This window comes from Peromyscus californicus, unplaced genomic scaffold, assembly GCF_007827085.1.
Source record: "Peromyscus californicus insignis strain IS unplaced genomic scaffold, ASM782708v3 Scaffold_7__1_contigs__length_154581171, whole genome shotgun sequence".
Lineage (NCBI taxonomy): Eukaryota > Metazoa > Chordata > Mammalia > Rodentia > Cricetidae > Peromyscus > Peromyscus californicus.
The window spans coordinates 12459385-12520332 of record NW_026294595.1 but is presented as its reverse complement, the minus strand read 5'-3'; the positions used below and the strand labels follow the sequence as shown (position 1 = coordinate 12520332).

The 60948-nt window shown below is 51.1% G+C and overlaps 3 protein-coding genes and 1 long non-coding RNA gene across 10 annotated transcripts; 2 read left to right on the top strand and 2 right to left on the bottom strand.

Moving 5' to 3' along the window:
- Window positions 1-4120: 4120 nt before the first annotated feature.
- Window positions 4121-36416, top strand: Adamts13 (ADAM metallopeptidase with thrombospondin type 1 motif 13). The gene is made up of 29 exons (XM_052724403.1): window positions 4121-4237; window positions 4521-4590; window positions 6221-6369; window positions 8617-8700; window positions 8956-9080; window positions 9203-9349; window positions 11368-11514; window positions 11958-12120; window positions 14097-14201; window positions 14991-15142; window positions 15246-15309; window positions 17451-17577; window positions 18737-18885; window positions 19261-19381; window positions 20098-20178; window positions 21019-21200; window positions 22096-22231; window positions 22312-22438; window positions 23047-23232; window positions 25180-25366; window positions 26226-26346; window positions 29122-29251; window positions 29333-29512; window positions 31853-32057; window positions 32784-33096; window positions 34210-34356; window positions 34634-34810; window positions 35476-35660; window positions 36225-36416. Exons 1-29 carry the CDS (start codon window positions 4121-4123, stop codon window positions 36414-36416), a joined length of 4269 nt encoding a protein of 1422 aa, XP_052580363.1.
- LOC128101344 (uncharacterized) lies at window positions 19811-31869 on the bottom strand. Of its 2 annotated transcripts, none has more exons than XR_008215073.1 (4): window positions 29973-31869; window positions 28955-29256; window positions 26206-26335; window positions 19811-25549 (listed from the first exon to the last, which is right to left on the bottom strand). It is a non-coding gene; the product is annotated as an uncharacterized LOC128101344 (long non-coding RNA). The 2 variants fall into 2 exon arrangements; XR_008215072.1 differs by having other exon boundaries at window positions 19812-25416.
- Window positions 36417-36919: 503 nt separating the features above from the next.
- Window positions 36920-46960, top strand: Cacfd1 (calcium channel flower domain containing 1). Of its 4 annotated transcripts, XM_052723869.1 has the most exons (6): window positions 37023-37136; window positions 37723-37904; window positions 40085-40157; window positions 41475-41600; window positions 44473-44580; window positions 45004-46960. In XM_052723869.1, the coding sequence occupies exons 2-6, from the start codon at window positions 37736-37738 to the stop codon at window positions 45092-45094; spliced, it is 567 nt and encodes a 188-aa protein (XP_052579829.1). In that variant the 5' UTR covers window positions 37023-37136; window positions 37723-37735; the 3' UTR covers window positions 45095-46960. The 4 variants fall into 4 exon arrangements, with proteins under 4 accessions (XP_052579830.1, XP_052579832.1, XP_052579829.1 ...); XM_052723872.1 differs by lacking the exon at window positions 37723-37904 and having other exon boundaries at window positions 36928-37136; XM_052723868.1 differs by having other exon boundaries at window positions 44473-46960.
- Window positions 46961-47235: 275 nt separating this feature from the next.
- Slc2a6 (solute carrier family 2 member 6) lies at window positions 47236-54059 on the bottom strand. Of its 3 annotated transcripts, none has more exons than XM_052723866.1 (10): window positions 53883-54058; window positions 53202-53364; window positions 51967-52173; window positions 51276-51375; window positions 50572-50780; window positions 50168-50320; window positions 49496-49604; window positions 48979-49164; window positions 48635-48780; window positions 47236-47948 (listed from the first exon to the last, which is right to left on the bottom strand). In XM_052723866.1, exons 1-10 carry the CDS (start codon window positions 53969-53971, stop codon window positions 47793-47795), a joined length of 1518 nt encoding a protein of 505 aa, XP_052579826.1. In that variant the 5' UTR covers window positions 53972-54058; the 3' UTR covers window positions 47236-47792. The 3 variants fall into 3 exon arrangements, 2 of the variants coding, with proteins under 2 accessions (XP_052579826.1, XP_052579827.1); XR_008214987.1 differs by having other exon boundaries at window positions 47831-47948; window positions 50168-50315; window positions 53883-54059; XM_052723867.1 differs by lacking the exon at window positions 53202-53364 and having other exon boundaries at window positions 53883-53998.
- Window positions 54060-60948: the final 6889 nt, after the last annotated feature.

Genomic DNA, 60948 nt, shown 5'->3' with positions numbered 1-60948 from the left:
ACAGGGTCTCACCATGTAGCTCGGCTGTCCTGAAACTTGCTACATAGACCAGGTTAGCTAAAAGTTTGTTGTTTTTATTCAAGAACCAACTCTTCGCTTTATGATTCTTTGTATTTTTTTTTATTTTTATTTTGTTGATTTCAACCTGAGTTTGATTATTTCTTCCAATCTACTTTTTGTTTGTTTGTTTGTTTTGTTTGTTTTGCAAGTCAGGGTTTGTCCTGGAACTCTCTTTTGTACACCAGGCTGGCCTTGAACTCACTGAGATCCACCTGCCTCTGCCTCCCAAGTGCTGGGATTAAAGGTGTGCACCCCCACCCCCACTATTTTTTTTGGTTATTTCTTCCTCTTGTTCTTGTTTTTTTTTCTTCTTCCTCCTCCTCCTTCTTGTTTGTTTGTTTTTTGTTTTTCGAGACAGGGTTTCTCTGTGTAGCTTTGGTACCTGTCCTGGATCTTGCTCTTTAGACCAGGCTGGCCTCAAACTCACAGAGATCTGCCTGGCTCTGCCTCCTGAGTGATGGGATTAAAGGCATGTGCCACCGCCGCCTGGCATTTGTTTGGCCTGGCTATCCTGGAACTCACTCTGTAAACCAGGCTGGCCTTGAACTCAGAGATCCGCCTGCCCCTGCCTCCTGAGTGCTGTGATTAAAGGCAGGCATGACCACTGCCTGGCAATTATTTCTTCTTGTTTTTTGAGAGTTTTCAGCATTAAGTTACTAATATGAGACACCTCCAGTTGTTTTATGTAGGCACTTAGCACTATGAGCTTGCCTCTTAGCACCACCTTCGTTGTGTTCCATAGGTTTGGGTATGTTGTGCTTTCATTTTCATTCAGTTCTAAAAAGTTTTTAAATTTCCTTGTTGGTTTCTGTCTTGACCCAGTTTTCATTCTGTAGTGAGCCGCTCAACTTCCTTGAGTTTGTATACTCTCTGTCACTTCTTTTGTTGTTGATATCTAGCTTTAATCTTTATGGTCAGTTAGAATGCAAGGTGTTATTTAGGGTCTTTTTTTTTTTTTTTTTTGAGACAGAGTTTCCTGGCCTCGAACTCACAGAGATCCGCCTGGCTCTGCCTCCCAAGTGCTGGGATTAAAGGCGTGCGCCACCACCGCCTGGCTATATTTATTTAGGGTCTTTTATGTATACTGTATGGTATGTCTATCTGATTACTTTGCTGTTGATTCTCTTCCCCAAGCAGCCAAAGTGGTTCTCTGATTGACTCATAGCTGCTTTTCTGGAGTCTAGTACAGTGCCTTTCTTACCCATTGCAGGAGCTCAGATAAATGTATGTAATATGGGTGAATGAGTGGGCGAATCTAGTGGAGGGGCAGAGGCAAAATGCAAGTGGGAAAGAGGAGTGCCGAAGGAGCAAAACATCAGAGAGAGGGACTGTAAAACATGGCTCATCAGTTTAGAATGCTTCTTGCACTGCACTTACATGCATACCCCCACATAGTGATCACATATACACATGATTCAAAAATGAACATTGAAAGTCTAGGAGTTGAAGAGGTGATTAAGTAGTCAAGAGCTCTTGCTGCTCTTGCGTAGGATCAGCATCTGGGTCCCAGCACCTACACTGGGGATTCAACACCCTCTTTGGGCCTCTGTGGACACCTGCACTCACATGGTGGTACACATTCAGGCAAGCAGGCACACATACACACATAAATAAAAATAAATTTTTTTTTCATTAGAATATATGCCTCAAGGGAGCAAGAAGGTAGGAAAGGACCCAGAGGCAGTCTGGCCCAGCACAGGTGGGTGCATATCCTCCCTGTACAGGGCTAAGAGAGGCTGCAGATTTAGCTGGGGAGACAAAGGTAATCATCCTTGGGAGGTGCTGGTCAGTGTCCTATCACTGTGACAAAATATCTGAGGTAACCAACTTCATAAGGAGAGAAGGTTAATTTTAGCCTATGGTTTCAGTCATAGTTGTTTAGAACCTGTAGTGAGGCAGAGTATCATGGCAGAAGTTTATGACAGAAAAGCTGCTTACCTCATGACCATCAAAAGTCCACGAGCTGGAGAGGAAAGAGCCAGTAATCTTTAAAGGCCACTGTCTCGATGACTCAATTTCTTCCCACGAGGTCCCATCTCTGAAAGGTTCCACCAGCTCCTACAGGCTGGTGATCAAGCTTTCAATTGACGGGCCTTGAAGGAACATTTGAGAGCTATGTGGTCAGGGTTCTCTAGAGGAAGAGAATGGGTGGCATGAATATATATCACAAAGGTCATTTTGTAGATTGACTTACATGATGTGGGCTAGTTTATTAGTCAGGGCTCTCTAAAGGAACAGAACTAATGGAATGAGTATATCTGTCTATCTATCTATCTGTCTGTCTGTCTGTCTATCTATCTAAAGGGAATGTACTAGAATGGCTTACAGGCTGTTGTCCAGCCAGTTCAACAATGGCTATCTCCCAACAGAAAGTCAAAGAATCCAGTAGTTGTTCAGCCGTGAGGCTGGATATCTCAGCCAGTCTTGATCTTCAGTATACACCATCAAAATCTAGAGAATATAGAGCAATGACACACAGGCAAAGAGCAAAAGCTTCTTTCTCCCTTGTCTTTATATAGGCTGCCATGAGAAGGCATGACCCAGATTTAGGGTCTTCCTACCTCAAATGATCCAGTTAACCAAAGCCCCTCACAGGAGTGCCCAGCAACTTGGGTTTTTAGTTAATCCCAGATGTAGTCAAGTTGACAACCAAGAATAGCTACCACAGTAAGGTAGTTCAACCATGGTTGTCTGTGTACTCAGGAGGCTGAGAACCTGGTAACTGCTCAGGCCATGAGGTTGGATGAGCCACCAGATCAAGTTGGCATTAAAAGTCTGGGGGATTCCTGGAGAGTCATTGGTCTTCATTCTGTGTTAAAAAGTTGAGCTCGAGAGATGTCTCAGTGGTTAAGAGCACTGACTGCTCTTCCAGAGGACCCAGGTTCAATTCCCAGTACCCATATGGCAGCTAACAACTGTCCAAGATCTGACACCCTCACACAGACATACATGCAGGCAAAACACCGATGTACAAAATTAAATAAGAATAAATAAGTTATTAAAAAAAGTCAAAGCAGCTGATTCTGATGTCATGGAAGGATGGTGGTGGTGGTAGCAGTAGCAACAAGATGCCTGTACTCGTGAGCAAGGGGTGAAAGTGGCAGGCAAAATCAGCTCTGCTTTTTCCTTGGACTTCTTTATACCAGGGCTGCTGCCAGGAAGTGCTGCCCACTCTGGAGAAGGGCTTTCTCTCAGTTGATCGTCCCAGAAAGTACCCTCAGATCCACCCAGAGGTGTGTCTCTTAATCTATTCCAGATCCAGTCTTGTTGACAACTAAGATTAACTCCCCCAAAGACCCAAACTGTAATGGGGGAACTGGCAGGATGCAGGGTATGCAAGAGTGTTTTGGAGCGAGTGAATGAGAGGTTCCCAGGAGGTGCAGGGGGATGCCAGGCAGTTCGTGACAGACAGAGATGTGGGGCCACTCGCCTGCTCCGTGACTCTCCCACCAGGTGCAGGTGCAGACCAGGTGGACAGTGTCAAAATGGTAGGGATGAGGGCAGAGAAATGAGGTGAGGGCACAGGGTGTACGGTGCAGTGCAGTGCAGTGCAGTGAGAGGCACAAACTCTGCAAAGGTGAAGGGACAGGAGATCTAGAGACAGCCTGGGAACGAGGTGCCAGAGGAAAGGCAGGCTGAGGGACCAGAGCTGCCATGTCTTTAGTGCGTCCTCTCATTGGTCAGTCAGAGGTTCCAACCATCTAGGGCATGTCATTTCACATGAGCCCAGATCCCGACCGTCCCACCCAGAGCTTGCTCCTGTTCAGACTGAACTGCTAGACCAGACCCTCCCAGGAGGCTAGGTGTGCACAGCAGAAGGACTTTCCCGGTGCAGGACACAGTTGGGGTGCTCTGCACAGGGAGCCATCCTAGGCAAGTTCCTAGCAGAAGCTGCTTGCTGCCCCCTCCTCCCCCTAGCCCTGCCCTGGGAGGAAGATCCCAAGAGTAAACACTGCCTGATGTCCCGCCCAGCAAGCAAGTGAAGTCTGTCACATTCCACACTAACTGAGACTTCCAGTCACCGGGGTTCCTGTCCAGCCATCGCCTGCCTTTTCTAAGGATGAGCCAACTTTGCCTATGGGTGACATGCCAACCTGTTCATGCTGCCAGTATCAGAGGAGTCCTCACTGGTGCCTTCTTCATTCTGGGCTGCTGGGGGCTCCCTGATTTCCAGAAGGTGGGACTACATAAGATCTCGTGTTGAGTGTTGGTATCACCTGGGAGAAGGGACCGCCAAAGCTCTTGGGTAGAGTGGCTGTGGTCTTTCTGCTGGCAGAAAAGGAAATTCGTTTACTCCGGGGAAGGTGACAGACTCCATTTTGTTGCAGACCTGTGTGGACGGCTCTCCTCTGCTCCCTAACTAGGCATGGCCCCTCATTCTCTGTCCCTATATCTCCCATCATCCTCTCTTCCTTGGCCTCGTCTCCTTCCTCCTTCCTCTATGTCTTTTTGTTTTGCAGAGTTTTCTTCAAGGTCTGGAACCCAAGGAGGTATCCTCTTACTTTGGTCACCACGCTGCTGCACTCACAGGTAGCTGACATGCTCTGAGGCAGGGGAATTTCTTGAGCCCTGGGTGGGGGACTGAGGGAGTTCTCACTGGGTCAGTGAGCGTTCTGGTGGCCATGGAAGGAAGAGGTCAAAGAAACTTTGAGTCTCTCTGTTAATTAGCTTCATTGCTTCCTGCCAACTTGATAAAAGCCATTCTGGGTGTTCTGGCTGCACTGGAGTCCTGACTCCAGGCTTCTGTTTAGTATCTCAAGGGAGGGGGCGTTCATTGGCTGGCCTCTTGGGCCTGTGGATGGCCTTTGCGGGGCTGGCTGATTTTCAGGAACTTGTCACTTCTGGCCATAGCTGTAAACATTTATTCCTTCCATGGGAACAAGGTAGGTGCCAGGCCAAGCAACTCTGGCTCCTGTCCTGTAGATCTCCTCGTGGTGAAGGCTTTCCCATGACCTATGGTCCTGTCTCTCAGTATGCCATCCCTTTTCCCAGAAGAGCAGTTGGTGATTTTGATTAAAACCATGGTTGGGGGATGGGCTGGGGAGCTAGCTCACTCGGTAAAGTGCTTCTGTGGAAACCTGAGGACCTGAGTTCTAATCCTAGCATCCGTATAGAAAAGCTGGCTATGGTAGTACACATTTCTAATTCCAGTGCTGAGTAGAGGCAGAACACAGTGTGCATCCTTTCAAGACCACAGAAAAACTGGTCACAAATGGTATATCTCCTAATCTGTCCTGACCACAGTCAGGAAAATCCCTGGGGCTTGCTGGCCAGCCAACCTAGCCTAATTGATGAGCCCCAGGTCTCAGTGAGAGATCTTGTCTTAAAAAACAAGATGGATGGCTCCCAAGGAACAACTTCTGAAGTTGACTTCTGGCCTCCATCATACACCACAAACACTGGCAAGGTCCAGAGATGAATGGGGCTAGCAGTCAGGGTACTGAGGGTTAGGGGATGTCCTTCCACTTGCAACCAGTTTTTCTGTGCCCTGGGTGGGATGCACAATGTCTAGATCATCCGGCCCTCCTACGGCTGGGCTCCTGAAGGGCTAGGACACTCTTACCTGGGCTGCTAGACCTGTGCTCCAGAAGACAGCGAGCACTGATCTGGACTCCTATAGTCCAGGACCAGAGGTGTTCTTTCTATTGGCTTGTTTACGGAACATCTGTTTCAAGGCTGAGACTACTTTGCCAAGAACTGATCCAGCCCCTAGGCAAGGCTCAAAGACAGTAGGCAACTTGCAGTCTGCTCACTCTGGGGCCTGTCTCCTGGCCTGTATTCCCCCCTGCTTCTCACAAAAAAAGAATCCTGGACTCCTCCTCCTTAGCAGGAGGGTCCCAGATGGGAGGAACAAGGGAAAGGGAGGTGGATCCTGTCTCCTCAGTGCCTCGATTAACTGAGGCCTTGCTCCCCTTTGTCAATGAGAACAGGCTTGGGGAGCCACGTTGTGGGGTCCTAGAACTCTTCACCTTCTCTTTCCAGCCTGAGCTGGGCCTCCTGCCCACTCCCTCACCACCTCCTTCAGGCTGAGAACTGGGCCCTGGGAGTGGACATGAAATCGACCTTTTGACTTCAGGGACTGGCCACCCCCTCTCTGTTAGCTCCCTAGCATCTGTCTTTAAAAAACCTTTGTCCTCAGCCTTCTCTCCTCCCCCTCTAGGCCATCCTTCCTCTCACCTTCAGAGACTGAGATGGAGAAGGACTTTGGGGGACATTCTGCACCTGGAACTGCTGGTAGCTGTGGGTCCCGACGTCTACCAGGTTCACCAGGAGGACACAGAGCGCTACGCGCTCACCAACCTCAATATCGTGAGTGGTGGTGGGCTGGCAATGGCTGCTGGTACAGGAAGGTGGGCTCAGGCCCCTGGTGGGTCTGTGGGCTTTCCCTCTGAGCCTCTGGACATAGTGCCCCACCCTCAGGGCTTGTGACCCAAAGTCAGTCCATTTGAACTCAGTGTGTTGAACTGTCCCACAGAAACCGAGGGTCTGCTGGAGCTCGTGGCCCTGAAGAGAAAGAAAGGTCACAGCTGCCCTACCCCCATCCCTGTCTCCACCGCAGCAGAGGTGCACAAAGTCAGGGAATCCCTCCCAATACCGGAATCCTCCCCATTGCCTCCCAGTTCATTTGGCCAGCAGTGGGTGCAGTCTGCACACACTGCTCTCTCTTCAGGTCTCTTAAAGAGGCACAGGGCAGATGAGCATGCTAGGTGTGAACAGCTGCTATTCTGGCTGAAGATATGAGGCTCCCTTTCTTACGGACACCTCCTCCCTGTACCTAATGGTTGGGAGAGCAGAGGTGCCTCACACCATTAACCCTTATGTCAGAAAGGTAATTTGTCAGCCAAGATCCAAGTAATATCAAGTTTCTCTTGGAGAAGACATGAAACACTGTACCAACATCCATACAGTCCACTCAGGACATATTGGAGAGGACATGAAACACTGTACCAACATCCATACAGTCCACACAGGACATATTGGAGAGGACAACACTGTACCAACATCCATACAGTACACACAGGACACATGTGAGATACAACTGTTCCAGGCCTTCAGGAATTCACACTGAAGGGAGGGAGCGAGGAAGGGAGGAAGGGAGGGAGGGAGGGAAGGAGGGAAGGAGGGAGGAAGGAAGGAAGGGAGGAAGGAAGGGAGGGAGGAAGGAAGGAAGGAAGGAAGGAAGGAAGGAAGGAAGGAAGGAAGGAAGGAAGGAAGGAAGAGATGGCTCAGTAGGTGAAGATGCTTGCCCCCAAGCATGACAACCTGAATTCAATCCCAGAACCCGCACGGTGGAAGGAGACAGCCAATTCCTGCAGGCTGTCCTTTGGCCTCCATATGTGTGCACATACACTAAAAAATAAATGTAAAACAATTTTTAAAAAAATCTAGGGAAACCCTATCTCAAAAAAACAAAAAACATTTTAAATTTAAAAAAAATTAAAAATTAAAAATCTAGGACTCTAGAAACTAGTTCCAGCCAGTGACTGACAGCTCCAGTCTCCTCTTCTCAGGTCTGCTGCAGAGATGGGGTGGGGATGGGGTCATGAAGAGATCCTGGTTGTGGCTCTGGGGCAGCATTTGGTCCCAGCCACTGTCGCTTTCTCTAGAATGGCTTCAGTATCAGCCTGGTCACCCTTTTCAGGTGAAAGGAAAAGTCCTCTGCATCCACCTCACCAGTCTCAGGGCCAAAGGTCCCCTGCCACCACGCTGTTTACCCCAGCATGTCCCTCCCATTTACAGGTGTGGTCTAAGTCCAGACAAACCTGGGTAGGCTTTTTGTCTACAAGCCCCTGAGGTGATGTTTTCTCGGTGAAATGATTACCTCTGCCAATTAGAAACCATTGTCTTTAAATTTTGGGATCCCTCCCTCCAATTATAAGTTGCCAAAAACCCAGGCTCCCTTGAGTTATTCACATGCCATTAGGACAGTGGTTTTGAACCTGTGGGTCATGACCCCTCTGGGAGGGGATCAAATGACCCTTTCACAGGGATCGCCTAAGACCATCAGAAAACACAGATATTTACTTTATGATTAATCACAGTAGCAAAATTACAGTTATGAAGTAGCAAAGAAAATAATTTTATGATTGGGGGTCACCACCGCATGAGGACCCGTATTAAAGAGTCACAGCGTGAGGAATGCTGAGAACCACCGTCTTAGGAGAGCTGGTCAGGTGGTACCTGACCAGAATATCTAGTTTTATGCTCTGAATCTGCTAACCAGTCAAGGCTTGACCTCCATCTTATAAAACAGAAAGCTTATAAGGAAACCGAGACTTAGTGATTAGTAACCAGAGCCCACAGCTAGGAAGAGGCAGAGTTTAGATTCAAACTCAGGCCGGCAATCAGCTCTTTTTGTTAGTCGGTTTTCCCAAGGCGTGAGCTAGAGAGACTCATCTGACCATCTACAGTTGGCTCCCAGCACACAAACACGATTTCCTGCCACCCCCTAGCCTCCATGGCGCCCCCTCTTCACCACTGACCCTGCCACTGGGGCTCCTGGACCCACTCCCAACATGTGTGTTGCTTCACCCCCTCCCCTGTTGCCTTCCGCAGGGGTCAGAACTGCTGAGGGACCCATCCCTGGGGGTTCAGTTCCAGGTGCACCTGGTGAAGCTTGTCATTCTCTCTGACTCAGAGGTGGGTACGAACCCTGACTCTATTCCCTCCGTCCTTTCCTGAAGAACTGGGAACTGGGTGGTAACTGTGGGGCTCAGCTGGACAGACAGCTCTCCTGAAGCCTTTCAGAGCCTTGGTTTCTCCAGTCTGTAACGTGGCGGGGGTAGCAATAAGACTGCTATATATAATATGGACCAACTGAGAAGCATGCTGGCAACAGTCAGCACCACCCTTGGTACCACTTCCATAGAAATCGGCTCTTTGGTTGTTCCCTAGAGTACTCCAAATATCACGACCAACATCACCTCATCCCTGATGAGTGTCTGTGAGTGGAGCCAGACAGTCAACCCCCACGATGACAGAGATCCAAGTCATGCTGACCTGATTCTCTATATAACCAGGTATCTGAGATCCCCACAGGGATGCTGCTTGCTTAGGAGGGCTGCACTATGACCTTCCCTGCTTTCTGCCCCAGCAACATGGCTGGTGGAGCCATCCATGTGAATCTTTTTCTCTTACCCAGGTTTGATCTGGAGTTGCCTGATGGAAACAAGCAGGTTCGGGGGGTCACCCAGCTTGGAGGTGCCTGCTCCCCTTCCTGGAGCTGCCTCATCACTGAGGACACTGGCTTCGACCTAGGGGTCACCATTGCTCATGAGATTGGGCACAGGTATGTGGTCTCACCAGCTATCCCCAGACTGGTTGGAGAGCTGGTCTCACCCAGGGTGGAGGGCTGTGGCCTAGGCAGGCAGCAAACCTTTGCAGAGCCTGTCAGAAGCCTGTACCTACAGCCCAAGTGTCTTGGTAAGGGAAAACTGAGGCAGGGGGAAGCTGCTACTTCTTGATGTTACTGAGTGATTAACATAAACTATTTTAAATAAACAGCAATTAGAAATTAATTTACTTTTTAAAGTTTAAAAAATGTAGTGTGTGTGTGTGTGTGTGTGTGTGTGTGTGTGTGTGTGTGTGTGTGTGAAGATGTGGGGTGAGGGTCATGCCACAGCATGCATGTAAATGTCAGAGAACAACTTTGTGGCATTGATTCTCACTTTTACATAGGTGATGGGAATTGAACTCAGGTCATCAGGCTTGTGTAGCAAGTGCCTTTACCCACCGAGACAGCCAGAAAATAAGTCTTGTAGGAAATTCCAGTAAAAAAACAGACTGAAGATTATCCTAAGTCCTGCCATGTCTTGGTTACTGTTCTAATGCTGTGAAGAGACATCATGACCGAGGGAACTCTTACAAAAGAAAGCATCTGGGGTCTCGCTTACAGTTTCAGAGGGTTGGTTAGTCCATGATCGTTAGTCCATGCAGGGAGCATGGTGCCACACAGACAGGCATGGTGCTGGAGCAATAGCTGAGGGCTTTACATCCTGATCCACAGGCAGGCAAGCAGAGAGAGGGAGACACTGGGCCTGGCATGGACTTGTGGAACCTCAAAGCCCACCTTCAGACACACACTTCCTCCAAGGACACACCTACTCTGAAAAGGCCGTGCCTCCGAATCTTTCGAAACAGTTCATCAGCTAGGGATTAAACATGCAAATATATTGGGGGGGCGGGGAGATGGGGCTTTCTCATTTAAACTACCACACACCACTTATGGAAATGTCTCTTCAGATTTATATTTAATTTTGGTCATTAATACGCACACACCAGGCTTGTGGCATACATTGTTATTTTGATTCTATTGTGGTTTCACATGGCTGCTTGGCCATCTGTCAATATGCTGGGTGGGATTACAGGTATGTGTCACCAGGCCACATAACTCTTGCCTTTTAATATAACTGTATATCTCAAATGTTTCTCAGCTCACAGATCTCTTACTTTTTTTTTTTTTGTGCATACCACAACTTAATCTCCTCTGCTTGGACAGTTAGGGTGTTTCTGAGTCCACACAGAGCTGCTGTGTGCATTGTGTATTCTTGTGGGCAAATCTTTATTCCTGTGTATTATCATTTTATCTAGAGAGACATGGTTTTTTTTTTTTTTCTTTTTGATTTTTAGGATTTTTTTTTAAGTTAGGCAAATAAAATCCACTTGTTGTAAACATATCAAATGATTTGGAAACTTGCAGAGTGAAAAATTGAATTTCCCTCCTGACAGCCCACCAACTCTCTGAAGTGGTGTAGGCTCCCAGGGGCTCTCCAGATCTCCCAGAGGATCTGACCCCAGCAGCTCCTGCACTGCCCCACCCCCAGCCTCTTAGGCTCCTGGGGTCTGCTTGTTTGAAGTGTCAGGATATTCAGGCCTTGCCTGAAAAAAAAAAAAAAACCAAACCACTAACTAGGAACAGAAAAGAAAACAGCCACAGCTTCTGGGCTTCTTAACCACAGACAGCTGCAGTGTGTATAGATTTCCCAAAGCTGAACACACCCAGGCCATCAGCTATCAGAAGAGTAATCTGCTGGCCCTCAGGCCTCTACCTGGCACCCAGTTCCCACTTCTACACCCTAGACTTGTAACCATGGATTAGGTCACTTAGTCTATCATCAAAGCTTTTTAGCCAAATGTTCACCCTGCTGAACCAGCTCTCCTCCCCTCCTCAGAGAGGTGGGAAACTGAGGCAGGGCCTCCAGGATGCCTGTTGGGCCGGCTTAGCTAGTAGCAGGTCCAGAGGACACAAAGGTGGCCCTGGCCCAGCCCCAGCTCCAGCTGGCTACTCTGAGTTTCTTCTCCCCACAGCTTTGGCCTGGACCATGATGGTACTCCAGGTAGCGGCAGCACCTGTGAGACCAGTGGCCATGTGATGGCATCTGATGGTGCAGTATCTACTGGAGGGGCCCTGGAGTGGTCCACCTGCAGCCAAAGGCAGCTGCAGCATCTGCTCAGGTACAGCCTCCACCTAGACAGGGTTGGCTGTCACTCATCCTGCCCAGCAGCTTTTACCCCCTTCCATTCTGCTGCCATTACTTCCTGTCCCAGAGCCCACTCTACTCCCCCATCGGTTCCTCCATCCCCTCCCATCCCTTCTCCATCATTCTTTTCCACTTCCCTGAACCCACTCCTCTATTCCGTCCCACTCCTGGGCCCATCCCTCAATTGCCCCTGTTCTCTGCTTCCCCTACCTCCTACTTCCACCGTTCCATGCCAGGCCATTTCCTGTCCACTGGTCCATGGCCTTCTCCATCTCGCTTTCAGCCCTCCACCTGCTCCATTCTATGCCCCTCTGTTGGGCCTCTACCCAGCTAACAGTATCCAGCCCCACATCTACTCCTTCACCCTGACCCCACTGGTGTCCACCCAGGTCTTGAGCCCTGCCTGATCTGTCACAGCACAGGGCAAATGCACTGCTTCCGGGACCCGCCTGGGCTACAAGCAGGACTTTCATGGCCCCAGCTGGTGGTGCAGCCCGGCCTCTACTACAGTGCAGATGATCAGTGCCGTGTGGCTTTTGGCTCTGGGGCTGTTGCCTGCACCTTCTCCAGGGAGGGTCTGGTGAGTCCACCCTTTACTAACACCCAGCCTCACGCTACCTTACTCAGTTCCCCCTGGTACAATGGCCCCACCTGCTGGAGGCCAGGCACAACTGAGAACCACACCAGGGCTCACTTGGTTTAACGCACAGTTTACAACCACCAGCTATGTGTCTGATCTTATCTAATGCTTGTGTTTAGTTTATTGTTAAATAAGAAATGTGCGCACATGCATGTGTGTGAGTGTGCCACAGTACACTAGTGAAGATGAGAGGACATCTGTACAGGGTGGACTATTTATTTATTTATTTATTTATTTATTTATTTATTTATTTATTTATTTTAATGCCCAATGCCGTTTATTGAAGGAGGGAAGAGGTCTTAAATACAGGCTTACAGCACAATGGGAGAACCCCGGAGGGCAGAAGTTCACTACCGATGTTTTACAATCTTGCATCTAAGCTGTTAATGCCCATTATGCAGGATACACAGACAAGGAACTTCCCTTAAGCATTCAGGAGGGTGGAACCTGGCAGGGAATTTAGCATAGGGAGGATATCAAGGTCAAAGTCAGCAAACAAGGCAACAGTTACCCGAAACGGGGGCCAGGACCCTCCAGGTCCCCCTTTTACTAAAAAATGAGCTTCTGACTTAGGTTGCGTGGGACGTCAACAGGTCACCTTACCCGTCATGGAGACACCTGCCCAGGATGGGGTGGACTCTTTCTTTTCATCATGGGTTATGGGGATTAAACTCAGGTCATTAAGTTTGAGTCATAATCACTTTTACCCATTTCTCTCACCCACCTCTTGGAAGTATTAAACATTTTAAAACTAAAGTCCCCACAGTTTTGTTTGACTTTGCCTTACAGATTATGTAGTGGTACCTGGCACAAAGGCATCTAACCTATAGGGTGGGCTCAGCATAGAGGCCTCCAGGCTCCATACAGAGTAGGAATTTGGCTCACAAGAGGTGGTAAACGGAAAGGCCAGGGTCCCCTAAGTCAGACTTCCTCCCTAGGAGGTGTAGGACCTTCCCCCTTTGTCCAGGTGAGCCCCTCCCTCCCTCCTTCCACAAAAGCATTAAGAATTATGTTTAGGGACTGAGAATGCAGTTTAGTAGGTAAAGTGCTTGCTCCACTGGCATATTCAAAACCCCAAATTTGGTCTTGAACCACACAAACTGGGTATGGTGGCACATACTTGTAATCCCAGCACTCTGGAGATGAAGGCAAGAGAATTAGAAGTCAAGGCTATCCCTGGCTACATGAGGAGTTCAAGGATAGCCTGGGCTACATTTAAAAAGTTATGTTTAGTATTTTTATAAAATGCAAAATCTTTGAATTCTTTTTTTTCTTTCTTTTTTTGGTTTTTCAAGACAGGGTTTCTCTGTGTAGCTTTGTGCCTTTCCTGGATCTCACTCCGTAGCCCAGGCTGGCCTGGAACTCACAGAGATCCACCTGCCTCTGCCTCCCGAGTGCTGGGATTAAAGGCGTGTGCCACCACCGCCCGGCTAAAATCTTTGAATTATTATGTTTATTGATTTGTGTTAGAATGTCTATTTTTCTTTTCTTGTTAAAAATAATTTATTTTTATTTTATGGGCACTGGTGTTTTGCTTGCATGTGTGTCTGTATGAGAGTGTCAGATCCCCTGGAACTGGAGACAGCTGTGAACGGCCATGTGGGTGCTGGGAATTGAACCAGGATCCTCTGGAAGAGCAGCCAATGCTCTTAACCACTGAGCCATCTCTCCAACTCCAGAATGCTTACTTTTATTTGAAAGTTTGTTTTTCTCTTCTGGTTTTAAATATTAAGACATTTTCATGGCCCCTAGAAGCATGATGACGGGCCCTGGCAAGGTCCGTCCTCGCTTTTGATGGACAAATCAGTCAGCTGTGTTTGTTCTCCCAGGCTACTTGTCAGAGCGGAGTATTGACTGGTCTGGGAGGGACACTAAGCAGACAGCCTCTCAGTGGACCACCTGTCCATCTCTCTTAGGATGTATGCCAGGCTCTATCCTGCCACACAGACCCCCGGGACCAAAGCAGCTGCAGCCGCCTCCTTGTTCCTCTCCTGGATGGGACAGAATGTGGTGTGGAGAAGGTTAGAGAAGCATGAAGGATGGAGCTAGAGAAAGAGGGAGAAGGAAAGGGAGAGAGAGAGAGGAGGGAGGGAGGGAGGGAGGAGGAGGGAGGAAGGAAGGAGAGAGTCTGTGTTGGGGGCGGTGGTGAGGGTGAGAGAGGGGAGAGAACACCCAGAGCCTCTGCTCTTCACTCCCCATGCTTTTCCTGAGTAGGGTCTTACTGAGCTCTCACTCCAGGGCACTGTAGCACTCCTTACCCATTCCATTCTCCAGCCCTCTCTCACACAGAGAGGAGTTTGTTGAGTGACGACAAGGTCCAGGCATCCCCACTCAGACTGCCCTTGCCTTCATTGCCTGTACCATCTCCCTGAGGTTAATTTTCCATCTTCACTGGGTATCCAGACCCTTCTTCTGTTGGAAGCCTGATGTCTTCCCGTTAGCATTTACTCCCAAACAGAATGAGGTGTGTGATTGTGTGCCCCATGTTGGAGGTCCCTCTGTGGAGGGTACCTGTGTATGAAGTCTCTGTATGCTTTGGGAGGTCTCTATGTCTATTGGAAGACTCTGTGTGCAGCCCTTATGTACTGGGGGGGGTCTCTGTGTTGGGGTGCTCCCTGTCAGTGAGATCCCCATGTGTTAGATAGAGGTTCTAATGAGGGATATGGTCCCTGTGTTGGAAGTCTCTATGTGTGATGGGGAACTTTGTGTTCCGGAGCATCCCTCAGGTGTTAGTGTCCCTGTGTACTAGCCACATCCTATGTGTGCTGGGTCCCTGTGGGTGAGGGAGACAAAGCTGTCTTGTTTTGCAGTGGTGCTCCAAGGGTCGCTGCCGCTCTCTAGCCGAGCTAACCCCTGTGGCAGCAGTACATGGACATTGGTCTAGCTGGGGCCCCCCCAGTCCTTGCTCTCGATCCTGTGGAGGAGGTGTGGTTACCAGGAGACGGTGGTGTAACAATCCCAGGTACCCACAGAAGGTTTTCCCCGTAGGGAAGGTGGCTGCACCCCATTCTCTGGTTGCAACAGTGGTCACTTTTCACCCCTTTTTGTTTTGTGGGCATTTCCAGGCCTGCCTTTGGGGGACGTACATGTGTGGGTGAGGACCTCCAGGCTAAGATGTGCAACACACAGGTAGGTGGGTCTCCTAGCTGGGATGGTGGATAAGAGTTAGCACCAGATTGACTGACCTCCCTTTTGACTGGCTCGTGCCTTCCCTTTGAAGGAAATGGTGGTTAGCAAAGCCCCCATGTCACCGCTTCCCTCCCAGAGTTTCTATTCACCGTTGAGACGACATCTCTGTGACGAGAACTGACTCTGGGTATGAGGCCCCAGGAGCACACAGTGAGAAGTGCTTCATTCAGACACTGATGTGAAATGCATCCTGTTTAGTCAGCCATTCCAAAGTTCACAGTGCAGAGGCATTGAGCACCCCGGGAGTGCTGTGTAACCACTGATTATATCTGGTTCCAAACTTCACCTCAGGGGAACACCCCACACCAGTAAGCAGTCTCCCCTCTCCACCCCAGCAGCTCCAAGCTGTTTTCTGTCTTATGCAACTACTTGTTCTGAACATCTCATGTGAGCATCATCATGCAAGAGCCTGCTCCTTTGATACAGTATAACATTTTTCAGTGTTGTCCATGTTGTACCATGAGTCAGTACTTCCCTTCCTTTTGGGGGGGCTGGAGAACAGTCCATGATATGACCGGAATGCCTCTGTTTTTCTGTCATCATTTCTGTTGTCTGGGTCATTTGTACTTTTCAGCGAACCCTGCTGCTGTCAATGAGTTGGCTTGAGTTTTCAGTGACAAAACACCACAGACAGAGTAACTTATCAACAACAGAAATTAATTTCTTATGATTCTGGAGTCTGGAAGTCCAAGATAAGGTCCTGGCAAACTTGGTTTCCACTTCCCAGATGGTCCCTCTTGCCCTGTCCTCCAGAGGCTCGGAATACATGGTCTCATATGACAGAGGAGACAAAAGTGACAGAAGTCCTACAACAGAGCCCTCGGCCCTTTCATAAGAGTCCAGCCCTAATTATTCAGGCAGAGGCCTTGAGCCCTCAACACCTCTCAAGGCCACACCTCCTGGTCCTTCCTCATGAGGGCACCAAGCATCGTCATGGGTTTTGAAAACCACAGTAACGCCTAAAAGTAGAATTGCTGCTTGTATAGAAATACTATGCTTAACTTACACTTTTTCCTCTTTTTAAAAAGCCATGTTTAACTTTTCCAAGTGTCATGTGTGCATGACTCTCTATGTGTATACTCACATGTGTGTGAGTACCTTTGAAGGCCATAACAGGCTGTGGGATCCCCTGGAGTTACAGGTAAATCACCTGACACGGGTGCTGGCTTGCAACCAAACTTGAGTCCTCTACAAGAACAGTAAGTGTGTCTAACTGCTGAGCAGGAGATTGAGGCAGACATTGTTCCAGACCACTCCCCGTTTTTTTTTTTTTTTTTTTTTTGAGACTGGGTTTAACTATGTCACCTAGCTGTTCTAGAACTCACTATACACAGCGACCCACCTGCCTCTGCATGCCAAGTGCTGAGATTAAAGGTGTGCACCACCACACCTAGTTTTAAGCTTAACAAACTGTTTCTCTTTACAACGGGGCCATTTTTGCCATTTTGTATTCCTACCAACACTGTGTGAGGGTTCCAGTGTCTCCATGTCCTCTCCTGCATGTGAGTTTTTAGTCTAGTTGTCCTAGCTGTCATGAGGTGGTAGAATCTATTCTCTGCATCAGATGGCTGCCAGCTGCCGGAGCATTCAACACGTGATAACACACCCCTGTCCTACTTCTTGCCTTCTGCTCAATACCCAAGGCCTCGTCAGACCTTGAGAGGAGGGAGCTGTGGTTGTCAACTCTTCCTATCTGGTCAACTTCAGTCCTTTCCTCCCAGCACAGTGAGGCAATGCGGCATTTCAGGGTCACAGTTCCTCATTTCCTGCCCTACATGCACCTGTGAACAGAATATACAGCTCAACCACAGTTCTTCAGGTTCAGGACTTGGAACCAGAGGCCCCAAGTGCCACATTATTTCCTGTTTTTTCTTCCTGCTGCTGCTGTGTCCTTTACAGATTATCTGGAGTTTTCCCATGGGCAAAGAGAGGCAGATCTGGTCACCCACAGACTGCTGAGCGGAGATAAAGCACAACCCCGGGCTAAGTTATCCCCATCTCTTGACCCTGCATGCAGAGTGCATGCTGTCTCCCACTGGCAAGAACCCTGCCTCTACCTGTCCTCTGCCTCCTCTGGCCAGGCTTGTGAGAAGACTCAGTTGGAGTTCATGTCCGAACAGTGTTCCCAGACTGACAGCCAGCCATTACACCTTTCCCAAGGCAGTGCCTCCTTCTACCATTGGGACGCCGCTGTGCAGTATAGTCAAGGTGGGCTGTGGGGCCTGGGGGAGCAAGGCAGAGCTCTTGGGGTTGGCCAGTGTCTTAGTTATTTGTCCTGCTGCTGAGATAAAAGATAAAATATCCCAACAAAAGCAACTTCCAGAAGGAAGGGCTTATTCTGACTCACAGTTCCAGGGTACAGTCCATCGTGGCAGGGAACTTGTATCAGCAGAAGATTGAGGCAGCTGGCCATATTGCACCTGAAACCAGGAAGCAGAGAGAGACAGAGACAGAGACAGACAGACACAGACACATACACACAGAGAGAAACAGAGAGACAGAGACATACATGTGTGTGTGTGAAAGAGAGAAAGAGAGGGAGAGAAAGAGACACAGACAGGCAGGCGGACACACACACAAGAGACAGATAGACAGACAGACAGAGACAGGCACACACACAGAGACAGGCAGATACACACACACACACACACACACACACACACACACACACACACACAGAGAGAGAGAGAGAGAGAGAGAGAGAGATGTTTTCAGCTTGCTTTCTCCGTATTTAGTAGTCCAGGACCTCAGCCTGTAAAATGATGCTGCCCATTTTTAGGATGGGTCTCCCCTCAATTAATCTAATCAAGAGAGTCCCTCACAGGTAGGACCAGAAGCTAACCCAATCCAGATCACCTCTTATGGCATGTCTAGAGGCTTGTCTTCTAGGTGGTGACTGCAGATCCTGTCAAATTGGAATCAGCATTAACCACCCCAGCCTCCATCACTCCAGTGCTGGCTAGGCAGACTTGACTCATGCTCTGGTATCCCACAGGCCATGTATTGCTCTCCAGCTTGGTCTGCCTCCCCAGATAATAAGCAGTGAAATTCTATCTTAGAAGTGTCTTCTTCTGGGCTCACTAGAGGAATTCAGGGAGATACTTCAGGGGAAATGCCAATGTGATCCTTGGCTCATAATCCAGGAGCTATGGTTATGAGACCAGAATATAATATGGCCTTGGAGGTAGAACAGCGGTCCTGGCTACACGTGCAAAGCATATAGTTAGCTGAGGCTGGTGGGAGGAAGCCCACTTAGACCCGGTCTGGCAGAGCTACTATAGCAGGTCCCAGAGGAACTTCCTACCTACCTCACTGTCCTCCTTGTTCACCTTTGAACACCAGACTTCCTTGTCACTCTGCCTCCTAGGGGACACTCTGTGCAGACACATGTGCTGGGCTGTCGGAGAGAGCTTCATTGTGAGCCGAGGAGACAGTTTCCTAGATGGGACCCGTTGTGTGCCAAGTGGTCCTCGGGAGGATGGGACCCTGAGCTTGTGTGTGTTGGGCAGCTGCAGGGTAGGCATGTGGACAACCGAGGTGCCCCTCTGTCCTTGTGGTCAAGGCTTTCCTCTCCCCATAGAAGGCTCTGGGGCAAGGGGAAGGGGGAGGTTGGTCTATGGGGGCTAGCGCAATGGAGCTGCCCTGTGTCTGCTGGGGAGTATTGTTGGGAACAGGATGGAACTTGGAGTCAGCCTATATTACAGGCCAAACTGTGACCTTGAGCAAGTCATCATGGGAGCTCCCTAGGTGCAGTTGCTATGTAGATACCAGGAGCTGTGGGGAAGCTACAGAGTTATGTCAATCTCAGAGTTTCACAGCCAGCAGGGCTGTGGCACCAGAGAAAACAGCACCTCGATAACACAGGCCTTCCAAACACCCCCCTTTGCACAGACCTTTGGCTGTGATGGCAAGATGGACTCCCAGAAGGTTTGGGATGCGTGCCAGGTGTGCGGAGGAGACAACAGCACTTGCAGTAAACAGAATGGCTCTTTCACAGCTGGGAGAGCCAGAGGTAGGCTGCCCTGCGTGGAGGGTGGGTTTCCCAGCAGTCTGCAGGGATCCAGCCTCCAAAGTGTTAACCTGGGCTGCTCAGGCCACAGCACCCACATGCTGGCTCAGCTCTGGGTACCTTCCTGAGTATTTCAGTTCATTCTTCCTTCTCTGATGTCTTCTCATGGCAGGCTCAAACTCCAACAACATTGCCTCTGCACACAGGATTGTAACACCCCAGTAATTCCCTCACTGCAGCTGTGATGAGAGGGGGGAAAAACCCGAGAGAACAAGTAGCACCCCGAATAACTGTCAGGTCACTTCTTCCTTCCCACTCAGGAGCCCCAGCAGGGAGGATACAGTGGACAAAAGGGGAGAGAGAGAGAGAGAGAGAGAGAGAGAGAGAGAGAGAGAGAGAGAGAGAGAGAGAGAGAGAGAGAGAGAGAGAGATTAAAAAAGTAAAAAGTCAATTGCCAGCACTGAGTGCAAGATCAGCAGAGAACTTGGGCCCTGCCTCTCTGGCTGTGCCTTGGATCTGGTCTATGCTCCTGGCCTTGGCAGGGCCCTTCAGATGGTCCCTTGGCCTGGCGTTGACCTCTTACCATGATGTGGATTCATTGCCACTGAAACGAGCCCTATGACACTGTTCATGTCTCTGTCCAGCTAGGATTGTCTTCTTTGGCAGTGGTATAGGTGACCATGAAGACCAAGCAGCCCTCTTGCTCTGCTTATCCCTAGAATATGTCACATTCCTGACAGTTACTCCCAACATGACCAGCGTGCACATCGTGAACCGCAGGCCTCTCTTCACACACTTGGGTGAGATGACTGAAGGACCCTTTCCTGCACTTAGCGATCTATGTCTTAGTCTCTGAGATGCCTTCACCCCTGATACAACTGCAAGATGGAAGGGACTCCCAACCACCCAGACCCTGTCAAGAGCTGCCGCACTCACAGCTAAGCTATTCCCAGGGCGGGTGAAGGGTGGGAGGATGCAGGTTAAAACTGCCTGAAAAGGAATATGGAAGCTAAGCATAGAGGAGACTAGGCTTGACAGCTGCAGGCCCCAGGAACTGCTGCTTTCCAGCACCTGGGCATAACCTATTCCCAGAGGATGACCATGCCAGGAATCTGACCTTTTAAGTGTCAGAATTTCCAGAGGACTCCTTTTGAAGATCCTGTCCCGGGAGACTTCTGTTTTGTCTCAGAGGCTAGCTTCTGACCTTAGACCCCATGGAAGGGGTTTTGATCCTGGGTCCTAGAGCCTGAACCCTTATGTGAGCATGCTCAGTGAAGGCAGAGGTCACAACCCTCACCAGCTTCCAGAAAAAGGCATGGAGCAACCACTGTGGAAAAGCCTCCTGGGTGGGTTGTATGTGCCAGAGGTGTGCATTGCTATGGAGGGGTTTGGTTAATGAAGATGCCATCTGACTGAGACACCAGAAGGACCAGTTCCTTAGGGGCAGGTTTGGAACCTTGGAAGGAGCTAAGGCTGTGGTTTGGGGATTAGACCCTGTTGGCAGAGATGCTCCTGCCCCTTGTCTTGCTACCATCTTTAACCCTGTCCTTTCAAGAGTGGCCCTATCCCACTAAACAGAATGCTGGCCTATGAGGAGGGATGGTGACTACTCCATAGTGCTGATGGTCCTGTTCTCAAAGCGGTGAGGATCCAGGGGCACTACATTGTGGCAGGGAAGACCAGCATCTCACCTAGCATCATATACCCTTCCCTTCTGGAGGACTGCCGTGTGGAGTACAGAGTGACTCTCACTGAGGACCGGCTGCCCCACTTAGAAGAGATTCACATCCGGGGACCTGTCCGGGACGACATGGAGATCCAGGTCACCGATCAGCCAGGCTAGGGGGGACAGGGTGGGGAGTCAGCAGGCCTTCAGTGGTGGCTCTGAATATCTGCTTGTTTGTCTGTAATTCTTCCACTCACTCACCAATCCTTGCAGTAGTTATTTGGGAACCTACTACAAGTGGGGCTCTATGTAAGGTGAAATGCAGCAGGAACCACTCACAGGATTAGTGTATTGCAAGTCAGTGTAAAATGTGCCTGTATCCAGGGCATGCAGAAGGCCTCAGAGGTCTGAGAATCAAAGAAGGTAGACTTTATGCTGGAATCAGGGACTGCCCTGCAACCAGGAAAGCATGGTGAAGCCGAAGGATGGGCCATGGGCAGTCCTCTGAGATGAGGCATAGACCAAGCAAGGAGTCCCTGTCCCAGCTGGCATGTGGGGCCCTTCTTGGGATGGAGGATGGCTCTTGCTTCTTCTTTGGGAGGCAGAAGCACATGAGGCCCTGAAAGGTTTCATGTAGGGATGTTCTCAAAGAAGTGCCTCCTCTGTGTGTGTTCCCTGCGTGCTCTGCTAAGAAAGGCATGCAAGAGTGGACCAAAGCTAAAATGGCCTGAGCCTTCACCTTCCATCCCGGCCCGGACCCCTTCTGCTGTACCACTCTCTGCCCTGGCACTACTCCTGACCTCCTTGGCTGTAGACTGCCCCCACCTCATTAACATTCCCATAATACCCTACCCACACCTACTACCTCTTTGGTACATACCTGTTCTGCTCCACATTACTCAAAGCTCCTTGACACTCAAGTTCTGTCGGCCTGCTGGGAACATGGGAACTGGAGAAATGAAGTGCTGGAATGCTTCTGGGACAGGCGGGTGTGGCAGAGATCCCAGGGTGTGCCTGTTCAGGGCCTGAGCTCTCATCTGTCCTGATGTAGGTGTACAGACGATATAGGGAGGAATATGGGGATCTTACACACCCAGACATCACCTTTACCTACTTTCAACTGAAGCAGGAAGCCGTTTGGGTATGGACTGCTATACGTGGACCCTGCTCAGTGAGCTGTGGGGCAGGTGAGGCCCAGGGCAAGGCTTGCCTAAGGCTCTGCTGGACCTCATGTGGAGGTGGTTGAGTCTTTGATCTGCCCTTCCAGGGCTGCGCTGGGTGACCTACAGCTGCCAAGATCAAGCTCAAAAGGGGGTGAATAATGCCCTGTGCCAAGGGAGCCCACAGCCACCTGCATGGCAAGAGCCCTGTGTCCCTGCCCCCTGCCCTCCGTAGTAAGTACCAAGCTGGCCAGCCACCTGGTTTGTGATGACTCTTGTGGCCTGAGCAGACTGGAAAGCATCTCTACGTGTTGTTTTTTTCAGTTTTAGCTACAACTCTGTGGGCTGGGCTCTGTCGGTGTCCCCATTCTGTGAGTGAGGACACCAAGACTTGAGTACACACAGTCACAGAGGCAGTCTGGTCACATCCGCTGCCACCTTGTCTGGATGTTCTGAGGCCTCTCTGAGCTCAGGTTCTCAGTGCAAGATGGTGGTGACCACCCTACCAAGGAGAACGGTGGTAGGGCCAGCACCTGACCTTTACTGGCTTCTGCCAACTGGTAACAGAATTGTGTTAGGACAAGGCTATCTTGCTGAGTATGGGACTACGGAGGCCCCCAGCCATCACTATAAAATACCTGGCCTCAGGTTCAGAAGTATGTTAGGAGAGGTCTCCAAGGCTGGTCTCAGAACAGTGACTTGGATACACAGGGCCTGGACCAAACCAGAGGAAATGTGTCATCAGGATCAGCGAGATAGACCTGCTTGCCTTCCATCCCATGCCCCTGAGCCAACTGGGAGACCTGGCCCCAGGCCTGATGTTCTGTCCCTTTCTTCCTTAGCTGGACAGCTGGAGACTTCAGCCCATGTAGCGTGTCCTGTGGTGGGGGTCTTCGGGAGCGGTTGGTGCGCTGTGTGCAGGTCCAAGATGGTTTCTTAAGGACTCTGCCACCAGCCCGGTGCAAAGCGGTAGCCCAGCAGCCAGCAGCAGAAGTGGAAAATTGCAACTCCCAGCCCTGTCCCACCAGGTGAGCATATTGAGGCTGGTGCAGCAGGCTCCTTGGCAGGGTTTGTCCCTTCACTGAGATCCACCCTTGTAGAGGTTCCTCTCTTCCTGAGGGCTCCATCCTGGTGACAGATGGTGGTGCCTGGTCTTGTGAACATCAGCTTCCTCACTATTCAAGAGGTGCTGGGCTGCTCATCTATTTCTAACACCTGGGTGATGTGGGGATGAGGGCTGTGATGATGGCACAAAACTGTGAATGTAAAGCTCGTATCACCAATCATCATTGTCATCTCTCCTTCAGTGACCATGTAACTGTCTTATATCCTCCATGTCTGAACTGATCCTGGCTTATTGGTCTGCCTGTCACCAACGGGCTGGATGACTGTCGCCTCCTTTTCTGAATTCAGGCTTGCTGTCTGTCCAATGGGAGAGCCCGAGATTATTGGTGGCCCACCTATGGCTCTGGCTCCTTCCTCTTCTCTCACACATGGCCAGCATTGCAATCCTTCTCTTAGCTGCTCTCTTTGGGTTTTCTTGCTGTGAAGAGACACCATGACCATGGCAATTCTTATAAAGAAAAATATTTAATTGGGTGTAGACTGAAGTTTCTCGGTCTCGCCTGTTCCCACCCGGGGAAGCAGCCATTTTTATAAAATAATCACTCAGAGGTTTCATATTAATTACAAACGGTTTGGTCTATGGCCGGGCTTATTACTAACTAGCTCACTCATCTATGCATCACCACATGTTTCGTGGCTTTACCTCATTCCATTACATCTTGCTTCTCAGGAGGCACTTGCAGCATCTCCCCCAACTCTGTCTCTCTTCTCCCTGTATCTTGGCATGGATTTCCTGCCTGGCTATAACCTGTCTTGCCATAGGCCAAGGCAGCTTCTTTATTAACCAATGGTAGCAACACATATTCATAGCATACAGAAAGACCATCCCACAGCAGTTGGGGTTGGCTTACAGGTTCAGAGGTTTAGTCCATTATCATCATGGAGGAAGCATGGCAGCATGCAGGTAGACATGGTGCTGGAGAAGGAGCTGAGAGTTCTACATCTTGATCTACAATCAACAGGAAGTGAACTGTGGCCCTAGGTATAGCTTGAGCATAGGAGACCTCAAAGCCCACCTCCACAGTGACATACTTCCTCCAACAAGGCCACACCTCCTAACAGTGCCACTCCCTATGGACTACATATTTAAACACATGAGTCTATGGAGGCCACTCCTATTCAAACCACCACACTTGTGGAGGCATGATCCAGCCTCAGCATCCTTGATACCATGGTGCTCTAGGCAGCCACCATGCATGGGTGGCATACAGTGAACCATTTGTCACCCCTCAACTGGTACTGTGAATGCACATGGCACCTGCTTGTTTCTCATCCTCTACAACCAGGCATGAAGTGTGTTGTTGGTTGGTTGTGGAGGGATTACTGTTGCCTATGCAAGGCAGTTGAGTAGGGCTCTGCCTTCCCATCCCCAGCCACAGGTTGAGTATGTGGTTGGCATGCATAAAGTTATTTTTTATCTTTAAATTACAGCTCTGTGTGTGTGTTTGTGTGTGTATGTGTGTGTTTGTGTGTGTATGTGTGTGTTTGTGTGTGTATGTGTGTGTTTGTATGTGTGCGTGTGTGAGTGAGCCATGGTGCAAGAAGGACATGGAGGTCGGAGGACAACTTGCAGCCATCAGTTTTCTCCTTCCACCTTATGGGACCCTGGGATCAGACTGGCGGGGTTGGAGCCAGATACCTTTGCCCGCTGAGCCATCTCACCATCCCAACACAGAGTTCTTGTTGAGGAAAACCTGAGGTGTGATGGACCAGTGCGTCAGAGAAAGCCCCTGAGCTTTGCTTTTTAGTGGGGATCCTAGACACCACCCCCACCCACCCTCAGGAGTTAGGCTGCACCTCCCACTAGCCAGCAGAGGCATGGCCTGATGACAGCCCTGTGTTATCTTCAGACCGGAGGTGTCACACCCTGGCCCTTGCGTGTCCACCTGTGAAGACCGGGCCTCAGGGAATGTGACATGTGTGCCCAGAGTGAGTGACCTGGAGAACCCAGCAACTGCAGGTCCCTGCCTCACACATGAGATGCCGCCGACGCTGGAGCCCTGTTTCAGGACCACATGTTCTCCAGGCTGGGGTCAGGTGAGTGGATGGGGAAGAAGGGTGGCTGGGACTCCCGGGTCCTTTCTTAGCTGGGAGAATGAAAAATATAAGTTGTAATCTTCCTGTAGGCCAGAATGAGGACTCCGTTCTTCTCAGGGTGCTGTTTGAGGAACACCCCATCAGAGGACACACTTAGAGTGCCTCTGAAAGGGGCAAGCCAGGCTGAGAGAAAATAGAGCTTGTTAGAAGCAGCTGAGTGGGGGTTATTTTGAACCAAATCCAGGGCCTTCAGCATGCTGGGCAAGCACTCTATTACTGAGCTACCCCTGGTCCTTTTCTTCATATATTTAAAATTTTGAGACAATGTCTCACTAAATTTCTGAAGTTGGCCTTGAACTCTGTCTATAGCCCACGTAACCAGTGAACTTTCAATCCTCGTGCCCAGGCCTCCCAAGTTGTAGTGATCACAGGCCTGTGCCTCCAAGCACAGGAATGGAAGAGTTCTTCCAGCTGCTATGAGAGTAATTCTTCCATCTTTTGCCCATTACCCAGGGCCCAGGGCTGATGGTGTTGCTCTCAGGCTAGAAGGCCCTGGATTCTTATGGGCTGGGGACTGCAGAGCCAAGCATGCTTGCAAATCCACTCCTGTTTCTTAGTTTCCAGCCCCCTCCCACAGAGAATACTTGGAATGATAAGGAGCCTGAACAGGCCAAAGAGAGGCACATGCTGAGGGCCTCAAGAGGGGCAGGACACAGGCCTCCTTAGAGAACAGGAGGGAGGCAGCCCTGGTGTGTTTGGAATATTCCCTCTTCCCTCCTGAAAAGGAGAGGAGCAGGGAGCAGAGAGCTCAGAGGCAGAAGTGAGAATGCCAGACTCACCTGCTCATTGTTCTTTTTAGCTGGACACCACGGCTCTGGGAGAGGAGGCTCCAACCCCTGCGGGCAGCGACAAGCCAGGGCCTCAGGCTGCACATGTGTGGACTCCTCTGGTGGGACTGTGCGCCACCTCCTGTGGACGAGGTGAGACCCTGAGGACATTGATGAAACCTCTCTTACTTCTCTTACCTACCCACCTCCTGCCCAGATCAGTGCTGAAGGAGGGGGCTGCCAAGAAAGCCAAACTATGTGAGTATGGCACTCAATAAATCCTCTACATGTGTTTCATGCCTGACTGAAAGATAAAGATAAATCCTAGAAAGACTGGTGCCCAAGAGTGTGTCCCTTAAGTCCCACAGAGCTGTGTGCAAACTGACCACCAAAGCCGAAAAGTCAGTTTAAAGATACATTAAAAAAAATGTGTCGTTTTTAAACTAAATCTCAGTCTTACAATTTTACCAATAAAGAGTCAAGAGTCAGGTGCTTGGGTGAAAACCTGCTAGCTCAGAGAGGCCAAGGAGCAACCAGTTGACCTTCTACTTAGCCAATGTCCCAAAAAACAGAGCTTCTCTTCCACTGTCCCAAATCAAAAAGGCCACCAAATCCAAGTCTCTCCCTACTACGTTCTGTGCATTTCTCTATGTTTTCCTGACTCCCTCTTACTCTCTGTGGCTATTTCCTGCCAACTAGTTACTGGCTCCACCTCTTGACCCAGGGTTGATTTATTTAATTAATGCAATCTTGGGCTTCATAGTGCGACTAAATATCCTACAACAAAAAAGTGTTCTCTCTTCTCTGTTATGGAAAACACCCACAGACCTCTTAGTCATTTAAAAATATTTGTGTGTGTGTGTGTGTGTGTGTGTGTGTGTGTGTGTGTGTGTGCCTGTATGTATGTCTGTGCATCATGTGTGCACAGCCATGAGGCCAAAAGAAGCATCAGATCGATCCCCTAGAACTGGAATTACAGATGGCTGTGAGCTGCCATGTGGCTGCTGGAACCAAACCCATGTCCGCTGCAAGAGCAATAAATACACTTAACCACTGAACCACCTCACCAGCCCCATCTCTTAAACATTTTAAATGTTTCATCCAGTGGCATTAATCATATCCACCTTGTTGTAAAGCCATTGTCACCATCCATCTCCAGAACATTCCACTCTTCCAAACCAGACCCTGTCTTCATTAAACACCAACATTCATCTCTTACACTTTAGTTTCATTCTCTATGGATTTGACTCTTACCTCATCTATGTGGAATGTGTCACTCTGTGACTGGCTTCTGTCACCTAGGTTCATACATGTTGTAATGGTGTCAGAATCCCGTCTTGACTCCAAAGAGTGTTCCACTGTAGATCTGGACCATGATATTTTTGTCACCCGTGAGTAGACACATACTAGCACCCTCCTTCCAACTTTTGTTAGCAGTACTGCTCTGAGCATGTGCCTATGTCCCCCAGCCTGGCTTTTGGTTCTTCTGGTGTGCACAGGAAGAGGAATTGCAGAGCCATGTGGCCAAGCTTTGTTTAACTTTTGCAGGCTCCTCTGCACTTTCAGAATGAAATTTTACATCCCTACCAGCAGGGCACAGGGTTCCAGCCTCTCCACATCCTTATTAATATTTGCTGTTTTCTGAGTTTTCAATAGCCATTCTATGGGACTGAGAAGGGTGTAAGAAGACTCACAATGTCCTTAAACAGCCCTAACCACTTGCTTACCCAAACCTACACCTGTTTAGAACTGACCAGAAGAGATTCCTAAGGGATGGAGAAAACCAACCCTAATAAAACCTTTTTGATGGATACAGCAGGATCTCATGTAGTTCAGGCTGGTCTCTAACTATGTAGCCAAAGATGACCTGGAATTCCTAATCTTCCTGCCTCCATCTCTTGAGTGTTGGGATTGTATACTTATGCCAATATACACAGTACTTATTTTTTTTATGAATGTTTAATTATGTATGTGTATATGTGTAAGGATTTGTGCCCTTGAGTGCAGGTGCAGGAGAGGCCAGAAGACATCAGATTCCCTGGGGCTGGAGTTACAGGCCGGTATGAGCTGCCTGACTTGAGTGTTGAGAATTGAATGTGGTCATCTGAGCTCTTAACCACAGAACCATCTTCTCTCCTGCCCGTATGCACAGCAGTGCCAGGGGTTGAAACCAGGCCTTTGTGCATGACAGGCAAGCAAGCACTCTACCAATTGAGCTATACCCCTGCCCCTCAAGAGACATTCTTTAAAAAAATTGTTTCTTCCTCCTCCTCCTCCTCCTCCTTCTTCCGTTTTTTTTTTTTTTTTGTTGTTGTTGTTTTTGTTTTCAGGTAGGGTTTCCCTGTGTAGCCTTGGCTGTCCTGGAACTAGCTTTGTAGAACAGGCTGGCCAGAGATCTGCCTGCCTCTGCCTCCCAAGTGCTGGGATTAAAGGCATGTGCCGCCGCCACTTGGCTTTTATTTATTCTTCTTATTCTTCCACTTTTTGACACACACACACACACACACACACACACACACACACGTATATATGTTACTTTCTCCACAGCAAGTCCCCCTCCTACTTTTATATCTTGTTCGTTTGTTTTTGTTTGTGGCTACCACATATAAGCAGGATTGCTCACACGAACATGGATAGAGGTCAAGAGACACTGTTACAGCAATTTCCACAATGCTTCGCAGTAACAGCAGCAGCTTCGGGCAGCAGGCATCTCACACCTTTCATTATTCAGTCTCTATAAATGATTCTGCTAGGTACATACCATGATATGAAAACCAGGGGATCAGAGAGGTTAAGTCAGTTATTCACATGCACACAGCTGGAAAGTTGCAGATGGACCTTGGCTTTGGAGCTGACCAGGGAACAAAGGCTGTGGTTCTTGCTAAGCTGACCTACTGGGTCAACAGCATCCCTGCTTCTTCCGGACAGGTTTGATGGAGTTGCGTTTTCTGTGCATGGATTCTGTCCTCAAGGTGCCTGTCCAGGAGGAGCTGTGTGACTTGGCCAGCAAGCCCTCGAGCCGGTGGGAGGTCTGCTGGGCTGGCCCATGTCCTGCTCGGTGAGCTGGGGAAGGAGAGTGCAGAGAAAGGAGTCTGACCCCAGGGCTGGTCTCCTATAAAACCTTGGCCTTCTCCTTCAGGTGGGAGACTCAAGTCTTGGCACCATGCCCTGTGTCCTGTGGAGGGGGACGAGTACCACTAGCTGTTCATTGTATGCAGCTGGACCATGGCCGACCTGTGTTTCTACCTCACTCCAAGTGCTGGCCAGTGCCTAGGCCATTCCCCTTCAAGGACTGCAACCCTGAGCCCTGTCCTGCTAGGTAAGCACCTTGCCTGGGAGAGAGGCAGCACTGGATCTGCATTCAGCTCTGCCACCACCCCCAGATGATGTACATTTGTAGGATCTGGGATGGTGATGACATAGGCACTTTTTTTTTAAAAATCTATTTGATTTTTATGAGACAGGGTCTCATTATGTGGCCCTGGCTGTCCTAGAATTTGCTATGTAGACTAGGCTGGCCTCGAACTCACAGAGATCTACTTACCTTTGCCTCAAAGGTGTGTGCTACCACTCCTGTCCACTTTTTTTTTTTTTTTTTAAATACTGGGGCTTTGTACATCTAGACAAGCACTCTACCACGGAGCTATATTCCCACCCCCTCCCCTTTACCTTTATGCCAAGACAGGGTCTCGCTAAGCTGCTCACTAACTTCATTATGTAGCCCAGGTAGGCCTTTAACTTATGACCCTTCTGCCTCAGCTTCCCAAGGCTTCTCTTACCTGGCACAGTCAGGCACATAAGTTGATGGAACATTTATTCACTGCTCGTTCTTTACTGAACACCTGCTATGCCCAGGCACTAGCTGCAGTCAGAGGACATAGTAATGACAAAGTAAAAAGATGTCCTGGAACTGACAATGGGGGTGATGGACAATGAATGAGACAGTGTGATGAGCAGTGTCTGGGGCAACGGAGCCAACCATGGTGGGTAGGGAAGTTTGCAGGGCTGGTGGCAGGTTCCAGGGTGAGGACAGCACTAGGACTTCCACTACAGACAGATACCTTTGCAGGTTCCCTTTGGTACCCTGACTTTCCCCCTTCAGCCTTTTGGACCCAATCTCTGTTTACCCTCAGCTTCCCCTTCTGTGAAGTGGGCTGGTTTAAATACTTTGTCCACTGTACTGAGCCTCCCGGTGGGGCAAAAGCTCTCCATGCCCTTTCCAACCTATTTTTTCCTGTTGGAGAAATGAGAGGAAGGTATGTTGCCCTTTGGGTCCCGCTAACTCCAGTTTTTCCCAGGTGGCGTTACAAGCTGGCGGCCTGTAGTGTGAGCTGTGGGGGAGGGCTCGCACGGAGAATCCTGTACTGTGCCCAGGCTCGTGGTGAGGATGATGACGAAGAGATTCTGCCTGACACTCAGTGCCAGGGATTGCCTCGCCCCGAGTCCCATGAGGCCTGCAGCCCAGAGCCCTGTCCTCCCAGGTAAGGGAGGTGGGTAGTGGTGGGGGCATGCCTAGTGCACAAGCTCCAGGCAGGACCCCTGGAGATTTCAAGGCCAAGCAGTAGCTCAGAGACACTGTAGAAAAACAGGGCTGCTTGGCAGGCTGTGCTGGGTATGAGAGATGAGGTTCAACTACAAATGGCCGGTGGGTTGTCAGTTCTACAAGCACAGCTGTCGGGGGCCTGCAGGCTCTGTGTATGGGAAAGCAGGGATGCCATTGCCCACAGAAACGGAAGCACTACCACCACAGACTGTCAGGCTTTTTATCAGGTTGTTTGACTTTTCCTTCTGTATATATAACGGTCTTAAATTTTGTAGCTTAGAATCTACTTGACACCCACAGCACATGTGTCTTGTCCTCTTCATTTTCGCTAAAGTTCCCGGTCTATGTGTCTGTTTTTTCTGCATGTCATATTTATGAATGACCTAGGGTTTTTTCTTCTTCTTTTTTTATTTTATGTAGGCCAGGCTAGCCTCAAACTCTCTATGCTGCTGAAGATAGCCTTGAATTCTTGAACCTCAGGCCTTCACCTCCCAAAGGTTGGAATTGTAGGCATGTGCCACCACACCCAGCTAAATCTCCTCTCTCTCTCTCTCTCTCTCTCTCTCTCTCTCTCTCTCTCTCTCTCTCCTTCTTTGTCTTTTAAATGGGGACAGCATGCACACATGAGTTCTGGTTACCACTGGGGTGTTGTGTGGCCACCCTGTAATCAGCATCTATGGTCTCTCTCCTTTCTAGGGCCTTAGTTTCTCAGCCAGGTATGATTCTGTCTCGAAGGCAGCTTCAGTTTAATAGTCATAATTAGGGACATTTGCTACTGGCTCCTAGTGGGCAGAAGCTAGTCATGCCTGTCTGGCAGTGCACAGGATAGGCCCCCCAGGACAAAGGGTCGTGCAGGGTCAGGTGCCAGTGGTGGCAAGGTGCAAACCATACACCCCTGAGGTCCCAGGGTCCCAGAGCAGCACTGGGCCAACCAATGACATGGGCATGAGGGGCAACATTGCAGCTTGTGAGATCAGTGGAAACCCAGGGCCAGGTAGGGATTTCAGTGGCCAGGGCAGACCACTGTTGAAGGAGCTGAGGGTCCTTCAAGAGTCCCCCATAGTGACCCAGCCTTCACAGAGGCCCAGCTGTCATTGGGATCTTCTGTTACTGCAGATGGAAAATCCTGTCCCTTGGCCCATGCTCAGCCAGCTGTGGCCTTGGCATTGCCACACGAACAGTGGCCTGCATGCAGCTTGACCAAGGCCATGACAGTGAAGTGGATGAAACTTTCTGTAAGGCTCTGGTGCGGCCCCAGAGCAGGGTCCCCTGCCTCATTGCTGACTGTGCCTACCGGTGGCACATCAGCACCTGGACAGAGGTAAGGGTGGTCTAATACTGATGCCGGGACTTCTAGCTGGGGCTAAGGAAAGCATCAGCTTTGTGCAGGAAGGGGCCTGTGGTCCTGATTCACTATGACCCTTGGAAGGAGGGGAGAGTCTGCTATGGTGTATGCTCAGAGCCAGGGACACAGCAAAGCGTGGAGACCCAGACAGCTGGGCTGAGAGAAGCCTGGTGTCTGCAGGTACTGGAATCCTCGCTACCACAGAGATCAATGTCACCTTGTGACAAGCACCCAGCAAATCACTAGGGAGACCAAGGGGGTAGAGCTTGGTTCCCCTGGGAGGAGTTCACTCACAGTGGCAGACAGCACACAGAGAGAACAGCTAGGATAAACTGTAGTCCTCAGAGCCTGCTCCCCACCTCACCTAACAGAAGGAATCTGGGCATCAGATGAAGATAGAAACTGCGGGAGGGCAGGACAAACATAGGTAGAGAAGGTCACCCTGGCCCCTTCTTTGGGGCTCTGAGGGGCAAAGAAACTGAGACAGTGATGGATGGACACCGAGACCAGAATCTCAGGTCTTACACACATGTGAGCCCCCACAAAGGCATCTCTTTAGTTCCAGTCTCCTCATCTGTAAAGCAGAGATACCTGTCATTTTCCAGGGTGTGAAGGGATGACATTACATCACATTGTCCTGTGGTCACTCTGTCTTCCCCTCTTTGGGAGGGTCACCATGATCTTCCCCTTCTTTCCTAACAGTGCTCTGTCTCCTGTGGAGATGGCATCCAGCGTCGGCATGACACCTGCCTGGGACCCCAGGCCCAAGTGCCTGTGCCAGCCAGCTTCTGCCAGCACCTACCCAAGCCTGTGACAGTGAGGGGCTGCTGGGCTGGACCCTGTGCAGGGCAGGAGACCCCCAGCTCACTGGCCCACGAGGAAGCTACTCTTCCCAGCCAGACCCAGGCTGCTGTCACTCTTGCTTCTCTGGAGTGGTCCCAGCCCCACGGCCAAGCCCGCACCCTCTTCCCAGCCTCCCAGTCTCCGGGGCTCCAGGAAAACCTGGAAGAGTCTGGTTAGGTTTATTCCTGCTTCCTCTGGGGGAGGTTGTCATCTCGACCTGGGCATGCCTGGACAAGCACTCAGTAACTAGACCCTGTGCCACTGGGCTCAGGGCCTCCTTCCCATCTGGCAAAGGGAAGCCATATTTTTCATGTTTGTATGTGCATGCTTGTGTGTGTGTGTATGTGTGTGTGTGTGCCTGTGTGTGTGTGCACGCGCAATCAGGTGCAGGTGTGTGTTGTGTGTGTGCACAGGTGCATGTGTGTGTGTGTGTGTGTGTGTGTGTGTGTGTGTGTGTATGTATACAGGTGCAGGTGTGTGTGTGTACAGGTGCAGGTGTGTGTGCACAGGTGCACGTGTGTGTGTGTGTGTGTGTGTGTACAGGTGCAGGTGTGTGTGTGTGTGTGCACACAATCAGGTGCAGGTGTGTATTGTGTGTGTGCACAGGTGTATGTGTGTGTGTATGTATACAGGTGCAGGTGTGTGTGTGCACAGGTGCAGGTGTGTGTGTGCACAGGTGCACGTGTGTGTATGTATGTGTGTGTGTATGTGTGTGTGTGTACAGGTGCAGGTGTGTGTGTGTGCGTGTGCACAGGTACAGGTGTGTGTGTGTGTGTGTGTGTGTGTGTGTGTGTGTGTGTAGACCAGGGGACAACCTTGGGTGTCATTCCTCAGGAGCTATCGATCTTGTTTTAGACAGGGTTCTCTCATTGGCTTGGAGCTTGCCCAAGTAGGTTAGGCTGGCTGGTTGAGTCCCAGGGATCCACCTGTCTCTGCCTCCCCAGTGCTGGGACTAGATGCACACCTCCATACTTGTCCTTTAAAATGTAGGTTCTGGGGGTTGAACTCAGGTCCCCAAGCTTTCAAGGAAGCACTTTACCAACTGAGCCATCTCTCCAGTTCAGAAGCCACACTTTTACTTCTGTCCCCTTCAAATAACCCAAAGGTTGCAGGGTCAGGAGCTCAGGTCCGTACAGCCCCAAGCCCACACACCACACTGCCTCCCTTTCCCCGAAGCATGTAAAAGTGGCCTAGTGCCTTGGATGCCCCCTTCTCACCCTTTGCCAGCCCCAGCTATCAGCCCTGCTCTGCTCTGGTCACCTCACTCCTCTTTCATCCTCTGTAGGTGCTTGTGGAAGGCAGTACCTGGAGCCCACAGGAACAATTGACATGCGAGGTCAAGGGCAGGTAGACTGCGTGGTGGCCATTGGGCGGCCTCTAGGTGAAGTGGTGACCCTCCAAATCCTCGAGAGCACCCTCAAGTGTAGTGCAGGTACATCCAGAGGCAAGGGGGCAACTGCTGAGCTTGGGGCCTGCAGCACAACTCCATTGTACCCCATTTCTGGCAGGATGCCCCTGCTTGGCATTTTAAGGCTGCTTCACGACTGGAGTGTGGGAATAAGATAGGAAACTGGGGGGATGAGAGCTTTGGTCACAAGCCCCCACTTAGTCACATTAGCCAGTAAGAGTGGTTATTTGAACTCAGCCCTGAGCCACTGCTGCTGACTTCGAGTGGGGGTGCTGGCTCCTCATTGCCTCACCCTTTCTAGGGGAGCTGTTGCTGCTTTGGGGTAGGTTCACATGGAGGAAGACATGCTGGAAGATGTCTGGCATGACTTTCAGCACCCAAACCAACACGTTGGTGGTGCGGCAGCACCGCGTGCTGCCAGGAGGAGGAGTCCTGCTACGGTACCGGAGCCAACCTGCCCCAGGGACCTTCTACAGAGGTATGGACAGCTGCCTGGGCCTCCCCACCTCCTCACAGGGTGGCTATGCCTGTGCTGCTGTGGACAGGGCATTTTCAACAGCGTCATGGGCAGGCCAGGAGAGAGCTGGCCAAGATGGAAACTGGGAGCAGGCCATGTCTTCCGCATAGTCAGGATGGGGTTCCTCTGTGGCCATGAAGCTGGATGGGTGGACATAGATATGGTCCATGTCCTTGTCCCATCCCTCAGGCCACTGCCCCATTCCCTTGACCTTGGTTCTTAGTTCTTTCAAGGTCCTCTCAGGTCTGTGCGCCACTTTCCCTCAGCCTGCTTCTGGTGACTTATATGTATATGCTGGCACTCACAAGCCCTCCTTTCCTTAAAAAAAAAAAAAAAAAATGGTGTGTGTGTGTGTGTATTGTCAGGCAGGGGTGGTGTCAGAGGTTCTCTCCCACCATGTGGATCCTGGGAATCGGACTCAAGTTGTCAGGCTTGTACAAAGCACTTCGTCTGCTGAGCCATCCCCACCTGCTCCTTTCAGATCACTGCCTGCAGCTAGTCTATTAGAAGTGGTCAGCGTGCAGGCTCAGCGGCAGCGAGGGGAGAGCCTGCCAGGGACCACCCTGGTATCAGTCGTCTCCCTGAGGTGGCCCACAGCCAGTCAGTCCATTTGTTCTTGCCCGTAGAATGTGACAGACAGCTCTTCGGACCTCGGGGTGAAATTGTGAGTCCCCCAGGGAACCCAGATGGGAGGAATGCAAAGAGCTGCCGGGTCTTCATCAGTGTGGCCCCACAGGCCCGCATTGCCATCCGTGCCCTGGCCAGTGACATGGCCACTGCCTCCAAGAGGACCAACGCCAACTATGTCTCGGTGAGGTCACCAGGATGGGGACAGAAAGTGGGGTGACTTTTAATATGATTCTAGAGAGCTGTCCCTAGGAAAAAGGATGGGGGTGCTGGGTTTAGGGGACCCTTTCAGTTTTTCACCCCAAACTTCAAAATTATTTGAAAGAATGGAAGGAGGGTTTCCTCCACTAACTCACCAGCAACTGCTTGCTGCTCTACCTGCAAGAAGGAAAAGGGGAACCCTTTCCTGGGGGTAGATTGCCTGTTGACCCAGGGTGAAAGCATCATGTGCATGCCTGGCTTTTTTTTTTTTTTTTTCCCAGAAGAGCATAGGTAGTGTTGAGGGTTTGTGTGCTCTACAAGGCATCAGATCACCCCAGAGTCAGACCTGAGCAGGATTCCAGTTCTGGCACCTGACTATGTGTCCTGGGGAAGGGGCCCAAGGTCTCTGAGCTTCAGTTTCTTGGACAGAATAGTGTCCCTTGTGGGGGCTCCTGTGAGAATCAAACATGACTCTAAGTAGCCAGGAGTCTATAAATTCTAGATAATGATCACTCATAGCCTGTCCTGGCTATTTGCTTCTCCCCAGATCAGGGATATCCACAGTCTGAGGACCACAACGTTTTGGGGGCAGCAGGCACTCTACTGGGAGTCGGAAGGCAGCGAGGCTGAATTGGAGTTTAGCCCTGGTTTCCTGGAGGCGCATGCCAGCCTCCAGGGTCAGTACTGGACCATCCCACTGAGAACACCAGAACAGGACAACAGTCTGGCTCTGTCTTAGATTTCTCTCCAACCGCCGGAAAGAGAGGCAACCCTACACTTAACGTGACCAGTCTTGGAGTGCAACACTAGCCTCTTGAGAGGTTCTAATGCCTGCCGGCCTTAGGGAATCTCTTTTAGGGACCTTTTCCAGGTGCAGAAGGCCTAGGGCTGCTGGGAGGTGGAGATCGGACAATCAGTCCCAGCCCCAGTTGCTAATAAAGGATACAGGAAACCTGACTGGCGTTTTCCTCCCATAACCTGCCCCAACTGGGCTTGAAAGCTCATTCTACTGCGAGGCGGGGTTCTCTGGCCGTCTGAGCAGGGTCTTCTAGACGACGTCTTCCAGTCTTGGGAAAAGAAAAGGCCAGTCCGAATGCAGCTCATATGCTGGATCTCGGCGGCGAGGAGAGCTGAACGAATTGTAAACACGCCCCTTATGCTAATATACGCCAGTTTCCCCCCGGCCCACCCGCCCGCCGCCTTCCCCCACCCGCCGCTACTGGCCTGCGGGTCCGCCCCTATGCTAATCGCCGCCTCTCCCACAAGGCCGCGCGCGGGTGGACACGTCCCTTTGTGCGCGCCTGGGGCTGCGCGCTTCCTAAAGCGTAGCGTCCCGGCAGCATGAGCGGCTCGGGGGCAGCCGGAGCGGCCGCTGGCCCTGCCCCGCCGGCACAGGATGAGGGCATGACGTGGTGGTACCGCTGGCTGTGCCGCCTGGCGGGCGTGCTGGGGGCCGTGTGTGAGTACCGCGGCCTGGGAGTGGGCGTCCCCGGGGTTGCCATGGCTCCTGGCCTCGGGCCTGCGTTCTGCCTCCCGGAGCGCGGTGGCCAGAGGCGGAGCTGACCTGGCCTTGTCCCGAGGAGCCGAGACTCACGGAGGACGCGCGTCTGCCTCTTCCTGGTCCTCCCAGTCCTGGTGATGCTCACCTGGGCTGGGGTGGGACTGCCTAGTTCCCAGCCTTTGGGCAAAGCTTATTCATAAGTGGGGGCGGGGGCAAGTCTCCACAGGCTGGGAACTTTCCTTGAGGGTCAGATGGTGCCAGGGGGTAGATGGCCCCCTGGCTGGGCAGGGGGTGAGGGAGAGGCGGCTTCTCATGGGTTTCTCACTGTCTATTTAGACTTCGCTTCTTTAGCTGTCCACGTTCTGCTAATGCTTCTCACCGGCCTGGTATCTTCTACACCAAGCCCTGGTTCACACTCCCTAAGTTTAGGTTCCAGAGAACTCCAAAAGGATAAAAGAGGAAGGCAGGCCCACCTCTTACGTGCAGACCTTTGAACGAATGTGTTTCCTAAATCCTGTCTGTCCCTTTCATTGTGAATTCCTAGAAGCCCAGGGGGAATGCTGGTCTCAGGAAAGGAAGGTCCGAGGATCCCATTGCCTACCTGGTACAGGAGCAGAAACTGTGTGGGTGGGCAGACCCATCTTCTCTCCTGCCTGAAGGAGTACCTTGGAGTCCCATCTGTCCAGAGGATCCAGCTGAAAGTTCAGGTGGATAGGGTGGGGTTAGGTATGTACTGCCCTGGTAAGGCAGCTCTTGAGAGAATTTGCTGAGCTTGAGTTCAAATCCTCTCCAGTGCAGTTAGCTATTTTAAGGTGGTATTAAGGGGTGCAGGAGCAAGGAAGATCCTGACTCTGGCCTACATGCTACCACCCTCCCTCCATTTTGGTGATGCCATCAGTGACCCAGGTGACTTCTAGATTGACTTTGGAAATCCCACCCAGTCCTGTGCTTTCTAAAGTGGGTGTCTATGCTACCCTAGAAGGTCTCCCCAACCCTCCTTCTGGGTTGAGCCATAGTTGAAACCTTAGAGGAGACCCATGGCATTAACTCCAATTGTCCCCTGAGACTTCAGATTTGGGGACATCAAGGATTTGAGTACTGGCATACCACAGGGGGGAAAGAAAAAGTGTTTTTGCTTTAGAAATTCAATAGGGGTTTTGACAAGAGCTGTGTCTTAGCCAGTCACTCTGACATAGGGTTGTCTTCTCTTAGAGTGAGGGGCCTTGGAGGGATTTATTCCAGTCCCAAAGGCATTGGTAGACAATAGCTAAAAAAAAGAAAGGATTGTATAGTGACATCTCCTTTTTATGGAGGACATAGCACTCCAAGTGGAGTATTTGAGTCCTTGGTTGTCAAAGGACTTCCGTCTCTCTGGGCTGTGACCTGGTCCTCCCCAAAGCTGTCTGTGTAGGACAGCCTGGGCTGAGTGGAGCTGTAGCTGGAATGCTGAGGGCAGCAGTGCGGGCCCCTCAGGTGAGACCAGGCCCAGCTACACACAGGCAGGAGTAGTCCCTCACTTCCGTGGCCCCGGAAGTTTCACTGCCAGAGTCACACGTGGGTGTGTGCTGCTTAGTTCTTTATTGGAGGAGGAGGAGGTTTTATGGCATAGGAGCTGTGCCATTCAGAGTCAGTCATTTGGTCCATTCTCCTGCCATTTGCATAGTGTAACACAGGAAAGAGGAAAATGGTGGAATCCCAGGCCCAGTGGAGGGATCAGGTGCCATGGAACTGCTGCAAGTTTAATGAGTTGGTTGCTCAGAGGGCAAACACTCTGCCCCTCCCTGGCGACAACCTGGACATGTGTCCTGCCAGGCTGGGCAGCTCCCAGGAATGTTCTCAGAGGCTCCCAGAGTTCCTGGTGAAGGACTTCCTGGTGAAGCCAGCTGCAGGTTGTGAGTAGGTGTGGCAGACTGCATCCCTGGGGTGCAGTCGGGAGAGGAGCCTCAGGCTGCACACTGGAGTGAAGTTATATTATGGGGAAGAAGAGGACACACTGTCTCCTCATGGTGTCTTGCTGTTCTAGTATTGGGACACAACACGCCCATGTGTAGGAGAGAAAATGAACTTAGAAGGCTACATGCCCAGGGTCACTTGGCTGGTGTTTTCGATGTGGAACTGTCATTTGGATCTTACCTGGTACCCATCAGTGTATCATGAGAGGCATCTCTATCCTGACCCAAATTCAAGCTGTAGCCAGACATAGTGGCACATGTCTGTAATCCCAACCCCAAGAAGGCTGAAGAAGCAGGATAGTGTTTGAGGTCAGTTTGGGCTACAGAGTAGGACTCTGTCTCAAACAAAACAAAACAGAACAAAACAAAACTCCTAACCAAGCAAGCATAAACAACAACAACCTCAAATAACTCTGAATCGAGTTTTCCAAGTCAGAGAGCTTTTTGAGCAGCCTACTTTGTGGATGACGATAGGTGGCCCTTGCTAAGGTTCTTGTTGAAGGCAGAACAGGCCTGACCTCTTGAGGGGATTTTGATAATAGCTTGAAACCAAGGGCTGGCCCATCAGAGCCTTAGGTGTGAAAGTAGCTAGATTTGAGGTTCGGAAGTAGGCTTATTGAGTTACCCTAAGCTGTCTCAGGTGATGGTGGGATGCTGAGGGAAACCCTAGTGTTGAGCATCTAAAGGGAGCCCCATGAGTTCTCAGTGTCTGCCCAAGCCGCCTTCTTTTTTTTTTTTTTGGTTTTTCGAGACAGGGTTTCTCTGTGTAGCTTTGCGCCTTTCCTGGAACTCACTTGGTAGTCCAGGCTGGTCTCGAACTCACAGAGATCCGCCTGGCTCTGCCTCCCGAGTGCTGGGATTAAAGGCGTGCGCCACCACCACCCGGCCCAAGCCGCCTTCTGCAAGCTCTACCACACACTCCACTAACTCCTGCCCATGTCTTTTGCTTTGAAGCCTGTGCTATCTCTGGACTCTTCAACTGCGTCACCATCCACCCTCTGAATATCGCAGCTGGCGTGTGGATGATGTGAGTAGCTGTGAATGGTCTGCCCCGGTGGGGTCTGAGGGCTGTGATGCAGGTCAAATCCCCCTTCCTGCTCCCACAGCATTTATGGGCCAGGGGGACAGCCAGCTGAGTCTTTATTGGGTATAAAGTCACAGATACAGTTGCTGAGCACCTGCCTAGACAGACACTGTAGACTCTTTGTCTACTACAATGGACCCTTCCCTCTGGGAGCTGCAGAGCCATGATATGTAAGGTCAGAGTTGAGTGTCTAAGAGGGAGAGAAGAGGATGGTCAGCTGTAAGGCGGTGAGCAGGGCTTGTTAGTGGGGCAGATCCAGATGGAACTGGTGGCTATAGCATCCACAGATGAGCTCCTTATCACCCAGCTGGATCCCAGGAAAAGGGGCGCCAGAGTAAGGGCTGCTCAAGGCACATGGGAAGCCCTGTGCGTTAGCATTTGTTAGTGCCTACAAGGGGCTACACAGTCATTTAGGGGAAGGTATAGGTACTGCCTTAGGCCTCAGGACAGGGTGATTGGGTCTTGTGGTGATGTGTACAGAGGCCTGTGCTGGCCCAAGGTGGCAAGAATGGGGACTGTAGAGGTTGTGTACAGATTGTACAGCTGGTCTTTGGAAGACTGACAGCCGTGGTGGGTTGGGGAGGTAGGCAGTGGTCAAGAGCTGTGTCTGTTAATCAGACTGTTAATCATCGGCACTTCCCTTCCAAATGTGGGGCCTGGCAAAGGCCCAGCTGTCTGAGCATGACCATTACCCACCTATGGGAGCAAAGGCCTTCAGCACCAGCAACTTAGCTGCTCCCAGGAACCGGGCAAGGAGTGAAAGCACCTGAGTGGAAGCTTCCAGCATGGGCTGCCCACTACCTTGCATCTATCTGCCTGACCCATGTGGTCCCAGGCCTAAGGCCATGAGTAGTCCTCAGCAACTGGGTGCAGCCAGCCCTTGCACTTCTGCTGGGGACAGCCTGCCCTCAATGACTGTGTTGGTGACTATGATGATACCACTAGCAGCTGGCACTGTGGCCAAGTTCTGTGGATGAACATGCTGCTGGCTCAGGATAATATCGAGGCAAGGGTCTTAGTTCTTCATTGCACAGTTGGAAGGATCTTCCTCCAGGATGCTTGGGCAGTTAGGGATGCTGCTGCAGCAGTGGGATGGGGTGGGGTGCCGAACTGCTTGGCAGAAACCGGCACCTTGTGGTATCGAGGTGCTTCCAGAAGCGGAGGGCCTGTGGGAGGGTGGTGTTCCTTGAGCACTGGCATGAAGGCTTTTGCAGCCCCAGGTTGTCAGCTGTCATTGTGCTTTCTGCCTTTGCCCCGCAGCATGAACGCCTTCATCCTGGTGCTGTGTGAGGCACCTTTCTGCTGCCAGTTTGTGGAGTTTGCGAACACAGTGGCTGAGAAGGTGGACCGGCTGCGCTCCTGGCAGAAGGCCGTTTTCTACTGCGGGTGAGGGGCTGTTGGGTGGGCCCTATGGCACGGTTCTCCAAACTCTTGCTGATTAAAGCAGGTATTGGTGAGGTGGGTGGGGCAGGAACACCTTTCTTTCCTGCAGAAGTTTTTATTTGATAGCTGTGCACACAGCCACTGGCCCATCCAGTAACAGCTGCTAAAGAACGGGACCCAGGAGCTGTTTTCTTGAGGCTCAGATGGCAGCTACAGCCATACAAGTATTCCAAGATCTGTAGTGCTGGCAGCAGTGCGTGGGGGGGCGAGGGGGGGGACAGGACAGGGAAGCGGCTGGGAGTTGCCAGACAGGTCATAGTAGATCTGTGTGGATATTGTGCAGCCTTGAAAGGAATGTGGCCAACCTAGATGTCATGAGATTGCAGAAGAGAAAACACCATTTTCCTCTAAATACGCTTTTTCTCCTTCTGGTTCAGACAAGTACAGTGTGTCATAAGACTGCACCACTTCCGAGATAAATGGAATACACAGAAACCTCTAGAGAAGGGCTTTTGCATGAGAGCTCAGAGAAGCAGTGATATTTATCACAATTACCAATATTATCTTTAAGATCAGGTTAGACCAAAGCTTGGTGGAGGCTCAGCGGCTTCGGCAGTGAGAATGTACAATGGGCGTGTGCTTGCTGGCGTTTTTCTGATGTGTTTAAATCCAAAGGGCTCATTGGATCACAAAGTTCTAATCAGTGTAGCATGGTGTCCTTTGATTTGCATGTGTATGCACACACACGCACATGTGCATACATACATACCTCTATGTAGGTGCACATGCATGTAGAAGCCAGATGTGGACATTTTCCTCAGTCACTTTCCACTTGTTTTTAAAGACAGGATCTCTTACTGAACCTGGAGCTCGCAAATTTGGCTAGACTGCCTGGCCAGTGAGCTCTAGGAATTCCCCTGTTTCTACCTCATCAGCCCTGAAGTACTTGGGTTTTTATGGAGATCCAAACAGGCCCTTATGCATGGGTAACAGGCATTTACCAACTAAGCCATCTCCTCACTCCTTCCTTTATCCCCCTGTGTATTTGAGAGAGTCTCATGTAGACCAGGCTGGCCTTGAACTCACAGAGATTCATCTCTCTCTCTGTCTCTTGAGTGCTGTGATTAAAGGCATGAGTTACCATACCTGGCTTTCTTTGAGTTTTTAAGATGTGTTGTCATGATGCTCACGGTAATGTATGTTTATCAAAAGTCCTTGTAAAGTAGAAAATGGTCACTCCAGACCTCACCACCTATTAATTCTTTGGCACGTGTCCCTCTAGTCTGAATCCAGACACTTTTGAAGCTCATCTTTAACATGCTTATAACTGCTATACCTGCTCATAAGGTTTGTACCTGCTTTTTTGGCTGGCGGTGGTATCAACATTTTTCAGTATTATCACAAAGACTATGACATTCTTTTTAATGTTAAACACATTTATTCTGCTGGACATACTGCCTTTGTCTTAATTTGTTAGCTGATGTCACTCAAGTCTGGTGAACATCTGTCTGCCAAAACTACCATGATGACATCCTTAAGAGATGTTTCCAGGTGTGGAATTACCAGACCAAAGGTTATGGGCATTCAAAAGATCTTACCATACGTGACTCCGTTTCTTTCCCGAGAGGCCATCTGGGTGTCCTGTCCCTCCTCTGTACACCCAGTGCCTAGTGCCACTTTCACGTTTATGCTCATTGTCGAAGAAGTAAAATACCCTCTTGTGTATTCACATTCATTTTCTTTCTCAAAAGGTTTCTGGTCCTGCTCTTGTGAGAGCTTTAATTAATGTCTGACTTTACAGGCTGTGTGTTCTCAGTATTAAAGACCTCAGATTCCTTTACTATGTTTCCCATTCTGGTTTTCCAGCCTGCTATTTGCCTTTAATGTTAATGGTTTTCCTCCTGTGGTCTTTTCCCTCGAGATTTCTATTATTTTATTATAGAGGATCCTCAACTTAAGACGAGTTTCCACTTTGATAAAACAGATATCCTATTGAAAACATGGTAGCACACCTCACCTACCAAACACAGCTGTTGCCAACCTTCATCATGCTTAAAGCCCTGACGCTGGGCATTGTGACTTTGCATGGCACCTCATAAGGTGGCCCACAGAGCTTGGGACTCAGAACCCTAGTCAATGTCTGCTGAGTACCACAAGCACAACCATCTAAGTCAAGGACCCTCCGTACTTTGAAGCACTTCTGCTAAAATGAAATCTACACTGGAAATCCAAGGAGTGCAGTTGGCTCTCAGTGTCATCCTCCTGCTCCAGGTGCCTCCTCTCCAGAATCTTCCTGGGTCAGCCTGTCTGGGATTCACCTCTTGTTGGAAAATTCCATCCCTCAAAACGGAGCTGCAGAGGGTCTTAGGTGGAACGGACCCACCACCAGGTGGCGCTGGCCTGCCACTGAAGCCCCAGCTAGAGCTGCACTGGGTCCAGTGTTCCCCTGGGTGTGAGCGGGGGTGGGGGGTGGGGGTGGGTAGGGGAGTGGAGAGGCTGCTTGTTGAGGTACAGCTGGCCCAGGATTGCTGTACTGATGAGAGCGACCATTCAGTGCTTGTGATGTGGGTGTGGGATAAGTGGCCAGCAGCCTTCATACTGACATCAGGATCTCAGGTTTGACCCCACTATACAGATGGAGCCCTGGGACTGCACACATGAACTATACCCTGATCCTCTGGGCCCAGCCTCTCTGTTTTAATGAATAACGGGGTCATATAGACCCAGCCCTTTTTTTATTTAACCCCTTGTGGATCACAGATCTTGCCACAAAGAACTGATGTGGTTTTAAACTCTGTCTCCAGAAGGGAAGTTTGAGGACCACAGGGGCAGCACATGGGGTGGGAGTGCACCCTTGACCTCTGTTCTCTCCTAGGATGGCCATCGTCCCCATCATCATGAGCCTGACCCTGACCACACTGCTGGGCAACGCCATCGCCTTTGCCACCGGAGTGCTGTACGGACTCTCTGCCCTGGGCAAAAAGTGCGTCTGCACCCCAGCCCCAGGGTGGGGCCTCCTCTGCTGCCTCTGCTACCCCATCTCAAGTGGGAAAGGTCTGAGTGGGACCCTAGGTCTAGTTATGCACAGTAGCCACAAGTGACTTACTTGTGCTCTCAGGAACAGAGGCAAGAACTCAGGGGACAACCTAGGTGGGCCCTCTAGCCTGGCTTGCACACCATGAGGTGTGCACCAGACATTGTAGCCAGCTGCCACCTCTCCCCTTTAGCTCAGTCAGTGCCAGGTAACATGTGCCCCTGTCAGAGTAACAAGGCCTCTAACCCCTGACAGTGGCCTCTGGGGAGCACAGTCCTGGGGGAATTTGCCTGTAGGTCATACCTGGGTTGCAACCCGGGAGTTGGCGGTGGGAGGGCTGTGCCTATGAAACACCTACTTTTCTCTCCCTAGGGGTGATGCCATTTCTTATGCTCGGATCCAGCAGCAGAGGCAGCAGGCAGATGAGGAGAGGCTGGCTGAGACTCTGGAGGGAGAGCTGTGAAGTGAGGCAGGGGCATTGCCTTCTGTCAGTAGGTTGTGTGTGAAGTCTGGAGAAGGCTGAGTGTCAACTCCGTTAAATGGCCTGGAAGCGGAGTCCCTGCAAGTCCCCATGCTTCAAGTCTTCCTGTGCCTACCTTCTTCTCTGGACCTACTGAGCCTGGAGCTCCTGCCCCGCTGGTACTGAAGACCTGGGCCATAGCATGGATGGGATGAACTCATTCCTGTCAGCCTGTGGTGCAGATTCCTGTGTGGTTGCCCTTCCCAGACCTAAGAGCAGCCATTCCTGAACATACTGGTCCTCACTTGGTTAAGAGGCTCCTGCCACTTCAGGCTTCATCCTTTTTAGATCTGTGCTTGCTGGCGGGTGATGCTCCAGTCCTGCCCCATGCACCTGTCCTCAGCGCAGAGGATGAGTACAACATTGTCCTGAGGAGCAGGAGAGATGGCTGGTCCTTTGAGAATCTACAGCACTTCCAGGATGCAGCTTCCTGGCCAGAAGAGTAGCCTTGGCAGTGGCCAGAGGGTTGGGTGGAAGTTCCCTGGTGCCTTGGACAAGCTATTTCAGGACACCTTGCTGTTCCATCTCCCACGGGCCTTACCCTGACCTCCAGGTTCTGCCTCTCCCCCAGCTCAGGTTTTGGTGCTAGGAAGTGTGTGTGTGTGTGTGTGTGTGTGTGTGTGTGTGTGTGTGTGTGTGTGTGTGTGTGTGTATGTGTGTGTTGGGGGTGTGTACTGCTAGCCTGCAGTGAGAACTTCTTTGTCAGTGGTTACAGGCTCACTATTAGTAGGGATCGACCTCAGGTATTCCTCCCAACCTGCCTCTGGCATCCTGTAGCCTTTGAAGAGCTGGGCAGAGACCAGAGCCACCTCTCACACAGAGCTGGCCCTGTCTCAGGTACCAGACCACGGTGAGTAAGCCTGCGTGGCTAGGGTTTGGAGAGCTGCTGCTACCCTGAAACTGGCATGCCCTGGCTGTCCCTCACCCTCCTCTGCACTGCTGTCCTTCCCTACCGTCCTGTGATATTGGCACTAGTGGCTAATTCGATGGGTCCTTAGCTGTTAGGCACATGCTTGGTGGCCTGACTGAGAATGACGTGGAAAATGCTAAGTCCTGCCTCCCTCCTGCACTAGACCTTCAACTGGGCCTGCTCCATGGGACCCAGCCCCAGAGTTGTCAAGTTTCTAGGGACTCTAGGTCATCAGTGTTTGGGGCCAGGAGTAGTGGGTATTCTTTTTAGGGTAGAGGCGCTTTGATCTGTGGGCTCTGGGGACAGCAGTAGTTTTCCAGAGAGCCTGGCCATGCTGAACCCCAGAGTAGCAGAAATGTTACAGTGTAGCTGGCTTGGTGGAACATGTATCTTCAGGATTCATCTGAGGCTATTTTTCTCAAGCAGGAATGGGCTTCAAGGGCTCTGTGTATGTATGTTTGTGTGTGTCGGGGCCGTGTTCACAGTAAGACCTGTCTACCTCCCAGGAGGAGCAAGGCCCTACCTGCCCCTCTGGTTACATGTATAGGCATGAGATTCAGGTCACTTTTGCCCCTGGCAGTGGAACTCGCTGGCTACATCTATACTAAGATTGCACCCCACTGGGGAAACCCATTTTGTACTGAGCAGGCATGGGGTGGGGTGTAAAGGTAGAGGCCCTCAGACATAGACCAGAGTGGGACAGTCACATTCTGAGGTTCCTGGAAGCACAGTGGCTCTGGAGCCCATTGCCCTGCCTCTGAGCATGGGCACTGTCTAGCCCAGACTAGGCCCCATTCTTGCCTGTGTCTGGCTGTCTTCTGTGACTTCCTTTGCCCCCCACCCCCTGGCGTGTTTGTTAGTTAGCTTACATTTGGAGTAAAGCAAGGCTGTAGTTGGTATGCACAGTCTACCTGTCATCTGTCTTCAGTGCCTGTGACTGGCAAGGGGAACCTGTCTGTCAGCTGGGCCAACCCTCTGAGCTGCTCACAGGGTCTCAGAGAAGGTAGCCTATCCGTAGAGGGTGAGCTGGCATTCAACCCCACGGTGTCTGCTGCTTTCTCTGCACTCTGATCACGTCCAGAGTTCCCTGGCAGTCTGGGCTGCGTGTGAGGGTAGCCTGGCCGCTGAGGTAGGGAGCTTCTCCCTGGAATAGATCCCACTCCCCTTTCCTCCCTGAGGCCAATTCCTTTTATTTTGAAAAACAGTGAACAGTTTGCAGACTAGAGGTATCCCAAGGTTGGATTGGGTCCTGTACTCTGGCCTTGGGAAGTCCAGTGTTCCCCAAGATACCCAGACCCATGTGGGTGCAGGACCTTGTCCTCATGGCCGGTTGGTCAGAACAGCATGCTGTAACGATGTCCCTGTACAGAGCCACTTTGCCACCTCCATCCCTGTTCTCTGTCCTCAACATGGCCTTGCATGGGAAGTGTCCCTTGTAGGGGTGAGGAACTAAACCCCAGGTCCCCTGACAGCCTTGTCCTTGGGCACAGCCTTTGCTCAGTGTGGGGCTGGGCCGCCTGCGCCCCCTGCAGTCTCAGCCGAGGGATTACAGCACCCCAGGCTGCCTGAGCTGGGGCCTACCAGCCCCAGAGTTGGTGAACTGCCTGTCCCAAGGTGGAAATGTGTTCTGGCTGATGGCAGGGATGCTGCTGCTCCTGGTTGCAGGCGTGAGTCTGTGGCCAGTGCATAGGCCTGGCCTGGGTGGTTTGGCCCCTTACAGGCAAGCCCCGACTAGGGCCTGAAGGACATCCTGCGGGTGTGGAAGAAGGCCTCGATCTGCTCCAGTGAGCGGCCTTTGGTCTCAGGCACACAGCAGCCTGTGAAGAGCAGGCTGAGCAGGCAGATGGCGGAGAAGAAGAAGAAAGGCACCTGGAGGCCGAAGGCATTCTGCAGTGGGGAGTTGGGGAGGGAGCCACTAAACACAGAGCCCCCAGCCAGAATGCCATGGGCTCAGCCAGTACTGGCAGCCTGTGGGGCCTTCATCTGGCCACTGCTCTGCTCTGAAACCTCCCAGCCTTCCCGACTACTCCCAAGCTGCCCCTCGGCCGTCCTGCCCAGAGACTCCACTCTCTTAGGTACCACACCCGAGCGCCAGGATGCTTATAGCGCCTGGTGGGCAGCATGTTGTGTCAGCCCTCCTCTTAACCTCAATCACTGAGTCGGGAGGGCAGGTTCTGGCTTGGCACTAACCCAGCTGGATTCCCCTGGTAGAGTCTGGAGCTAGCCAGCATTCAGGTGTTTTTAGGGCCTGCTGGCTTGCAGGGCTGGGAGCTAGGTGTGTTTAGGAGGGACCTCACACCATGCTATAGTCAGGTAGCAAGGTTACACTGAAGAAGCCTAGCATCCAGTAGATCAAGAGACAATGTAGCTGATCTGGGTTGTATCCTTGGGCTGGGAGGTAACCTGATTTCCCCAAGCATCCCTCCTCCCCCCAGTGTGTTCCTGTAATGGCCTTGGTTGGCTGTGCTATCACTTGGCCATTCTTAGCCTGTAAAGGGCCTGGGCTCTTCTCCACGCTGAAGGGAGATGCTAATGGAGAACTCTAGCCGGGAGTCCTGGGGCCAAACACTCACCACTGCCAGCAGGAAGTACTTGGTGAGGACGAAGGCTGTGAGCCAGCTGACCAGCACGCACAGCCCCGAGGCAACACCACGGGCACGCAGGGGCAGGACCTCAGACATGAGGAGCCAGGTGATGGGCCCCCAGCCCATGGCATAGCCTGCCGAGAAGAGGGGAGCAGTTGGGCTCAGGCCCTGGGGACCCTCAAGTTGCCTTGCCTGTGTCTCCTGGGTTGTAAGGAGGCCCTATTTTCCAGCTCCCCCACCTCTTAGGCAAACCAGGACAGTAATAGAACCCTTGTCTCCCCCCGCCCCCCAACAGCCCATCCCAGGTGTCACCACTGCCAGGGTGTTCCTACCCATAATGAAGAGCATGGTGGCCAGCAGGGGTATCAGAGTAAGATAATTGAAGGATGTAGCTGGGGACTGCTCGGTGTCCCCCAGGGTCATGATCTCCAGTCCCACAGTACCGTTGGGGGTCAGAGACCTTGGGCCACACTGGACGTACAGCCCCAGTGTCAGGTTGGCAGCAAACATGATGGACGCTGTGGAAACACGGACGCCTCAGGACCGAGACCCTCCAAGCTCGAGGCCCTTTCCAAGCCCCACAGCACCTCTTGTTGGGTGGCAAGGCTGGCCTGTGGAAGGGGCAAGCCCCCACCCCCAACACAGAATGGCAAGCTCAGGTTCTCTTGCCACTGCTGAGCTAGGTGGGTGGGCTCCTGTGCTCCTAGAGCTCTAGCAGACCTGTCTGGAGCAGCTGCCATTCGCTAGGTCCTGGACCATGTGCGAGGGAAGCTTGGGTATGGCCTGAAGATCCCAGTCCACACAGTGGCTGTAGGAGTAAAAGGCACACATCACAGTGGGGACACTCACCTGACACATAGAGCAGGACTTTCCGGCCCGCCAGGTCCATGGTGAGAGCAGCGATCAGCACAGACACGAGCCTCACAGCACCCACTATGGCTGCGTCCTGCTGGGAGGGCTGTGGGGCAGGGCACTGGGCTGAGAGACCTGGCCCCGTGCCCTGCCCTGACCCTAAAGCATTTCAGGGTCCTCAGACCTAAGTCGAGAGTCACTGTCTTTTTTTGCCATGAGTCATCACGTGGACGGAGCCCTGGGCACTCTCTACAGCCAACCCTTTTCTGTGGGGTTTCCCAGCACAGGCCTATCTGCTATGCCTGCTACCAGTCCCAGGGGGCAGAGACCCTTGTTGGGCACTGATGGTAGACCTGAGCCATCCGCATCTTTAAACCCCATTGCGGGAAGAACCTGGGGGGTGCAACTGGGCTCTCAGGGACTTCACCGGCCCCACTTGGGATCTGAGCCTGGGGCCATGGTCCCAAGAGCTCCACATTCTATTAAATTGTTTTCCTTTGTTATTCTGTCTAGTTTAAAACATTTAAACTTCACTTGAGGGAAATGTTAATTGAGGCAGGGTTGTGAATCAGAGGTGTCTGGGTCTCAGCCACCTAACTCCCTGGCTGCTTGTGTTCTCCTCAGCAGCCTCCTGGGACCCTGGGCATTGCTGGCCAGGTGGGTTCTCACCAGCACCACGGACGTGCTGTCGAAGATGGTCTGCAGGTACACGAGGATGGGTGTGATGCCTGTCAGCTGCTGCAGGAAGCGCATCAGGACTGCGATGAGAATAGGCCGGTACATGCGGGGGTCCTGGGCCTCTGCCCACGACACTCGGCTACTCTGGAACACAAAGCTGCTGCTGAGGGGCTATGCCAGGCTCTCCAGCCCTGGCCACCCTCTCTTGGCACCTGTGGGTCTAAGGGAGACCTCCCTCTCCCCTCTTCTAAGAGAGACCCAGCCTCTGGAGGCTGCCTGGGCTCTGCACACTAGCAAGAACCACTCTGTTTGAGGAAAGGCAACCAAGGCCCAAACAGGCCTAGCGAATGTCCAAGGCCACACGGCCTGATCAGCCAGTCCCACCCATACTGCACCTGTCTCCGCACGTTGTCCTGTATCTGCTCAAACTCCCAGTGGACCTCAGAGTCCGCTCGCAGCCAGGTCAGCGCCTGCAGCGCCTCCTCATCCCGGCCCTTTGAGAGCAGGAAGCGAGGTGAGTTGGGCATGAAGCTAAGCAGCAGGATCATGATGAGAACAGGCCCTTCCCCGGCCACAGCAAGCCATCTCCAAGGCAGCAAAAGACCTGGTAAGAGAAGCTTTGGTGAAGGGCTGGGGCCTCTGAGTAACCTTGCTGCTCTCCCGGCCTAGCCTTCCCTGATTGCCCAAGTCTCTGTAGAAGACAGAGGCAATGGGGATGCTGCAGGGATTGCCTGGACCCTGGTACTAGAGTGATATTCTTAAATGGTCTCAGTATAATGGGAGACTGTAGAGCAGGCTGGGCACGGGGCTCTCACTCCCCCCCCCCCCCCCCCCCCCCCCCCCCCCCCGTCATCCAGGCAGGCAAGCTCCTGTATGGGTTTCTCTCATGGACTAACAGGATACTAGACAGTCTTAGTGCTGTGGGGAGGTGGTTTGAGGCTCCTGCTGGACAGGCTTCACTGCTCAGAGATGTGATACCCATGGAGGCTAGGAAGCCAAGTGTCCTGCCTATCATTGCTGGGTTTCTTCAGGAAGAATTCCATTCCCCCAAACCCTTAATCTCCAGAACCTGCATGCTGGATTGCAGGATGGTACTTGCCGAGGGCATAGAGAGACAGGGATCCAAACACGGCCATGAGCTGCGGTGTGGCACCCAGGGCCCCACGAACACCAGGGGGTGCAATCTCAGACACATACACCTGCAAGACACAGGTCCCCACTTGAGGCTTTAGTGGGCATGCATGTTTCTGGGCCCACTAGAGTGAGAGAGGGGCCTGGGAGCCTAGAGAAGCTGACAGGGGTCTTGTTCTGACCACAGCTCTGACCTTCCCTTCCCTAGCAGAAAACTATGCAGAAGCACTCAGCTCTGATGGGGTGGGGGTGGGAAGGGAGACACACAGATGGACTATGACACTGGGACCCAACCAAGCCCAGGGTATTCAGGCCAGGTGCCTGTAATTCTCCTAGTGACCCCTTTTCCCTCTGGGTCTGGTCAGAGGACAGGTTTTTGTATGGAGTACTGCATGAGGTAAGCAGCTGGGGCTGGGGGAGGGGGGAACTTCCCTTCACATCCCTTGCTCAATGCAGATTTTCTTCTGTTGAGCAATTCATTGAACTGAGGTCAAAACACAGGATAGGAAGCTTTTGGTGACAATGATGTCAGCTTCTTTGTTGGAGGGAGCTGAGGTTCTCTGGGCAATGTAGGGACCCCACACACTCTCACTGAGCAAAGGCTCAGAGGCAGGGGTGGCCTAGACCATCCCTGAGGCAGTGGAGACATCCGGCCTTACCGGGATACAGGCAGCAGTGAGTCCCCCGGCAAAGCCTGTCAGCGTCCTCCCCAGCAGGAGCATCCAAAGGCCATGGGCACCAGCCATGAGTGCATAGCCAATGACTGAGGGGATAGCCGAGAACATGATGCTGAGCTTCCGACCCAGGAGGTCATTGAGTACCATAGCACTGAGGCCCCCAGCTGCGGCACCCAAGGTGAACACGGACTGCAGGAGTGCAAGAAGATACAGTGGCCTTAAGCGTTCTCACTCTCATCAGAGCCTAGAGACAGTTTTCCCAGGGCTGACCCAGAAGCCAGGCATTCATTGGTAGAGATTCCCCTGTCCACAGCAGCCTGTGGACAATGATATGTGAGGGTGCCAGGACTACTGTTCTGTTCTGGAGGTGTGGTGGGGCCACCTCTACACAGTGGCTCTGCCCAGGAATGTCCATTATTTTTCTGAGCTCAAGCAGGCCTCAAAATCACGATCATCCTGCCTCTGCCTCCCAAGTGCATTCTCCATGGCTCCCATTCTACCTAATAGAACTCCATGACTTGAAGGCCCAGGACCTTAAGATTTGGGGTGGGGGTGGGGGTGGGGGGTCATTGGATTTGCTGTAGAATAAAGGATTTGCCTGGACTCTGTTACTCATGAGCAGTGGGACCAGGACACATAGCTTGGCTTGTCTAAGCCTCAGTTTCTTGGCTGTGTAATGGGGAGAGCATAGGTTGATCCAGGAGTGAAAATGTTTCTCAAAGTATCTGGCACGTGCTGTGTGTGCCCTGCACGTGCCCACCCCATTTGAAATGCTCAGGGGACCCTAAATCTTTCCAGTGTGGTTGTCAAGTTGCAGTTCTAACTCAGGGTCTACTGACATTCTAATGCTACAGTGTTGGGCTCCTGGGCTCTTCTCTATTTGGCCACACTCTGTCCTCCAGATGACACCTCTCATCCCTCTGGCACCTGGTGTTCCCGCCTCCAGATACCCGGGAGGATGCCAGCTCTGCTGTGGCAGCCTGGCTTTGGGTATGCGGTTGGGAAATCTTCCCGTCAGCCCCTCCCCACATCTCTGCAGGATGCCACTTCCTCATGGGTCTTGCCATCACCACTAGCAGACAGGAGTGTGTGAGGGAGGGGTACGGGGGCTCTAGGGGAGGTGCCACGGCTGAGTGATTTTTAGTGCCCTGTGGTAAACAGGCTGAATGGGTTCATGCTCCCCTACTACCCCACCTGGCTTAGAGAACAGGCCTCACCCCAAACCAGGATGCCTGGATTTTGTTCAGGTGTAGTGCTGGGTCAGAAGAAAGCTTCAGCGCAGGAATGACTGGGGACGTGTAGACCAGGGCATACCCAAAGCTGAAATTGCCCAGCACAGCAGCAAAGGTGGCCAGGAACACCCTTCTGTTTTGCAAGGCCCTGGTGGGGGATGGGGTGGAACCAAAGGACCAGGGTCAAGTCCTCTAACTGGATCCTGGGTTCCCAGACTGCTGCCTTCCCTGAGCCCCGTGGCCATCCAGCTCAGCAGATAGCAGGGAGAAGCCTGGGTCCAGGGCCAGTCAAGCTGGTACCTCCTTGCGGCCTGAGCAGCGGCTCTGGGAAGTCCCCAGGGTGTCAGCTGTGGATGGGGCCCTTTTTTCTCCAGAAAAGGTTCTCCTTCCTGCTGTGCTGCTCAAAGCTTGTTCTGTGATCTTCGGCAAGACCCTCATCCTATCCCTATCTGTGACAGGCGGGGGACTCCACCCAGTATTCCTTTAGAAGAGTCTCTATGGTGGACCAGCTCTTTAAATAAGACTTGCGAGCATGCGGCAAGAAAGAGCCGGATGACTCTTGGTGGTCACTCACCAGAAGTCAGTGACCGCCCAAGATGTATGCCGACAGCCTGCTGGAGATAAGGCCACCCAAATCTCCCACCCCCCACGCCCTGTGACTCTCACCCGGCCCGCGTCCTCTCTCTCGGCGACGCGGGCGCCTCGGGGAAGGTGTCATAGTCCAGACCCTCGGCTCCTAGCAGGGGCTCCTGCATGGTCAGCGCGGACGCTCGAGAAGAAGCTGGACTCCGCCGCCGCAGCGCTTATAGCATCCGCCCGAGCCCCCAGCGCGCGGCAGGCAAAACTCCGCCCTACGGCCGCGATTGGCTGCAGGGCGGCCCTGCAGGGCCTTACTGTCCAATGGGACGACCGCACGCCTCGGATGCAGGATGCGGTCGGGCTCTGGGGTGCGTCTATCCGCGTGCGCTTTGAGGCCCCGGGTTCTGCCGGGGAAACCCGCTCCAAGGGCAGGGCGCAGGGCGGGCGGGCACGAGCGGACACATGTCCGTGTGGCCTGAGACCAGCGACCAAGGCCACTGAGCCCCACTCCGCCAGCCCCACTCCGTCAAGGGCGTGGACCGCTCCGTGGCTGGGTCCAGCTTTAGGGAGGAAACAAACCCACAGAGGCGAAGCTCGCCAAGGTCACATGGAGGATTTTATCTCACGGCCTTATTCTGTGCCCTCTCCTGTCATATAATGTCACTTCTATATCTGCCACTCCACTGCTTCCCTCTTGACCTTGGTTGAAGCTGGACAGCTTTGGGTGGGTGTGGTAGGGAGGAGGAGGTCTGAGCAGAGACAATTAGGGGCAACTCCAGCAGGTGAACTGGGGCAGAACTCGGGCCTCTCTTTGCTAGGCAAACAGTCTATCTCTGAGCGACATACCTAGCCCCTGGGATTTCCTAGTTGTCGAAATAGCCTGGGACTGTTCAAAACCATTCCAGTAATGGTATAAAAAATGACAAAATAAAGGAAAATCGAAACAGAATCTTGTCTGGATGCCCATGCCAGGGGGTGGAAAAAAGTCACAGTCATGATGCCTATTTCCCCCTTGGACTTTTTCAGGCATGGGAGTGGACTCACTTCCTGGTCACGTTTATAAGTTGACCCTTTGTGATCAGGCTATTAAAACAGTAAAGGGCATTGTAGAAGTCTCAGTTCCTCTTTACTACAATAGAAACACTACTACAGAGGACAGCAGAGGCCAGGAAACCACCCGGTTCCCACAGCCCACCTGGCCGACCTCTTCTTCGCTTCCTGTGTCTTCCTTGAGTGTCTGTGACTTAACAGGGGAGTGTGGATTTTCAGTGGCATTTCAATGCATATCCAAGCTCAGAATATATTTGTTTGTATTTTATTCTAGGGGTTGGAGAGATGACTCAGTGGTTGAGAGCACTGACTGGGTTTTGTTTGTTTGGTTGGTTGGTTTTGTTTTTTGTTTGTTTCTTTGTTTTGAGTCAATGACATTCTGTCTTTTTAAAATTTATTTAACTTTATTTTATGTGCATTGGTGTGAAGGTGTCAGGATCCCCTGGAACTGGAGTTACAGAGAGTTGTGAGCTGCCATGTGGGTGCTGGGAATTGAACTCCGGTCCTCCGGAAGAACAGCCAGTGCTCTTGATCACTGAGCCATCTCTCCAGCTCCAGCACTGGCTGTTCTTGAAGAGGACTCGGGTTTGATCCCCAGCACCACACGTGGCTCACCACACGTGGCGCACAACCCTCCTCTGTCCCTCCATTCCCAGGGTCACTGGTGCCCTTTTCTGGCTTCAGCTCTTGTGTGATGCAGACACATGGAGACAAAACACTCACACACATCAAAAATTTAAGATATGTAAATTTGTTTTTATTTCATGTCTATCTGTTTGTGAGTGTGTACTCCTGAGGCTAGAAGTGCTGGACTTCAAGGAGCAGGAGCTACAGGCAGGTGGGAGTTACCTCATGTTGATGGGGACCAAACACGGGTCCTATGGAAAAGCAGTCCGTTCTTCGAACCACTGAACCATCTCTTCAGCTCCCCCCCCCCTTTTTTTTTGAAGAAAGAGTCTTATGTATTCCAGGCTGGCATCAAACTTGCTAGTTATCCAACCACTTTAATTTTATCCTCCTCCTCCACCTTTAGTTGGTCCTTCAGGCCTGGTTTCATTCTGTGCTAGGGTTGGAACTCAGGCAAGTACTACACCAGCTGAGCTATACACCCCAGCCCCTGTTGAGATAACTTTCACCAAGTTGTCCAGGCTGGCCTTTCAATACCCCTGCCTCAGACTGTTAAGTAGGTAGTCAGACATTAGCAAGCTTGGTGATCTTTGAAGACATCTCTTCCTGGACCCCACTTCCTGTATCTTGGCAATGCGATTTTTAAAGGATGTATCTTGGTTGCTCGTAAAAAAAAAATAAAAAATAAAATAAAAAGAGACAAGCTCTCTCTAGCTATGGCTGGCCTGGAATTCGCTATATAGACCAGTGTGGGGTTGAACTCACAGAAACATGTCTGCCTCTGCCTCCTGAATGCTGGGATTAAAGGTGTGAAGCACTCTTAGTTTAGCTATCTCTTTTTAAGATTGAAAATATTTAGTGGCCTGTCAGGGATTATTTAAGGACCTTCTTTCAAAAATATTTTTACTGCATCCTCTCTCTCTCTCTCTCTTCCTGTGTGTGTGTGTGTGTGTGTGTGTGTGTGTGTGTGTGTGTGTGTGTATGCACATGTGCCATAGAGAAGAGATCAAAGAACAACTTGGAGGTAGTTGGGTCTCTCCTTCCACCATGTGGGTCCCAAGGGTTGAACTCAGGCCGTCTGGTTTAGCAGGAAGCATCTTTATCCACGGAGCCATCTCAGGATAAGGCAGGCTATTGTATTCTACTGGAAGACAAGCTCTCTAATCACTTTTCTTTCCCATGCTCCTTTGTGATCAGTGGCTGTGCGGTGTGATATGGGTAGGTGAAGCAGTTAACTCCCTCTCTCCTCTCCTGGCTCACTGGGATGCCTTCTTCCTCCCCTCATCCACCATTCCCATGACACAGCATGGTCCTGGCTCAAATTTAGGGAAGGGAAGGGGGCAAACAGAGTGGCTGGAGCCTGCCCCAATTTAGCACTGTAGGTTGGGCGCTGAGACCCATGACAAAAAATGGAGGTACTGTGCTGCCTTGACCATGTGTGCTGGTGTATGATTCCAGGCCTCAGGACAGTTGAGTTTCTTTTAGATAAACACACACACACACACACACACACACACACACACACACACACACACACATTTGTCCTGTGTGTGTGTGTGTGTGTGTGTGTGTGTGTGTGTGTGTGCACATGTGTGTTGTGATGATACATATGTGAAGGTCAGTGGACCACTTGCAAAAGCTGTTTCTCTCTTTCTACCACATGGGTCCCAGGGATTAAACTCAGACCCTCATGCTTGCCGCCAAGTGCCTTTACCCATCTCACTGGCCCCAGTTGCTTTTCTAATTGAGCACATTTCACACATAAGGCAGCTGAGACTAAGCCATGGTTAAGTGTTTTATTTGTTTTTGCTTTTTGCTTTTGTTTTTGTGTTGTTGTTGTTTTTTGTTGTTTTAGTTTTTTTGAGACAGGGTTTCTCTGTATAGCCTTGGCTATCCTGGAACTTGCTTTGTAGGCCAGGCTGTCCTCAGACTCACAGAAATCTGCCTGCCTCTTTGTCCCAAGTGCTGGGATTAAAGATGTGCGCCACCACTGCCTGGCAGCGGTTAAGTGTCTTTTGTCCCTTTACTTATGGGAACTTGACTGCTTCACCAACATGAAGAGGGTCACCTCTGCCTACTTTTTTCTTAGTTCCTTCATGTATTCCCAAAACAAGAGTGAAGTCACAAACGGCACGCTTCCCCCTTCTTTCCCTGTTCTTCTGTGGGCTCCTGCCCCATTGGTAGTTTGTAAAACCAAGGATTGGGAGCCAAGGCAAAGCCAAAGTAAGTACTGGTGACATTTTTGTGATCCTGTGATCACATCTCCTTCTCCATCATGGCAAGGTGTGGACTCCTTTCCCCCAGGCTGCTTTCTGCTTACCGTTTCCCTCCACGTTAGCAGTCTCTGCTGGCTCTGGGATCTCCCTTACTTCCCTGTTTGCAGGAGGACTCATCTCCAGTCACTTCCTCTTGTTTCCAGTGTCCTCCTGGCTCCTGCTATACCCATACAACCTGACTCACACCTGACTTTTCCAAAAGAGGTGTGTCTGTACCCCATGACATTTCTGGCTGTTCCTACTGCCATGGGACAAGTTTCTTATTTTCCTTTGGTATGTATTCCAGGCTAGCTGACTCATGGACTTACATAGGAAATAAATATATGTATTTATTTATTTGTATTATTTATTTATTTGTATATACATTATTATTTAATGTATTTATTTAAATATATATATATAAAGGTAAAGCCAGTGTGCCCATACACATAAAGCAAACAAATTCTGTTTCTGTCATCTAGGTCTAGAAGCTAAAGCTATTGGAGAAAGATGGAGAGAAAACAGTCAACACAAGATGGCCACTGACTCCTCTTGAGGAACTGAGGAGACATACAGGTGACTGGAAGGACATTACCTGATATAGAGTACCTTCTTTTTTTTTTTTGGTTTTTCGAGACAGGGTTTCTCTGTGTAGCTTTGCGCCTTTTCCTGGAACTCACTTGGTAGCCCAGGCTGGCCTCGAACTCACAGAGATCCGCCTGGCTCTGCCTCCCGAGTGCTGGGATTAAAGGCGTGCGCCACCACCGCCCGGCAACATTAGAGTACCTTCTTAAAGCACTTTCCACTCCCCTGAATTAAAGAATCCTTAGCCAGAACTCAAACATCACCTTCGTCCTGACCTCTAGTCGGTTTTTTCTTTTTCCCTTTTCCTCCTCCTCCTCCTCCTCCTCCTCCTCCTCCTCCTCCTCCTCCTCCTCCTTCTCTCTCTCTCTCTCTCTCTCTCTCTCTCTCTCTCTCTCTCTCTCTCTCTCTCTCTCTCGGCAGTCTCCTGTAGCTCAGGTTGGGCTCAAAGTCACTACATTGTCAAGATCAAGCATGGCCGATCATCACTCCTGCCTACCTGTACTGGCTGGTTTTATGTCAACTTGCCACAAGCTAGAGTCATCAGAGAGGAGGGAGCCTCAGTTGAGAAAATGCTTCCAAATGATCAGGCTGTAGACAAGTTTGTAGGGTGTTTTCTTAATTAGTGTTGATGGAGAAGGGCCCAGCCCATTGTGGGTGGTGCCATCCCTGGGCTGGTGGTCCTGGCTTCTATAAGAAGGCAGAGTGAGCAAGCCATGGGAAGCAAGCCAGGAAACAGCACCCCTCCATGGCCTCTGCATCAGCTCCTGCCTCCAGGTTCCTGCCCTGTTTGAGTTTCTGCCCTGACTTCCTTCAATGACAAACAGTGATGCGGAAGTGTGAGCCAAATAAAACCTTTCTTCCCCAAGTTGCTTTTGGTCATGGTGCTTCATCAGAGCCATAGTAACCCTAACTAGGACACTCCCTCTCCTCAGTGCAGTGCTGGGATTGCAGGCCATACTTGTTTTTGGGTAAATTTATTTATTTAAATCTAGTGTGTGTGTGTGTGTGTGTGTGTGTGTGTGTGTGTGTGTGTGTGTGTGTGTATGTCTGTGTGTCTGTGTGTCTGTGTGTCTGTGTGTCTGTGTCTATGTCTATGTGTCTGTGTCTCTGTGTCTGTGCGTCTGGGTCTGTGTGTCTGTGTATCTGGGTCTTTTCTTGCATGCATATCAGTGCACCATCTTCATGCCTGGTGCCCAGAAAAGGAGCTCAAATTTCCCAAGTCTGGAGTTACAGATGGTTGTCAGCCACCATGTGGGTGCTGGCAATCAAATCAGGGTCCTCTGGAAGAGCAGCCAGCGCTCTTAACCACTGAACAACTTTCTAGCTTTTGGGTAAACTTTGAAGTTCTCTCCTTGATAGCACCCCCTCTAGTCAGTTCTTATCTCTTATTCAGGACACTGGCCTTTGACTCTTGGAGATGGCCATCAGTGGCACTCAGTGACAGACACTCTGACCCTTCTGTGAACAGGCCTCCCCCAACAAATCCTGATTATGGGCTGCTAACATGGTAGCCACTCCAGCTGTAAGTGTAAGGGTCTGAGAAAATGCTGAAGGAAGATCCCGGACTCAAATAGTATGCAAAAGCGAAGAGCATTTATTCTGCAGAAACAGCCAGTATATGCCGGGTCAGCCACTTGTACAACCTGATGATGAGCCCGAGAGGAGTGTACAGGCTCCTTTTAAGCACAGCTAGGGGAATTTCAGGGACGGTTAGGTCATCTCAACCATAATTGGTCAAGCAAGCAGCAGTTACATTAGTATACTTTCAATTGGCTGAGGTTTTATCTTTGGACATACTTGGATAAGTTTTAAGGGGGTTGCAGGAACTGTCCTTGAGACATTGTGGGGCTGACTCAGACCTTGTTCGTGCTCTTCCTCATCCATGAATGTAATTTGTTGATAAATGGCCCTTTGTTGGGAGAGACACCTGTTTGTCCCTCTCAGAGAACCGAAACCTAAATTCAGTTGTAAAGGTGGGAAAGTTTAAACCCTTCATAAGCAGACTAAAGGGCTCGAATGTATTTCTCTGGCCTGGACTCTGAATAGTATGCTACCTCCAGATCAGTAAATTCCTCTGTTATGGGCTTTTAACTGGTACTCACCCTACAATACCCCAATACTGGCCGTTAAAATCATCCCTGGATTTGATCTCCTGAGATCTCATCAAAGCTGTGATGGCTTTGTTTCCTAGGTCACTCAGCCTATAGATAAATCTGTGGAATTAGATAAGATCTTCATTGTTCTTGAAGACCCCAGTTCTCTGGAAAGTTTGAAACAGGTTCTGTCTACTGTAATATTGTACCGATCCTATTTGCCTCTGGATCTGTGTCATTCAGTGCCACTTTATCCCATGTTTAGAGCTGATCTAACCTCAGGTGGTCCTGTGAGAACCTATCCATCTATCTGGGCCCCCTGATCTTCCTCCAAGGCCTGAAGTTCAGCGGGACTGAAGACCTAGACCCTTCCACCCTGTTTCAGCCTGAAGTAGCCAGATCAGTTCACTAGGTGATTTTAGTGTCTACCTCTTGAGGGGGACTGCAGCTGTTAAAAGTCAGGCATTAGCAGCCTTGGTCATTGAGGCTTGGACTCTACCTCCTGTTACCCTGGCAACACACTGATTTTTTTTTTTTTTAAAG

Bases quoted from the DNA above. Each gene is read 5' to 3' on its own strand.
- Cacfd1 (XM_052723868.1), top strand. From the start codon at position 37,736: ATGCTGGTCTCAGGAAAGGAAGGTCCGAGGATCCCATTGCCTACCTGG. The intron at 37,905-40,084 runs GTATGTACTGCC...TTTGCTTTGAAG, and splicing joins GGTGGATAGGGTGGGGTTAG to CCTGTGCTATCTCTGGACTC. The intron at 41,601-44,472 runs GTGAGGGGCTGT...GTTCTCTCCTAG, and splicing joins AAGGCCGTTTTCTACTGCGG to GATGGCCATCGTCCCCATCA.
- Adamts13 (XM_052724403.1), top strand. From the start codon at position 4,121: ATGAGCCAACTTTGCCTATGGGTGACATGCCAACCTGTTCATGCTGCC. The intron at 8,701-8,955 runs GTGGGTACGAAC...GTTGTTCCCTAG, and splicing joins TCATTCTCTCTGACTCAGAG to AGTACTCCAAATATCACGAC. The intron at 15,143-15,245 runs GTACCCACAGAA...GGGCATTTCCAG, and splicing joins CGGTGGTGTAACAATCCCAG to GCCTGCCTTTGGGGGACGTA.
- Slc2a6 (XM_052723866.1), bottom strand. From the start codon at position 53,971: ATGCAGGAGCCCCTGCTAGGAGCCGAGGGTCTGGACTATGACACCTTC. The intron at 50,321-50,571 runs GTGCAGTATGGG...TTTGTGTTCCAG, and splicing joins AGGACAACGTGCGGAGACAG to AGTAGCCGAGTGTCGTGGGC. The intron at 49,605-50,167 runs GTGAGAACCCAC...CCTGCCCCACAG, and splicing joins ACAGCACGTCCGTGGTGCTG to CCCTCCCAGCAGGACGCAGC.